Source organism: Heterodontus francisci, chromosome 15 (genome assembly GCF_036365525.1).
Source record: "Heterodontus francisci isolate sHetFra1 chromosome 15, sHetFra1.hap1, whole genome shotgun sequence".
In the NCBI taxonomy this organism is placed as follows: domain Eukaryota; kingdom Metazoa; phylum Chordata; class Chondrichthyes; order Heterodontiformes; family Heterodontidae; genus Heterodontus; species Heterodontus francisci.
The window spans coordinates 82,899,601-82,971,689 of record NC_090385.1 but is presented as its reverse complement, the minus strand read 5'-3'; the positions used below and the strand labels follow the sequence as shown (position 1 = coordinate 82,971,689).

General features: G+C 43.2%; 1 protein-coding gene across 1 annotated transcript; it reads left to right on the top strand.

Annotated features, from left to right (window-relative positions):
* The first annotated feature begins 24,894 nt into the window (after window positions 1-24,894).
* Window positions 24,895-46,371, top strand: chmp1b (charged multivesicular body protein 1B). Its single transcript, XM_068047766.1, has 8 exons — window positions 24,895-25,001; window positions 29,845-29,942; window positions 32,682-32,828; window positions 35,057-35,125; window positions 37,292-37,399; window positions 38,887-38,930; window positions 42,462-42,534; window positions 45,541-46,371. The coding sequence occupies exons 1-8, from the start codon at window positions 24,986-24,988 to the stop codon at window positions 45,583-45,585; spliced, it is 600 nt and encodes a 199-aa protein (XP_067903867.1). The 5' UTR covers window positions 24,895-24,985; the 3' UTR covers window positions 45,586-46,371.
* The last annotated feature ends 25,718 nt before the right edge of the window (window positions 46,372-72,089 follow it).

Sequence of the window (72,089 nt, the reverse complement as noted above, 5' to 3'; positions counted from 1 at the left end):
AAGGGTTAATGACTGTTGCCACATAATGTTTTATTTTTGTACTAAAATCTTGGACTGCTAGGTGTTTCAAAAAAAAATGAAGGAAGGATTTTGCACGTGAAGTACACCTGCAAAGATTATTGAAATTCCAGCAATGTTTTGAAAGGAAGTTCAGAAGAAAGAGTTGAACTTTATGAGTTTTGAAAGGAAGTTAAACTTGTAAAAGAACAGGAAGTTCAGCAGTTTCAAGTAAATCACAGGGGTTTGACCTTTCCTCAGAGCAGCTTGAGTGACAAGAGAGAGACACTTTGACTGGACATGTAACCTTGTTCAGGAAGGTGTTTTTTTTCACTTTGGATCCTTTAAAAGCCTGTGAATTGGGCAAAGAGCAGGCATTTGAAATCTTTGCTTGATCTGCCTATAGCCAGAAAGAAAAGACTGAGAAAAGTGCTACCTCTCTCTCTGTAAAGGAGACTTGCTTCTCTTGAAAAGGACTTTTGCATTTGAAAGGTAGCAGGTTCCTGTTGCCTCCAGTCTCTGAAGAATTTCTGCATCCAGTGAGATACCCGCTGCCTACAGTGTTCTAAGAAAATCCTGAAATTTGAAGAATTTTTCTACTGCTAGACTACTGCTTCAAAACCCAAGCAGACCTGTTGCTACACCCCTGATGGAAGACCTATATGACGCCTGCTGCAGTTAGATTGCCGTGAACACCTACCCATCACAGGCTGTTCATCAACCTCGCCTGGAGAGACTTCGAGTGGCATCTGACTATTCCGACTCTAGGACACGTCACCGTACCGAAAACATCCTACAAGAACATAAACCTCAATTATTTTTATTATTCCTTCTATTCCTAAGAAACAGTTTTAATCCAAAAATCCCTTTTGAAACCGGTTAACTGTTTCTTTTATGCATGTGTGCCTGCATGAGGATTAAGGGAATAAGGGGATATTCTTCATGTATAGATTCATCTTGTTAGTAGTTAAGACCTATTATTTCTTTTCTAATAAATAGTTAATGTTGTTGTTGTCTAAAGAAACCTGGTTTGGAGCGCTTTATTCTGGGGGGAAAATACAGTGTTTACTTTGGCTAGTCTTCGGTCAGTGGAAAACTTTATTTGATATGCTATGACCTGTGGAGTATTGGGACTGAATTAACAGCACATTACTTCCGCCTTGGTCGTACCACTGTTTCTATGGGTTTAGTTGAGAGGCTGCAGCTCTGTAGGAAAAGAGTTAATGATGAATTGTGTTGTTTTAGTTGAGGGTCTGTAGCTGTGTTGGGGAAAGCGTTAATTGCAGTTTCTATTGGTTAATTTGAGAGGCTGTAGCTCTGCAGGGAAAGGGTTAATGACAGTTTGGTTTAGTTGAGGACTGTAGCCCTGTAGGGAAAGGGTTAATGATACTATGTGTTGTGGCTGTAGCTGTGCAGGGAAAGGGTTAATGACATTTTGCATTGGTTTAATTGAAGGGCTGGAACTGTGCAGGGAAAGGGTTAATGACATTTTGCATTGGTTTAGTTGAAGGGCTGGAACTGTGCAGGGAAAGGGTTAACAACATAATAATAAAAGCAAAATACTGCGGATGCTGGAAATCTGAAACAAAAACAAGAAATGCTGGAATCACTCAGCAGGTCTGGCAGCATCTGTGGAAAGAGAAGCAGAGTTAACGTTTCGGGTCAGTGACCCTTCTTCGGAAGGGTTAACAACAGTTTTGGTTTATTTGAGGGTCTGTATCTGTGCAGAGAAAGGGTTAATAACAGTTTGTTTTGGTTTATTTGAGGGTCTGTAGCTGTGCAGTGAAATGGTAAATAACAGTTTGTATTGGTTCAGTTGATGGGTTGTAGCTGTGTTGGGGAAAGGTGTCACGCTCGCACAGTACAAACTTATTTTAGTTTAGTTTAGAGATACAGCACTGAAACAGACCCTTCGGCCCACCGAGTCTGTGCCGACCATCAACCACCCATTTATACTAATCCTACATTAAACCCATATTCCTACCACATCCCCACCTGTCACTATATTTCCCTACCACCTACCTATACGAGGGGCAATTTATAATGGCCAATTAACCTATCAACCAGCAAGTCTTTGGCATGTGGGAGGAAACCGGAGCACCCGGAGGAAACCCACGCAGACACAGGGAGAACTTGCAAACTCCACACAGGCAGTACCCAGAATTGAACCCGGGTCGCTGGAGCTGTGAGGCTGCGGTTCTAACCACTGCGCCACTGTGCCGCCCATATAGTTATGAACTATAAATATGAACTTATGAAGTAGAAACCCAAAATGGACACTTTCCTGTAAAACAAGGAGTTGAGAGGTCAGCTGACCTTTTTTCTGCCAATACACATGGAACTGCAAGAATCCCGAGCTAATTGCCATGTCTGGACAGTCTTTGAGAAGTCATTAAAATGCAAACAACCCTTCCTGTGGTACGGGCTGCATTTCTCCAACTAATTAAAAACTGGGTTCACAATACAATTGCAGACTCTTCGACTCCAAACTTGAAACCCAGAAAATGGGTGTGAAAAGCTCTATTTTATCAAGATGGTATGTGAATGTGTGATACCCAGACTTCATTGTCTGACAATGGCCTAATCATCAGAAACTATTTATGAGGACAATGAAAAGAGATGCTCTGGTCACATGACAGAAACATGCTTTCTGAAAGGAGTTTTAATAAGGCATATTCTAGGCAGACAGAGAGAAAAAACATCAATGCCATCAAAGAGAAAAGACCCTGTCTAAGACCACCAGCTTTAAGCCACATGTAGGCAGACACTCAAGTTGGCCTTGAACTCTCCACCTGAGGAACTGTACCAGGGCTTCACCATTGAACCTTAACTAGAGTATAACAAGAGAAATCTGCTACCGCGAACATAAAATAACAGCAAATCTGTCCTCCTAAACCTCCAGAGCTTTTCTTCAGTGGACAAGAAAGGATTACAGGCCTGCATCATTTCAAATCTTCACCCCAGGGAAAAGCAAGTGGAACAGAGAACTCTTGAAATCATAAGACCTAAATGCATGCTACTTTCATAATTGCAATCTTTTCTTGAGTGTGTGTGTATCTGTATGAGTGTGAGAGTGAGTGTAGTTGCGTATATTTGGTGTTGGGCAATAAATATTTATCTTTCTTTTAAAACTTGACAGAAAACCTGTCATTTGTTTGTTCCTGCCAATTAAAACTCTCAGGAGTTAAACACCTTTTATTTTAAACACGCCATCTTTGGTCAGTTGAGAGACGTAAAAGGGGAACCCATCCCTATGATCTCTCATCTGTCCTGAACAAAGGGTTAATGACTGTTTGTATTGTTTTATTTGAGGGGCTGCAGCTGTGTTGGGGAAAGGGTTAATTGCAGTTTGTATTGTTTTTAGTTGAGGGGCTGTAGTTCTGCATGGAAAGGTATAGTAGCATTTTGTATTGCTTTAGTGGAGGGGCTGCACTTGTGCAGGGAATTTGTTAATGACAATTTGTATTGGTTAACTTGAGTGCCTCTGCAGGGAACGGTTTAATGCCTTTAAGGCTGCAAGAGATCAGTATATCATTAAGGCAGCAAGCTTCAGAGACTGGAGGTGCAGCAGCTGTGCAGGGAAAGGGTTAATGATGGTTTTCATTGGTTTAGGTGAGAGGCTGTAGCTGTGCATGGAAAGTGTTAATAACAGTTTCTGTTGTTTTAGGTGAGGGTCTGTAGCTATGCAAGGAAAGTGTTAATGACAGTATCACGCACACAAGAAGTGCGATGATACATATTATGGACAAAATCTGAAGAGTTATAAAAACTGACTTTGTCTTTTAAAAAATTGACCTTTTAAAAAGAGAACAATGCCTCAAAATGGCCACCGAAGGGCTTGGCCTCTATTCATTCAAACTGTCTGACAGGGACAAAGGAAAATCTTCAAGGCCAAGAGGTGTCAATTCCACCCATCCTAAAATTTTCCAGAATTGAATGTCTTCTTCTGAAACAAAGAATGTGTGAAGTAGCCACGTCCTGGGCCATTGTGTGGTCACCATGGGAGAGAGACCAAAGCGTCTCCTACCCAGAGACGAGACGTAACACAGTTTTAACTTAAAAAAGCAACCTAGAGAGCCTAGAGGGGGACACCGAGAAAGCAACATCCAGGAAGCTTGTCTCCAGCAAACCAGAAGGCCCTGCTGTAGAATCCTACAGTTACACTATACAGCAGTGATCGAGAACTGATCCCGACTTCAACTGAACTTTCAACCAAGAGAGAAATCTACAATCACCTCAGACCTGCAATCAAGACCTTGATTTCCTAGAGAATTCAACAGTTTTACCGTGACCTCCTTCCCCCCGCCCCCACTTATAATCACTCACTCCTTTTTCCTCTCTTTCTGTCTCTTGTGTGTGTATTCGTGGGCGAGCAAATGCATGAGTGGATGCGGTTGGGATAATTTTGGGATAATTTCGGCAAATTGATCAATAAATAATTGATTTTCAGTTTCAAACCTACAAGAAAACCCTTTGCTGTCTGATTATTTTAAAAAGAAAACACCAAGGGGTTAAACCCGAATAATAAAACACACTTGCTATGGTCAGGTGGGAGTTGAACAGGGGGAACCACCCAAACCTCACCACATGACCACATGAACCACCAGACAAACAAGAGATTTAGAAAATGGGAAGAAAATTGACCTCTAAAATTTAGAAAAATAAGCAAACAGATTTTCTTGTACTCTTCTGCATTTTTCGCTATGGCGTGTCATGATCCCTTTTTTACTTGGGAAATTTTTTTTTATTCGTTCATGGGATGTGGCTGCATGTATATGCGCTGTGCTTTTAAGGCTGTAAGAGATCAGTATATCATTAAGGCAGCAAGCTCCAGAGACTGAGTGAAGGTGCATCTTGGTTGCCTGGATACAACCGTACAGAGAGGGAGAACAGGACATACAATGTTGCATTTTGATTTTGAAAACAGGCTTTGCAGAGACTGGTTACTAGATTGTTTCAATTCAGCTGCGGCTTTCTTTGATTTGGAAAGCTTTAAGATATGTATGATGCGACCTGTACAGTGGCGGGACTGAATTAACAGTACTTTGTTCCCACTGCAATCAGAATCATATATATATTGATTGGAGGCTTTGTCTTGCGCGGTCGTGCCATAACATATTAAATTGGGGGCTCATCCAGGATCGAATCATATTTTAATTAGGGGGATCGCATCTGGGATCAGAATCAGACTAATTTGGAGGGCTCGCATTTGGGATCATATTAATTGCTCGTCTCTGGGATAACATACAAATTGGGGTCTTGCGTCTGGCATCATATTAATTGCTCTTGCGTCTGGGATCATATCAATTGGAAACTCGATTGTTGGGATCGAAAGTTAACGTCAATTACAAAGAAAAAGGAACCAGATCCCTTGTATAATAAGGCACAGTCTATACCATAGTGATGGCATTAGCGGTTACAGCAGAGTTTTTGGGAAAGCAGAGTGTTTCTCTGGGTGAGTTGATAACTTTAACTAACAACAAATTAAAAAAATTGGCAGCAAAATTGGGGTTAGAATTGAAATTAGGTGCCACAAAAGCAGAAATAATTGGCATTATAGCCCAACATCTGGAATTAGAAGAAGACAGGGAATACGAGAGACAAGAAGGTCGTAAGTCAGAGGGTAACGCAGTGGAATTGGCTAGGATTCAGTTAGAAATGAAAAAAACTGGAGCTTCAACAGGAAACAGAAAAGGCAATAGCAATAAGAAAATATGAATTGGAAAAAGAGGAAAGGGAGAAAAAGAGGGAAGAGATGGAACTAAGACAAAAGGGTAGTCTTGAATCCAGGGAAAATTCAGGTCAGGTAGAATCTGAATTTAGCTCAAGGCCCACCGAAAAGTTGCTTAAATTTTGCAGGCTCTTCCTAGGTTTGAGGAAAGAGACGTAGAGGCATTTTTCATATCTTTTGAAAGAATAGCCAAACAGATGAAATGGCCGAAAGAAACCTGGACACTACTTATGCAAAGCAGGTTGGTAGGCAGAGCTCATGAAGTTTATGCCATGCTTCCTGAAGAGGCTTCTCAGATTATGAGATGGCAAAAAAGGCTATTTTCGCTGCATATGAGTTAGTCCCTGAAGCTTCCCGTCAGAGGTTTCAGAACTTACAGAGATTGGCTGGGCAGACATATTTAGAATTTGAGAGGGTGAAGCAAATTAATTTTCACCGTTGGATATGGGCATTAAAGATAGAAACCACATATGAGAACCTTTGAGAATTGATTCTCTTAGAAGAGTTTAAAAACTCCATTCCTTCAGTAGTGAGAACTCATATAGATAACCTGGACGTTTTGAAAGCTCAATAAGCAGTGGAAATTGCTGATCATTTGGAGCTTGTGAATAAGCCAACCTCTTATGTGTGTCACCTCCATAAACCCGAGGATAGAAAATGGGAGAGTGAAAAAAGGCAAGTAGCCGGGCACAAGAAGGAACAGCTGGGAATGCCCCAGGATCACCTCCTCAGGTCAGAAAGGAAGGTGCTGAGGGTAGAAGCAAGGTTCACAAGCCGAAGTGTTATCATTGCCACAAAACGGGTCATCTTCGTTCAGAGTGCTAGAAATTGAGGCAAATCCATAGGACTTGTTGAGATACGCAAAGCTAGTGCAGAGGAAAAGACTCTGACCGACAGTATAGCAAACCAGGCTACAGCTTTAACGACAGCTGTAAAACCAGATACTAAAACTAAAAGGAGTGTAGAGGTTAAGAATAAAATGCCAGAGAGTTATAATAAATTTCTGTCAAAGAGGAGAATAACTTCATATCCTGTAAGTGAGGCAGGAAAACCTATCATTATACTCAGGGACAGAGGAACAATTCAAACACTCTTCCGGGGGAAAGATATAAGGTTTCCACCAGAGAGCGCCTTGAATGCTAGAGTTTTAGTTAATGGAATTGGCAGGGAGTATATAACCGTACCTTTGTATAAAGTACGCCTGTAGAGTGACTTAATATCTGGGATAGTAACTGCAGGAGTTGTCCACAGTTTGCTAGTAAAGGGACTTGATCTACTCTTAGGAAATGATTTGGCTGGATCAAAAGTATCAGTTTCTCCTATAATTACAGAGGAACTAAGTGAAATTAAGGAAACGGAGCAATTACAGGAACAAGTTCTGCGAATATTTCCTGTGTATATAATCACCTGAGCAATGGCTAAACAGGATCCATTGTCGGAGGTAAAAGGGACACCACAAACAGATAGACAAGTATCTAAAACCTTATTTGGGGATTTCATCTTCCATCTTTGGCCTCCTTCTCTCGAGAGACAATGGGTAAGCGCCTGGAGGTGGTCAGTGGTTTGTGAAGCAGCGCCTGCAGTGGCTATAAAGGCCAATTCTAGAGTGGCAGACTCTTCCACAGGTGCTGCAGATAAAATTGGTTGACAGAGCTGTTACGCAGTTGGCTCTCTCCTTGCGCTTCTTTCTTTTTTCCTGCCAACTGCTAAGTCTCTTTGACTCGCCACACTTTAGCCCCGCCTTTATGGTTGCCCGCCAGCTCTGGCGAACGCTGGCAACTGACTCCCACGACTTGTGATCAATGTCACAGGACGTCATGTCGCGTTTGCAGACGTCTTTAAAGAGGAGACATGGACGGCCGGTGGGTCTGATACCAGTGACAAGCTCGCTGTACAATGTGTCCTTGGGGATCTTGCCATCTTCCATGCGGCTCACGTGGCCAAGCCATCTCAGGCGCCGCTGGCTTAGTAGGGTGTATATGCTGAGGATGTTGGCCACCTCGAGGACTTCAGTGTTGGAGATACGGTCCTGCCACCTGATGCCAAGGATTCTCTGGAGGCAGCGAAGATGGAATGAATTGAGACGTCGCTCTTGGCTGATGTACGTTGTCCAGGCCTCGCTGCTGTAGAGCAAGGTACTGAGGACACAGGCTTGATACACTCGGACTTTTGTGTTCCGTGTCAGTGCGCCATTTTCCCACACTCTCTTGGCCAGTCTGGACATAGCAGTGGAAGCCTTTCCCATGCGCTTGTTGATTTCTGCATCGAGAGACAGGTTACTGGTGATAGTTGAGCCTAGGTAGATGAACTCTTGAACCACTTCCAGAGTGTGGTCGCCGATATTTATGGATGGGGCATTTGTCACGTCCTGTCCTATGATGTTCATTTTCTTGAGGCTGATGGTTAGGCCAAATTCGGTGCAGGCAGCCGCAAACCTGTCGATGAGTCTCTGCAGCCACTCTTCAGTGTGAGATGTTAATGCAGCATCATCAGCAAACAGGAGTTCCCTGATGAGGACTTTCCGTACTTTGGTCTTCGCTCTTAGATGGGCAAGGTTGAACAACCTGCCACCTGATCTTGTGTGGAGGAAAATTCCTTCTTCTGAAGACTTGAACGCATGAGAGAGCAGCAGGGAGAAGAAGATCCCAAACAGTGTAGGTGCGAGAACATAGCCCTGTTTCACGCCACTCAGGATAGGAAAGGGGTCTGATGAGGCGCCGCTATGCTGAATTGTGCCTTTCATATTGTCATGGAATGAGGTGATGATGCTTAGTAGCTTTGGTGGGCATCCAATCTTTTCTAGTAGTCTGAAGAGACGACGTCTGCTGACAAGGTCAAAGGCTTTGGTGAGATCAATGAAAGCAAAGTAGAGGGGCATCTGTTGTTCATGGCATTTCTCCTGTAGCTGTCGAAGGGAGAACAGCATGTCAATGGTGGATCTCTCTGCTCGAAAGCCACACTGTGCCTCAGGGTAGACACGCTCAGCCAGCTTCTGGAGCCTGTTTAAAGCGACTCGAGCGAAGACTTTCCCCACTATGCTGAGCAGGGAGGTTCCACGGTAGTTGTTGCAGTCACCGCGGTCACCCGTGTTCTTATAGAGGGTGATGATATTGGCATCGCGCATGTCCTGTGGTACTGCTCCCTCGTCCCAGCACAGGCAAAGCAGTTCGTACAGTGCTGAAAGTATAGCAGGCTTGGCACTCTTGACGATTTCAGGGGTAATGCCGTCCTTCCCAGGGGCTTTTTCACTGGCTAGAGAATCAATGGCATCACTGAGTTCCGATTTTGTTGGCTGTATGTCCAGCTCATCCATGACTGGCAGAGACTGGACTGCATTGAGGGTGGTCTCAGTGACAACATTTTCCCTAGAGTACAGTTCTAGGTAGTGTTCCACCCAGTGGTCCATTTGCTTGCATTGGTAAGTGATTGTGTCCCCTGATTTAGATTTGAGGGGGGCAATCTTCATGATGGTTGGCCCAAAAGCCCTCTTAATGCCATCATACAGTCCTCTGATATTTCCGGTGTCAGAGGCCAGCTGAATATGACTGCATAGGTGTTGCCAGTAGTCATTTGCGCAGCGCCTGGTTGTTCTTTGTGCAGTGCTTCTGGCTGCTTTAAGTGCTACGGATGTTAACTCGCTGGGGGATTTCTTGTAGTTCAGCAGTGCAATGCGCTTAGCGGCTATGACAGGTTCCAGCTCTTCAATGTGAGATTGAAACCAGTCTGCATTCCGCTTCACACGTTTGCCATAGGTGGTCATTGCTGAGTCAAAGATGGCGTCTCTGATGTGGACCCACTTGGTCTCTGCATCCCCTGTGGGAGTGTTTTGAAGGGCTTTTTCGAGTGAATTTAGAAACTTACGTAACAGCTGGAGATTTAGGGGATTTAGATAAACCAAATGAGCCATTTAACAGATCGTCTATCATTGCAGCACAGCAAGCTGATCCAGAGATATACCGAATAGCACAGACGGCTCTGACAGAAGCTGAAGTGAAAGGAGTTGCAGATGGCTATTATGTGGTAAACGGGGTTTTGAGGAGGAAATAGAGACCGCCTCATAGAGCTGCAAATGAAGATTGGACAGTTGTTGAACAGATAGTGTTACCACCTAAATATTGCCAAGGATTATTAAGGTTAGCACACAACATTCCTTTTGCAGGACATAGGGGAAGTCGGAAGACCATATCACACATAAGCTAACATTATTACTGGCCAGGTCTTACAAAGAATGTGAGACAATTTTGTAGGACATGCCATAGTTGTCAGGCACAGTGGCACAATGGTTAGCACCGCTGCTTCACAGCGCCAGGGACCCGGGTTCGACTCTGGGTACTGCCTATGTGGAGTTTGCAAGTTCTCTCTGTGACTGCAGGTGATAGGTAAATTGGCCATTGTAAATTTCCCCCTAGTGTAGGTGGTAGGGAATATGGGATCACTGTAGCGTTAATACAAATGGGTGGTTGTTGGTCGGCACAGTCTCGGTGGGCCGAAGGGCCTGCTTCAGTGCTGTATCTCTAAAAAAAATGGTGGGAATACCATAACACCGGCACCACTATCTCCCATACCAGTGACTGAGGAATTTAGCAGAGTATTAGTAGACTGTGTCGGAGTCTTGCCAAAAACAAAAGCGGGACATCAATACATACTATCATGGATATGGCTACTCAATTTCCAGAGGCCATTCCTTTGAGGACAATTACTGCTAGAGTAGTGGTGGAAAAGTTAACCCAATTCTTTACGAGATATGGGTTACCACTTGAGGTTCAATCAGATCAAGATTCTAATTTCAAGTCCAGGATATTTCAAGAAGTCATGGGCAATTTGGAGATTAGACAGTTGAAATCCTCAGCATATCACCCACAGTCACAGGGAGATTTCACCAGACTCTCAAACGATAATTAGAACATACTGTCACAAATATCCACATGACTGGGATAAAGGACTAGATTTTCTTTTATTTACCACCAGAGGCTCACCGAATGAGTCTACAGGCTTCAGTCCTTTCGAATTGGTTTATGCCAATGAAGTAAGAGGTCCTCTAAAACTTGTAAAAGACAGATTCTTGGAACAAAAGAATGAATCTTCGATACTAGATTATGTATCTGTGTTCTGGGAAAGGCTCACGAAAGCTTGCGGTGTAGCTCAGGAACACCTTAAAGCATCCCAAGCCAATATAAAAAAATGGGCGGACAAGAATGCAAAAGCCCATGACTTACAACCAGGGGATGAAGTGGTGTTACCGTTACAGGGAGAACCATTAAAAGCACGGTTCAATGGCCCATGTAGAGTGATCAAAAGAGTGGGTAAAATAGATTACTTGTTTGACACCCCTGATCGCCGAAAGGAGAACCGGTTGTGTCACATCAATATGTTAAAGCAATATCGCAGGGAGGAGGATAAGCCAGTACAGGTATGCCAGGTAATCGGGACTGTTGAGAAGGAGAAGGATAGTGAGGATGGGGCAGAAGAAGGCCTAGGAAATTCTCAGATTGAACCTCCAACTATCCGATTAGCAAATGCAGAATGGCTAGGAAAATAAGACAATATGCTTTTGCACTTCGAGGCAAAATAGCGTGAAGATCTAACCAAGCTTTTCAAAACATTTTAAAAAGTTGTAGGGATAAGCCGGGATGTACAACCTTAGCCACACATGATGTGGATAGAGGGAGAACCATTCCATTAAAACAACATCCTTACCACTTGAATCAAGCCAAACAGGCCCAAGTGAAAACAGAGATACAGTACATGCTGGAAAACAATTTGATCGAACCTAGTCAAAGTAGCTGGTGACTATCAGTGACTGTCTCCGACTCCGACTTATTCCACGTGGATTCCAACTGCAGTTTCACCCATCATGCTTTGAATCCACCCAGGATCACAGGTATCTCCGAGAAATACAACGTTCCTTGGACTGCTACTCTCGCCGCATCCTGAGATCCACGCTCAGTGCTATGCGCCGCCACATGCACACACTGGACCTCTCTCTCCAGCAGCACTGCCTCACCTTATCTCAAAGCTGTTCTACTCCGCAGTTTCATTTCATCTTTCATCTCATCCGACGCATTAACAAAAAACTTTTTTTCTTCCTTTCAGGTGTTAAGGAACGCAAGTTCCAGCAGCTGATGGGGACTAATGCCCCTCCAGATCCTCCTTCCGCTTCACTTCCCTCTGACCCCATCCCTTCTGATCTGACCCCTTGCCGTGTATTCACTATACCCTCTGACCTCCCCCTCTCTGATGCTGAGCGTTCTGTACTCAGCAAAGGTCTCAGTTTTATCCCCTTCCGCACCCACCTCAATGAATTTCGCGCTCGGCATGACGTTGAGCTCTTCTTCCGTCGCCTCTGCCTCCGGGCTCACTTCTTTGACGAGTGGTCCTCCCCCCGACCAGCAGACCGATTCACCCGCCTCCAGCATTCTCCCTCTACCTGGACCCCTCCCCCTGGCCTCTTACCCGCTCTTGATCTCTTCATTGAAAACTGTCGGCGAGACATTGGTCATCTCAATTTCTCTGCCCCCCTCACTCACTCTAACCTGTCCCTCTCTGAACTTGAGGCACTCCGTTCTCTCAGGTCTAACCCCGACATGGTCATCAAGCCTGCAGACAAGGGAGGTGCTGTTGTCGTATGGCGTAGCGACCTCCTCCTTGCAGAAGCTCAACGCAAACTCACGGACACTTCTTCCTACCTCCCTCTGGACCATGACCCCACCACCGAACATCAAGCCACCGTCCAAAGGACTGTCACTGACCTCATCTCCTCTGGAGATCTTCCCTCTCCAGCTTCCAACCTCATAATCACACAACCCCAGACAGCCCGCTTCTACCTCCTTCCCAAAATTCACAAACGGGACTGTCCCGGCAGACCCATTGTGTCAGCCTGCTCCTGCCCCACTGAACTTATTTCTTCCTATCTCAACTCTATCTTTTCTCCGCTGGTCCAGTCTCTTCCCACCTACATCCGTGACTCTTCTGACGCCCTACGTCATTTTGACAATTTCCAGTTTCCTGGTCCCAACCGCCTCCTCTTCACTATGGACGTCCAATCACTCTACACCTCCATCCCCCACCAGGATGGTTTGAGGGCTTTCCGCTTCTTCCTGGAACAGAGGCCCAACCAGTCCCCATCCACCACCACCCTCCACCGCCTGGCTGAACTTGTTCTCACATTGAACAACTTCTTCAACTCCACGCACTTCCTTCAAGTAAAAGGTGTCGCTATGGGTACCCACATGGGTCCTAGTTATGCCTGTCTTTTTGTGGGATATGTCGAGCATTCTTTGTTCCAGTCCTACTCAGGCCCCCTCCCCCAACTCTTTTTCCGGTACATTGATGACTGTATCGGTGCCGTTTCCTGCTCCCGCTCCGAACTGGAAAACTTTTATCAACTTTGCTTCCAATTTCCACCCTTCTCTCACCTTTACATGGTCCATCTCTGACACTTCCCTTCCCTTCCTCGACTTCTCTGTCTCCATCTCTGGGGATAGGTTGTCTACTAATATCCATTATAAGCCCACTGACTCCCACAGCTACCTCGACTACACTTCTTCACACCCTACCTTCTGTAAGGACTGCATTCCATTCTCCCAGTTTCTCCGTCTCCGACGCATCTGCTCTGATGATGCTACCTTCCATGACGGTGCTTCTGATATGACCTCCTTTTTCCTCAACCGAGGATTTGCCCCCACTGTGGTTGACAGGGCCCTCAACCGTGTCCGGTCCATTCCCCGCACCTCTTAGGGCGGCACAGTGGCGCAGTGGTTAGCACCGCAGCCTCACAGCTCCAGCGACACAGGTTCAATTCTGGGGACTGCCTGTGTGGAGTTTGCAAGTTCTCCCTGTGTCTGCGTGGGTTTCCTCCGGGTGCTCCGGTTTCCTCCCACATGCCAAAGACTTGCGGGTTGATAGGTAAATTGGCCAGTATAAATTGCCCCTAGTATAGGTAGGTGGTAGGGAAATATATAGGGACAGGTGGGGATGTGGTAGGAATATAGGATTAGTATAAATGGGTGGTTGATAGTCGGCACAGACTCGGTGGGCCGAAGGGCCTGTTTCAGTGCTGTATCTCTAAAACTAAAAACTAAAACTCTACCCTCACCCCTTCCCCTCCCTCCCAGAACCGTGACAGGGTTCCCCTTGTCCTCACTTTCCACCCCATCAGCCTCCATATCCAAAGGATCATCCTCCGCCATTTCTGCCACCTCCAGCGTGATGCCACTACCAATCGCATCTTCCCCTCCCTTCCCCTGTCAGCATTCCAAAGGGATCATTTCCTCCGCGACACCCTGGTCCACTCCTCCATTACCCCCACCACCTCGTCCCCGTCCCATGGCACCTTCCCCTTGCAATCGCAGGAGGTGTAATACCTGCCCATTTACCTCCTCTCTCCTCACTATCCCAGGCCCCAAACACTCCTTTCAGGTGAAGCAGCGATTTACTTGTACTTCTTTCAATGTAGTATACTGTATTCGCTGCTCACAGTGTGGTCTCCTCTACATTGGGGAGACCAAGCGCAGACTGGGTGACCGCTTTGCGGAACATCTCCGCTCAGTCCGCAAGCAGGACCCTGAGCTTCCAGTTGCTTGCCATTTCAACACTCCCACCTGCTCTCATGCTCACATCTCTGTCCTGGGATTGCTGCAGTGTTCAAGTGAACATCAACGCAAGCTCGAGGAACAGCATCTCAACTACCGATTCGGCACACTACAGCCTGCCGGACTGAACATTGAGTTCAATAATTTCAGAGCATGACAGCCCCCCATTTTACTTTCATTTTTAGTTATTTTTTTCTTTTTTTTTACATTCTTTTTTACATTTTTTGCAATCTTTTTTTTGCATTTATTTCATTTCATCTTAGTTTGTTCAGTTTGCTTACCCACTGTTTTTTTTCAGGTTTGCACTTGCTGCTGTTCAATATTCAGTGCATTAACACCTAATCTGTACTAATGCTTTGTCTTTCAACACACCATTAACATATTGTTTGCCTTTGCTCCATGACCTTTTGGTCAGCTATGTGGCCTGGTCCAATCTACACCTTCTCCTTTGTTATCTCTTGCCCCACCCCCACCTCACTTGCTTATAACCTGTGACTTTTCTAACATTTGTCAGTTCCGAAGAAGGGTCACTGACCCGAAACGTTAACTCTGCTTCTCTTTTCACAGATGCTGCCAGATCTGCTGAGTGGTTCCAGCATTTCTTGTTTTTATTTCAAAGTAGCTGGAGTTTGTTCGTAGTTCTAGTACTTAAACTTAACGGGTCAATCCGATTTTGTATAGATTATAGAAAAGTCAATGAGGTAACGAAGGCAGACTCCTACCCAATTCCGCGTTTAGAAGACTGTATCGACAGAGTGGGCAACACTACGTTTCTTACCAAGATCGACTTGTTAAAGGGATATTGGCAAGTTTCTTTAACTACTCAAGCCAAAGCAATATCAGCTTTTGTAACACCTGACGGTCTTTATCAGTGGTGGGTGATGCCATTCGGGCTCAGAACTGCCCCAGCAACATTTCAATGATTAATGAATCAGGTGGGAGCCTGTGTTCCCAATTGTGTCGTGCATCTCGATGATGTACTAACATATAGTAACACTTGGCAAGAACACTTAAACCAATTAAAACTTTTGTTTAAAAAGTTACAAGCCACAGACTTAGTGATAAATTTGGAAAAAAGTGAATTTGGAAAGGCAAGAGTAACTTACCTAGGACACATAGTGAGGCAAGGTCAGGTATTGCCAAAAACGGCAAAGGTACAAGCTTTAATGGAGTTCCCTATCCCTAAATCTAAACGGGAAATAATGAGGTTTTTAGGGATGTGTGGTTTTTACTATGAATTTGTACAAAACTTTAGTACTGTGGCTGCTCCGTTAACCATCTTGCTACAAAAAAGAAAAACAAAGTGATATGGTCAGATGAATGCCAAGCAGCTTTTGAAAACCTAAAGGCAATCCTAACTAACGAACCAGTGTTGGCTGTTCCAAATTTCACTAAACCCTTTAAATTAACGATCGATGCTAGCGACCTGGGGGTTAGTGAGGTCCCGTTGCAGGATGACGAATCGGACATAGAGAAGCCAGTAGGGTATTTTTCGAGAAAACTAAATTATCAGAAAACAAATTCCAATGTGGAAAAAGAAGCATTGGGACTTTAACTGGCTCTCTAACATTTTGAGGTATATGTCTGCCAGGACTATAAAGAAATATTAATATATACTGACCATAATCCATTAACATTTGTGGAAAAGTTTAAAAACTGAAATGCTAGAATCTTTAAATGGAGTCTGTTGTTACAGCCTTATCATCGAAGGGTTGTACATATTTTGGTGAAAAATAATGTTATCCGCTTTGTCACAGATTTAACCATGTTAATGTATGTGGATGGTGATGGTATAAATGGAACGCAATAGATTATTACTAGAGTATGGTGCTTAAATGTGGGAAAAAATGTTAGTGTTTTTCAATTTCCATTTTTGACATTGTAATGAAATGCATTTCATGAATGGCATTTCATTAGGCCAAGGGCGGAGGTGTCATGATCCTGTTTTTTATTCCTCGGGAAATATGCGGTGTGCCTGTAAGAGATCAGTACATCTTTAAGGCACCAACCTCCAGAGACTGAGTGAAGGTGCATCTTGGTTGCCTGGATACAACCATACAGAGAGGGAGAACAGGACATACAATGTTGCATTTTGATTTTGAAAACTGGCTTTGCAGAGACTGTTGACAGATAGATAGCTGCGTGCTAACACCTGAAAAGACAGCTCGCAGACAAATTTAAACTGAGGGAAGAGAAATTAGTTTATTATTCTCTTTCAAAATTCTAAAATGTCAAGCCAGATTAATTCTTTAAAAAAAAGGGGCTACCACTGGCCAGAAACTGAACTGGGGTAGCCATATAAATACCGTGGCTACAAGAGCAAGTCAGAGGCTAGGAATCCTGCGGCAAGTAACTCTTCTCCTGACTCCCCAAAGCCTGTCCACCATCTACAAGGCACAAGTCAGGAGTGTGATGGAATACTCTACACTTGCCTGGATGGGTGCAGTTCCAACAACACTCAAGAAGCTCAACACCATCCAAGACAAAGCAGCCCGCTTGATTGGCACCCCATTCACAGACATTCACTCCCTCCACCACCGAAGCACAGTGGCAGCAGTGTGCACCATCTACAAGATGCACTGCAGCAACACACCATGGCTCCTTAGACAGCACCTTCAAAACCCACGACCTCTACTGACTAGAAGGACAAGGGCAGCAGATGCATGGGAACACCACCACCTGCAAGTTCCCCTCCAAGTCACACACCACCCTGACTTGAAATTATAGCGCCGTTCCTTCACTGTCACTGTGTCAAAATCCTGGAACTCCCTTCCTAACAGCACTGTGAGTGTACCTACCTCACATGGACTGCAGCGGTTCAAGAAGGCAGCTCACCACCACCTTCTCAAGGACAATTAGGGATGGGCAATAAATGGTGGCCTAGCCACCGACACCCACATCCAATGAATCAATAAAAAAAAATGCTGGGGACTTTTGGAGGAGGTCGAGATGGATCATCAACTCAGCACTTCAGGCTGAAGATTGTTGCAAATTCTTCAGCCTTACCTTTCGCGCTGATATGCTGGGCTCCCCCATCATTGAGGATGGGGATATTTGAAGAGCCACCTCCTCCAGTAAGTTAATTGTCCACCATCATTCACGGCTGGATGTGGCAGGACTGCAGAGCTTAGATCTGATCCATTGGTTATGAGATTGCTTAGCTCTGTCTATCGCATGCTGCTTACGCAGTTTGGCACGCAGATAGTCCTGTGTTGTAAAGGTCTGTTACCCGACCCGAACCCGACGGGACCCGACAACATGTGTCGGGTTCGGATCAGGTCGGGCCCCTGTTCTGGTTCTGACTTTCGGGCTCGGGTCGGGTCGGGTCGGGTTGGGCCGGACATACACGGTAAGTATTAAAAATAAAAAACTTACCTGACCTGGGAGTCCAGGACGAAACTGAGTCTGCGCAGTGAGTGAGTGAAGGTAAAAGCCAAAAGAGTTGAAGGAAAAGCACCACAGATATGGTTAGCTGAAGCCTTTTTTAAAGATTTAAATAGGGACAAGGAAAATTCCCAAACAGGAAAGTCAAGAATGAGGGAGATTCCGCACCTCGTTGAAGTGCCACAGGGATGTGCATTGGAAGCTGGACAACCATCTGAGGGCAGTAATCTCCTAGAGGACATGGGACAGATTAGAGAAAAGCCTAACTTTGAAATAAAAGGAAAAGGGAAGGTAAAACATCCTCAAGGGACCCACACCTGTGAAAATCACAGGAAAACTAAATGTGAGGTCAGTGTGGATCTACCCAGTGAAGAAGCAAATGTTCAGGTTCCAAATCCAAAGGTAATCAAACCCAACAATTTAGATCCAGAACTCAGCCAAAACAAGGGGCAGGAGGAAATCCCAGATGCCTGACAGGGGCTAAAAAAACAATGTTATCGCCCACTATCACCCTAGAAATAAGAACCTGAATGGTTAAAGCCATGTATTATGGAAGCAATAGTAAAGGGGTTCAAGCTTGTACCAACAGGGAACTTTGCAACCAGAACAGAAATTTGCCTACTACAAGCTTCAACAACAATCACATGCTTATAGGGAGTAAAGTTCCCAAGGTAATACAAACTGATGCGAGAGAAACTACACCATTTGACAACACATAATCAAAAGAAATGCAATTTTTTTAATGGTACCTCATCCAAAGGAAGGATGATGAAAAACAACTAAATTTGAACATGAAATGGCTGTTACCAGCAATACCAGCTGCAGCAATTGTAAAATTGAGGAGTGAATGAAATGAATGTATACAGTGGTGTGACCCTAAACCTACTTACTTTTTTTTCTTTCTAAACCCAAGATGCAACATAAAAATGAAATACAGGGAATTTCATTTTTCCCTTTTGGGGGAAGTGTCATGCACACAAGATCAATGATACAAATTATGGAAAAAAAACCTTAAGAGTTATAAAAACTGACTTTTTCTTTTAAAAAATGGACCTTTCTTTTACAAAGTGATCAATGCTCCAAAATGGCCACCGGAGGACAAATGACTGGCCTTTGTATATTTACACTGTCTGACAGAGCCAAAGGAAAACCTTCAAAGCCAAGAGGTGCCAACTACACCCAGCCTAGACCCATCCTAAAATATTCCATAATTGAATATCGTCGTCAGAAACAAAGAAAGTGTGAAGTAGACACATCCTGGGCCATTGTGCAATGATCATGGAGGAGAGACCAAAGCGTTTCCTACCCAGAGGCAAGATAGAACATACCTTTCCCTTAGAAAAGCAGCCTAAAGAGAGAGCGTAGAGAGGGACACCGAGAAAGCAGCATCCAGGAAGCTTGTCTCCAGCAAACCGGAAGGCATATGCCCTGCTGTAGAAGTCTGCATCTACACAGTACAGCAGTGATCTAGAAACGATCCCCTGAATTCAACTGAACTTTCAACCAAGAGAGAAATCTACAATCTCCTCAAGCCTGCAACCAATGAGACCTTGATTTCTAAGAGAATGCAACAGGTTTACCATGACCTTCCCCTCCACTTATAATAACTTACCCCTTTTTCTTCTCTTCTTGTGCGTATGTCTGTCAACGAGCAAATGCGTGAGTGGATGCGGTTGCGACAATTTTGGGATAAGGGGTATCGATCAATAAATAATTGATTTTGTTGTAAACCTACAAGAAAACTTGTCGCTGTCTGTCTATTTGACAAATAAAACACCAAGGGTTTAAACCGTATTAACAAAACACTCTTGCTGCAGTCAGGTGGGAGTTGAACAGTGGGAACCACCCACACCCCTCACCACATGGCTATAACAACGGTTTCTGTTGTTTTAGTTGAGTGTCTGTAGCTATGCAGGGAATGGGTTAATGGAATTTTGTATTAGTTTGTTTGAGGGATGCAGCTCGGCATGGAAACAGTTAATGACAGTTTGTAAATGTTTAGTTGAGGGGCTGTAGTTCTGAAGAGACAGTGTTAATGAGAATGTTTATTGGTTCAGTGAGGGGCTGTAACTCTGCAGGGTGTCACAATAACATGCTCGGTCAAATAATGATTTTTTTAATCCACTGGCTGGAAACTGAATATTAAACTGGTGAAGACGAACTACTCAAACCTTGCAAACTTCGAGCTCTGTCTGCTGACCATGAGCACCGAGTCATATTCCCTGCTGCAGACTGTAGTGTTCAGTGGTTTAATTGATCTGTGTTTGATTGTGTTAGTCCGTTCACCGATCAATGCTCACTGTGCTTAATGACTTAAGCCTGACTGGGAGCTACAGAGACAGAACTTTCAGGAAAGAACAGACAGAAATTCCTTCAGCTATGCAGTTTTGAGAACTTTCTGGAAAGGACAGAGATCTCCCTCTAAGGAATTCAGCTCCATTTGCTGTCTCCCAGAGAACCAGCGAATCAGCGTCCACGTCTGCAAACCAGAAATTGGAGAACCACTGAATCAGCATCCACCTCTTCAAACTGGAAGCCTCAGGACCACCGAATTCAGCCTGAAGCAATCCAAGTCACCAACCTTCACAGACTGTATACCCCTTTTATTTCTCTGGACTCTGATTCAACCAATCTATCCTTCTCTGCTCTGTAGTCTATTTATTTTTATTTATTTAGAGATACAGCACTGAAACAGGCCCTTCGGCCCACCGAGTCTGTGCTGACCAACAACCATCCATTTATACTAACCCTACAGTAATCCCATATTCCCTACCACCTACCTACACCAGGGGCAATTTACAATGGCCAATTTACCTATCAACCTGCAAGTCTTTGGCTGTGGGAGGAAACCGGAGCACCCGGTGAAAACCCACGCGGTCACAGGGAGAACTTGTAAACTCCGCACAGGCAGTACCCAGAATTGAACCCGGGTCCCTGGAGCTGTGAGACTGCGGTGCTAACCACTGCGCCACTGTGCCGCCGGGATGTGTGTGTGTAAGTTGGAGCGTATTTTATTATTTTTACTTAAATCAGTTTAAGTACAGTAAAGTTAACCTCTTTCTTTGTTAAACTTGAGAAAACCTGTCCGAATGGCTCTTTTTATGATCACAGCATGTAAACAAGTAAACATTCACTGAATTGGCCAGTGTATCCACTTAAAAAAGAAATGAATCTGTTGTGGTCAAACAAGGAGAAGGAAAACAGGGGAGCCCTTCAACCCTTCCTCACGTGATCGCAACAAGGGAAAGGGTTAATGATTGTTTTTATTCATTTAATTGAGGGACTTTAGCTCTGCAGGGAAAGGGTTAATGACGGTTTTTATTGGTTCAATTGATGGGCTGTAGCTCTGAGGTGAAAGAGTTAATAACAGCTTGTATTGGTTTAGTTGTGGGTCTGTAGCTCTGCAGGGAAAGGGTTAATGACAGTTTGCATTGGTTTAGTTGAGCAGATGCAGCATTGCAGGGAAAGGGTTAATGACAGTTTGTGTTGTTTTATTTGAGGGGATGAAGGTGTGCAAATGTTGAAGGCACCAACCGGCAGGGCCCAAGATTGACATAAAAGTAGGTGTGATCTTGTTCTCCAGGTGTGCGAACGGAGCAGCTCCAGGCCGCTGCTTCCCACCTCCAAGTTGCCACCTCCATCCCCCAAACCCTCCAGCTACTACACCATCTGGCGGTCAGTCTGAGATGACTGCAGGTCACTTAGGAGTAAACTCAGTGCAGGCGAGTGATTTTCAGGCTGAAGCAGAAAAGCCAGTATAACCAGTAGCCAGTCACAGGCTCAGCAGGAGATTGAAGCAATGGTGGGGGAAGGGCAGTAAACTGATCAAAGTTACTTTAAATATCACAACAGAGCAGTAGTTCAGAGACAAAGTTGGGTCTTACGTTATAACCAGCGTAGTCCAGAGCAAAAGCATCTTCTTGATGTTGAAATAAGTCCCAAAATTTGAAGCCAAGTTTCAAAGAAGATCTAGATCTAGATTTTTCCAGATCTTTTCCACAGCTCAGATCAGAGAAACAAAGAAATGGCAGCAGATTATTGACAGAAGCAGAGTTTTACATTTTTTCTAATGTAGTCCAGCGCAGAAACAGGATCTTGATGTCCAGTGAAACCAGACATTTGAAGCCATATTTGAGAGGAAACCACACCCAGGTCTTATCCAGAGCTTTATCAGAGCTCACAAGGTAAGGTCGGGGAATGGGGTTTGTACCAGCAGACAGAGGCTGTTTAAACTAACAATTAACTTGAAGTTTGGGCTAAAAGTGTTCGAATAAGGGGAACTTAAGCAGCAGAAGAGAGGATTGAGTGGTGAGAAGAGCAACAGATGGCAGCAGATGGCCACAGATAGACCTAGGGAGCTAACTGCCCATGAGTCATCTTGGTCATCATTGGTGCCTTCAGCATTAACAACATCAAGAGTTAATGGCTAAGGGAGTAAACCCGACAAAATCTGGAGTAGAGTCCATTACGTGGTTGGTGTTACCCTGAAGCTAGTACCTTCTGGCAACTCCTGCTACCAAATAGGCCCCAGACATATAGGCTTTCGTCTTTCCTCTGGACACCAGCCAACGAGGTCGAAACAGGGGAGCAGACTAGCTTTTTAATTCCAGATTTATTAATTGAATTCAAATTCCACCTCCTGCTGTGGTGGGATTTGAACCCATGTCCCCAGAGCAATACCCTGGTCTCTGGGTTACTAGTCCAGTGACAATATCACTACGCCACTGCCTGCCCCTGAGATGATATCTATTATTGATGCAAAAAACAAAGCCTACATGATGCACAACATAAACCCAACAACTAAGATACTGCATGACCTGAAAGTGGCCAAGACAGCCGTGCAAAGGAAAAGGAGATACTGCGCAAACAAACACTGGATCAGCTTTTGTCAAGAAATCCAAACTGCATGTGGCAAAGAAAATCTACAAGATATGTATGAAGGGATCAAGAGGGCTCTTGGCCCTGCCATCACCAAAGTTGCTCCCCTGAAGTCGACAGATGGCGAAGTGCTCACCGACAGAAGTAAAAGATGTCCTGCTGGGCTGGACACTACTGTGAGCTGTCCCCCTGTGAGTTGGACATCTCCCAGTCTGCGCTTGACTCTCTCCCGCAACTTCCTGTCAAGGATGAGTTAGATGAAGAACACTCATCACTGGAGCTCCACAAGGCCATAGACCGCCTGGCGAACAGAAGGGCGCCGGGCAAGGACGGAATCCCACCTGAACTGCTCAAGCATGGAAAGTCCCATCTATTGCCACGTCTTTACGACCTTCTCTGCTGGAAAGTAGGTTCTGTTCCACGGGAGATGCGTGATGCCAAAACCATCACACTATACAAAAACAAAGGCAACAAAGGTAACTGCAACAACTACAGGAGCATCTCACTCGTTAGCGTCACGGGGAAGACCTTTGCTAGGGTCATACTTAAAAGACTCCATTTATTTGTAGGCCAAGACCCAGAAGCACAGTGCGGTTTCCGTGCCAGCAGATCAACTGTGGACATGATCATCTCCATACTCCAGCTACAACAGCAGAGTAGGGAACAGAGTATACCCCTTTACCTTTATTTTGTAGACCTCACTAAGGCATATGACACTGTCAGCTGAGCAGGACTCTACAAAATTTTGGGAAAAATTGGCTGTCCACCGAAGCTCCTCAGTCTCATCCGCTCCTTCCATGACAACATGCACTGTCCAGTTTGATGGCTCCACTTCCAACAGTTTCGGAGTGAAGAATGGAGTGAAACAGGGTTGTGTCCCACTCTGTTGGCGTCTTCTTCTCCATGCTCCTGACCTTCGCCTTCCCTGCAAATATGGAAGGATTCACTAGGTCAGATGGCAAGCTCTACAATCTGTCAAGGCTGAAAGCGAAGACAAAAACACATCACGTCCTGATCAGAGAACTCCTCTATGCAGATGATTCTGCGCCAGTCATTCACACGGAAACTCAGCTTCAAAAACTCATGGACTGTCTCTCCCGTGCCTGTTACTTGTCCTCTTTGACTATAAGCATCAAGAAAACCGTGGTCTTGGGACAAGATGTTGCATCTCCACCCCTGATCACACGAAATAACAACCCACTGGAAATAGTTAGCAAATTCTGCTATCTTGGCTCCACGGTGACAAATAATCTGTCCCTTGATGCAGAGTTCGATACACGCATAGGGAAAGCTATTACCTTTGGCCAACTCCCAAAACACAAATGCAATAACACCAAGCTGACCCTTAGGATCAAGCTGATGGTTCATAAGGTCTGTGTTCTCAGCACCTTGCTGTATTGCTGTGAAACATGGGTGATTTAGTTACCAGGAAAAGAAGCTCAATAATTTCCATCTTTGCTGTCTGTGGTGCATTATGGGTATATCCTGGCAGGACAAAACCATAAATGCAGCAGTCCTCTCAAAGGCAAAGCTCCCAAATGGGTTGGCACTAATCAAACAGAGGTGGTTTTGGTGGATTGGACACGTTTGCAGGATGGAAGACGGTCGCATATCCAAGGACCGACTGTATGGTGAGGTAGCCGGGGCCAGGCGACCAGTGGGGTGCCCAAAACTCCGCTTCAAAGATGCTTGCAGGCATAGCATGAAGGCCCTAAATGTCGATGATCACACCTGGGAATCACTAGCTAGTGAATGAGGGAAATGGTGTCACATCCTGTGGAGTGGTGTGCACTACCATAAGGACCAGTGGCTACAGCAGCTTGGCAACAGGCACAAATATCAAAAACAACTCACAGCGTTAACTGGCAGCTTCACGTGCAGCACTTGTGGCAGAGCCTATAGTATGACAATGAAAAGGGTTAATACTGACCCTAGTGAGTGGGACCCCTCCCACTGATGATGTAACAGTCATATGAGATAGCCTTGAGAAGGTATAGCAGCACAAAAGACGCTAGCTTAGGTGGCTTGCAGAGAGTGTATATAATAACGGTAAATAATACAGTTTGTTATTTAACCTTTACTGGAGTCTAAAATTTTCTCTATAATGCTATTAACACAGACACAACAGAACCTGCCTCTCAAGGATTGGTCTTCACAGTCAAAGGTGCACCAAGACACCCCAACTAAATGGACAGTTTGCTGCGTATCCACCATTGATGTAAATATGCCAACTGTTAGGCGTGTAATGAAAGTGTTAATGACGGCTCCTTAGTGACGGATCACGCCCGGCTCTGCCTATGATGTCAGCGGCAGTGACGCAGCACGCTGCGGCCGGAAGCGGAAGAGTTGCTGCTGCTGCTGTTTGTTTGGGCCCTGGTCAGCTGGGGCTGTGTCCGGGCTGAAGATGTCCAGTTTGGAGAGTATCCTTTCCCCAGCGGCGGAGGAGCGAGGGTCGCGGGGCGAGAGTCCCGGCCGGCCTCCTGCAGTGAGGCCCGCGTATGCGGGGTAGGTGTGCCGGGGCTCTGATGGATTTGGTCCCGCTCCCGCCCGCATTCTGATTCTGGGGGAGGCCGGAGGTCAGCCGGGGCCTGGCTGGGGTAGAGTAGCCCGGACTGTCTTTCCCGTGGGCGGTGTAGCTGCTTGTCGCGGGCCTGCCGATGTCCTTATCCCTGCCGGGTAACGGGTAGGGTTCCTTGTGTTGAGACAGGGGTCTGGGTGGAGTTGTTGCCAGTTCCCCCCAATAGTCCATCGGCAGCCCGGGCAGCAATAGTGAGACTTGTGGATAGTGATGAAGTCTCATTACAGGAAGTAATCAGTAGTACCTGGGCTAGGTGTTCACCTCAGTCTGACAGGTTCTGTGGGAGGCGGTCCATTGCTGAGTTAATCCAGGATCATTCACAGCTTTACTTCAAATGTTTCTCCCCTTGGATGCACACCAAATGTGGCCTTGGCATCGGGTGAGAAGCTTTTGCTTGTGGCACTGCAAACCAACTAATGCGTGGTTATAGAGTGCCCAGGGAATGATCCATTTTTATACAGGTTTCTTTAGCTATGTGTATATTTCTAGAGATAGTAACTTTCTGTTCCTGGTACCATTCCCTTTAAAGCATTTGCACTTCTCTAGTGATAGTGTAACCTCACTTTTCACTCAATATTAATCCATAAGTGAAAATGTAATTAAAAATTGAATACATGAGCAGTGGGAAACCTTACAAAAATTGGAATTGTATTTTCTACAAAATAATGTTTGTAATGTTAGTATGCTAAGATACTCTGGTTCCGATTGTATCTGTAAACTGCCAGTCATTGCTCTGTCTAGCATTTTACACTTGTGTTTGTACTGTCTGATCCCATCTATATTATTTAAAAAGTTCTGTCGTGTAAAATGTGCACTCATCTCAGGTCATCTGTTCCATGTTAAGTAGCATTGATTTAATTCATTTAAATAGTTACTATTTGTTGAGTTCACAACACTGATTTAATTATATAAAGACAATTCTTATGCCAAGATAGGAAAAGTTGCCACTGCAGACCAGGAGCCACTACCCACATAAAACTAAGCAAATACCCTCATTTCATTCTGCAACTAACCACCAACTATTCTTAGAGTAGGTTAAGGGTTCGGCACAACATCGTGGGCCGAAGGGCCTGTACTGTGCTGTTCTATTTTTTTTTAGAGATACAGCACTGAAACAGGCCCTTCGGCCCACCGAGTCTGTGCCGAACATCAACCACCCATTTATACTAATCCTACACTAATCCCATATTCCTACCATACATCCCCACCTGTCCCTATATTTCCCTACCACCTACCTATACTAGTGACAATTTATAATGATCAATTTACCTATCAACCTGCAAGTCTTTTGGCTTGTGGGAGGAAACCGGAGCACCCGGAGAAAACCCACACAGACACAGGGAGAACTTGCAAACTCCACACAGGCAGTACCCGGAATTGAACCCGGGTCCCTAGAGCTGCGGTGCTAACCACTGCGCCACTGTGCCAGCTGCGGTGCTAACCACTGTGCCGCCCATGTTCTATTAACTATCATATGTTCTATTAACTATCTCAAAACCATCTAATGGAGTAAATCAGTGATTTTTTTTCAGTCGTTTCAGAGGCTGTGGTTTTTTCTGCTCAAACTAATATATATTTCTAGTAAACTTGTAAGGAGTACATTAAAACAACATCTCTTCATTAAAAATTATGTTTTAGATCGTCAGGCACCAACTTCTCCCCACTCAGGTTTGTCCCTCATCGAGACCCAGAGTTCCAAGTTCAGTTTCCTTTCTGGAGCTGGCAGTTTTAAATCTCTGTCTTCATTTCCAGCATTTTGGGACATTCGCATTGTAATGTTACTGGGCTAGTAATCCAGAGGCTTGGAGTAATGCTTCAGAGACATGAGCTGACATCCCACCATGGCACCTGGGGAATTTAATTAATAAATCTGGAATGAAATGCTAGTCTCATTAATAATGAGACTTGATTGTTGTAAAAACCTGTCTGGTTCACTGAAGCCCTTAAGGGGCGGAAATCTGCCATCCTTACCCAGTCTGTCCTCTGTGTGACTCCGGACCCACACCAATGTCATTGACTCTTAACTGCCCTCTGAAATGGCCGAGCAAGCCACTCAGTTGTAGGCGGCTCACCACTACCTGCTGAAGGACAGTTGGTGATGGGCAATAAATGCTGGCTTTACCAGTGATGCTCACTGCCTAAGAATGAAATAAATCACCACCTCTTTGTGGGCAGTTAGTGCTTCTCACTGCTACTGTGCATAGTCCCCAAGCTGTGCCTCTAATGTTTTCATGACAACTCATTCCTACATTTTGCTTCTGATAAGTCTATAGAGTTAAGAGTCTGCTGAACCAAAACACTAGATGTCTGGACTGTTGCAGGATAGCGTCATCTAGAAACGTGTATAATTAAGCGGTTTGTATTTGGCATATTATGAAAAGGTGATGTTGATATTTGATATTTATCTGAATAGATGTGCCACAGAATCACTGATCTTGTTACCCAGTATTCAGTTTACATCTGCATACATTCAAAACGGTCAGCTACTGTTGGCCAAATATGTTAGCAGAGCCATTTTTTAAATTCATTCATGAGATGAGAGAGTCGTTGGCATGGCCTGCATTTATTGCCCTTGAGAACATTTAGTTTAACTTTCAAATGTTGCATGTTTATTTGAGTTCTGAAGAGAATGATTGTAATTTGAGCAGCATTACAGGAAATTTGCATATTCTGTCAAAAATGCTTGTTAACTGCAGTCTCAGAATTTATTTAACGTTTCATAATTATATCTTAATTATTGATCATGCTTTTAAATGTTTTGTTTTAACGAGTTGTCTGCCCTGCTGCCTACAGCAATGAAATTAGAATTGAATTGACCGGCAAACCTCTGGTGCATATTTTCAAACAAAGCAATTGGAGCCTGGGAGTGATTTTAACAGCAGTCTTACTCTGGGAATCATGTGACTTGTTATGGATTGCCCAAGCCCGTCTCTTATGATTTCTGATGTCATCTGAATACTTCAGTAAGATTATTTCCTGGTACTCCCAGATATCCTGTAAACTTAAATATATGACACTTTTCATTATTCTCCTATTTAAGTAAGGATTCTAATCTGCTTTGAATTCCTGCAATATTTTTGTTCCTCACCCACACCTAAAAAGAAAAAGTAGTTTAGTTGACTAATGAAATGGTACACAAATTTCAAGAAGAGCACAATAGATGATTCAGTTGATAAATGTATTGCCTAGTGTGGAATAGAGACATACAGACTAGGAAGGTTCAATCCCTCTTTGCGTATTGCATTAGCTGTTAGGAATGTGCCATGGGGCTAGTTGGAGGGAATGGAGTTGGGTGGGGGTGGGCGCGAGGGGTTGATGTTGTGGGTAGGAATGGCCAGGGTTGATGCTGTTAATTGATTAACCAGTGATTCCTACTAGAAAGTGCATGCATTTTCTATTGGCCAAAGACCAGATCAGGTTCAATATTTCCTGAAGTTGAATGCCATTCCAATACTGTAGGCTCATACATGAATAAGTGCCTGCGGAACTGTAAATTACCCCACCCCCTGGCCCAATCCCCCAAATAAGTCAGAATCTGCCTGGCAGAGGAAGGAAAAGAATCGTAAACAATACAACAAAGGGGGAAAGCTATTTAAGAAGAATTTTTTAAAAGATCGATTTAAAACTCTATCCTGTAATAGAAAATGTACTGCCCTCTGTAATATTGTGGCATTCTAAAGGTATTGTCAAATGTGAAAACGTGCTGGAATGATGTAACGTTATGGTTCTGATTTTGTCTCGTGTATTCTTTGCCCCACCAGTAAATCTGATCTTTCTTGCCTTATGTTATCAGGGTGATAATGAAGCCCTTTGTACTTTGTTTGATAAGATGCAACTGAGATCTTTGCTAGTAGTGATTGTAGTGCTCTTAGCAAGATTGGTAAATGCAAAATGAGTTTCTGTATTGATGCCTCTTTAGGTTTCTGAAGGCCAAGAGATTAATTTGTTTTCCACTTTTCCTTCCTTCTCTCCTGAAGGAGCTCAGTCATGCTGGGATACAGTTCAACAGGTTTTACCCCCTCCTTCAGTGCCAGTCATTGTTTGATGTGATTCATCAGTGTATACTTCACAGCTGGTGTCTTTTGTAATGCAAAAGAGCCGTGTGCATTATTTTGAAGTATTTCAAGACCTGTAATATTGTTTCATATTGTATCTGGTCTGCCGTCTTCTGATTCAGCCGCCTTCCAGTTCAGCTGGCATGGCGGGCATGGTAATGGCCTGTATAATTGACACTGAACATGCCTGTTTAGCCAGAGTGTAGTGAGGGCTGGAACATTGCAACTTCTACTTGCTGCACAACAATAGAAATGATACTTTTACTGATTTTCTAAAAATGAGAGAATCACAAGGCTACGTATTAAATCATTTAGTGCCTTTGTTAGTTTTATCCCTTCATATCTACAGTAAGGAATAGTTTGGTTAAATGTATTTAATGTCTATTTAGTCTGGTTGAAATGAAGTTTGTTTCAAACACTTACATAATAGAATATTTACTTTCAGAATTATACTGTTATTGCTTTTAACTTAGAGTTTCCTAGGTGACCTTGAAACACTTAACATATCCCAGCTCCAATAAATATTAAACCAGGGTGGAGTTTTTATTCCGTTACTATTCTTCAGCTATTGCATGCTCTATAGGATAACAGCGACTGTTTTGGACAATACATCCTTAACATTTTTTTCAGAACACTTGTTTAACCTTAAGTTTGCTGCGAAGGAACTTTCCAGAAGTGCCAAAAGATGTGATAAAGAAGAAAAAACAGAGAAAGCCAAAATCAAAAAGGTATTTAATTACCAGTGTTCTTGTATAGCCAACAGGTGAGGAAAGCTGCACGGGTACTGAGCTGGTCAAGTTTGCAGCGAGCTAACTGGCACTGAAACACTACTCGCGGCTTGTACTTTTCCTTCCAGCCCCCATTCTCTCTTCCTCAAATACATTTTACTTTGGTTACACGTAACCTCCTGGCTTTCTTTACCAAAGGTTATATTTTCAGCTAATCAAAACGTGAATGTCCAACAATTCACATCAGACCATCCCATCTTTGTCACACACAAATGTGTGAAATTGGGAAAGGGCTAATCCCCACTGTTGTCAGCTATGGTACACAATCACACCCAGACACACCTAATCAACATAAGGTAGTTGTTTAAAATTTCTAACCAATGCTATCTACTAATCTATAATTGTCGGCTTACTATCTATTGGGAGCTCTTGAGTCGCTTGTTGAAACTGCAGAATGCTGTTTATTATTTCAGATGGATTTCTGTTGGGAAATCTACTTTGTGTGACCTTTCCTTTTTTTTCCCCACTGTTTTTGTCATGTTCTATCTCTGAGCCAGCTAATTGGTCGGTTGAGTGTCTCTTTGAAGCAAGTTCATTGGCTGTTATTGATGACCAATGGAAATAACAATTGTGTTCTATTGTATGACATCAAGCAGCTTCAAAGTTGCAATTTTTTTTGCTAAAAGTTCCGCAATCTACAGGAAGGCTAAACCCTTCACTGATTGCTGATCTGTTGAGAGAATGCCTGTTAAGATTTCTTTTTTTGCCCAACACAGAGCAAAAATTTCATTGGATTGTAAAATGTTAAATATTCGTCTCTCAAGAACACAAAGATTTATTTTTATTTAACTTATTTATGTGTGTTTATTGCTGATGAGTCAGAGTTGATTGAAGAGCAGCAATGTTTTCAATGCTTATCTTTCACATAAAAATGAGTGAATATATCAAAATACTCCAAGCCCATATTTTTCTCATTTTCTCTAAGGAACATGATGAATAAAAGTTCTTTCATGATTCAAATAAAATTTTGTAGGTGTTGCATTGCAAACTAAACCAGGTCCACAGATGGTGTGCCTGCCATAACACTAATTCACTTTGGGTTTTTTGCAATTGAGGAGGTGTTCATGCAGAGTTTACAATAACGTTTACTTTTAATACATCTGATCCGTGGTTTATAGTTTAAGGCAAATGGTCTAATTGAATGCTTATTCTACTGTTGTAGTCTTGAGAATATGAGGGGGACAGTACCAATTCAGAAGGCAATTACAGTACTAGTTTCTGTTCAATCCTTGGGCAGTGCTGTGTTCCCAGATATTGTGTTTATAAAGTCATATTTTATTTTGTAGCGCACAAGGGCTCGCTTGCAGGTGTGATCTTTTTCAAAATGAAGGCTAAAAATGCATTAAGTAACTATGAAATTCATGAAGATTGCAATTCCCAATTGTTTACGTGCCTGTAGTATGGCATTCTGCAGGGGGCAGAACTTTAGATGTTAGGTGTATCATGCCTTTTGTTTTTAAGTAGCTGAGGGGGGGAGGTGGTGGTGGTGTGAGGCGGGGCACAGGTGGTAGAAGAAGAGGAATATATACAGCTAGCTGCCAGAGTTTCATGGGGAGATTTTGGTTGGATCTGGGTTATGGACTTTCTATGTTAAAATTGCTGCAGGTTGTTGTAAAACTGCATTGGGCAATTGTGCAAAAAATAAATGAATATAAATGTGCAGGGCACTATTTACTACATGTTTAGTTTGCATCTTTTCTTTCTGAAACATACCAAGTCATGCCATTGAGTACTAAGTATTTGTCTTTTCTGACTGTTAAACCCTGGGGGTAAATTGTGGGGAGTCGGGGGGGGGGGGGTGGGGGGGGTGCGGTGGCGGTGCATGGCCCATTTTACATTTGAATGCAAGGCTATCCATGGCGACTGCAAACTTTGAAATATTCCATAGAGGGAAAAAAAAAACAGGTTGAAAAGAGCACAGTAAATTCTTGTACCTGTAACAGATTATTTGAGTAATCGTTGAGGAAAACTTTTTATTTGCTCATTTTTGTCAACTGACATTCTCTAATGAGATTTCTGATTGGCACAATTTTATATCATTTTTTTCCCCCTCCAAGGCAAACTACAGATGGCAGTGTTATTTACCAAGAACATTAATTTGACAAAATATATTTTTGATGAATTGTCTTTGCAAATTGAACCCAATTGGATTTGGTAATGATGGATTTTTCTAGATTATTGATATTGTTTGCAGATTATTTGAGATACTGTTCCTGTTTTACAACTGATGAATCTATGATAAGTAGAAGTATGGAAGTTGAGGAATATGTTCATCTAATTCAACTGGTCAAACCAAGAGCAGCAAGTATAATTGAAAATAAGTTGATTTGTGTGATAAATGTGACAGCCATAAGGTTTTGTGGACAGGATCTATATACAGATGTAAGATTTTTAATACGTAAGTTTGTCACTTGACATTAAATTGCAGTTTTTGCAAGTCATTGTTTGGCATTGCATATGGGGGAATGATGAAAACAAATTTTCATTAGAGAAGCTTGTAAATGTAATTGCATTGCACTAAGCATAACTGGTTTGGGAGGATTGAAAGGAAAACTGCAGATATAATGTGAAATAAGTACACCGGTTGTACTTAACCCAGTGTTACATAGTAAGTTAAGCTTTGTTGTTAAAATTATTTTGAAATGTCTGCTTTATCATATTTTATATGATTGCTTATAGGCAATTCAGAAAGGTAATACGGAAGTAGCAAGAATACATGCAGAAAATGCAATCCGGCAAAAGAACCAGTCCATCAACTTTCTGCGAATGAGTGCCAGAGTGGATGCTGTTGCAGCACGTGTTCAGAGTGCAGTTACAATGGGCAAGGTAATGGATCTTTCTGATATTAACATCCAAATTCGTAAACTTGGATGTAAGCCAACTGAAAAATATTACAAAGTATTAGAAATGTTATGTTTAGCTTGACGTGCACTCCAGTTTTGAATATCAGGATGGGAGCAGTAACAGTCTTGTACCTGTACTTAATGAATATCCACTGACAAGTGGTCCCACAGTGGTATATTTATAATGAATCAGCCTGTGTTCGCTGCTACCTCCTATATCTGTGTCCACCTTTTACAAAGTTCCCTCCCATTTGAATCACTTCAGTCAGGTTTTGCCTTCCACAGTGCTGAAACAGCCCGAACCGTGGTCACAAATTACATACTCTGTGATTATTTCTCTGAAATGTTCGACCATGCCAGCCTCATCCAAAGCCTCTGCACCATTCTACAGCTTAATGGGACTGTCCTCACATGGTTCCACTCTTGCCTCTCAAATCGTGGACAGAGCATCTCCAGCAGTGGCTTCTCTTTGTCACCCTGCATGCTACCTCTGGAATCCTTTATAGATCTATCTTGTACTCCTCTTCCTGGTTGAGATGCTGCCTGTTGACTATGTCCTCCCCATGCATGGGGTCGATGTATACATCTATGTATATTTGCTGATGCCACCCAGGACTCCTTCTCCATCCTGACCCCTCCCACTGCCTCCGTGTTGTCAGACTGCTTGTCTGACGACCTGTCTCTGGTGAGCTGCAGTTTCTTCCAGTTTGATATCAGGAAGACTGCAGCCATTGTCTTCGCCCCCTCACCAAAAACTTTATTCCCTTGTCAGTAATTCTGACCCTGTCCCTGGCCAGTGTCTCGGGCTGAACCAAATCTTTCACAACCTTTCTATCCAAATCAATGCCCTACCCTCTTGATCACTCAGACTGTCTACCTTCACTTCCATAACAATGTCTGCCTGAGCCCCTGATCCTTGCCTTTGTCACTTCCTGATTGGGCTATTACAATGCTTTTTGGTGAGCCTCACATCCTCCACCCTATGTGAACTTCAGCTCATCCAAAGCTATGCTTTCTGGTATCCTGTCCTTTACCAAGTCCCGCTCACCTGTCGCTCGTGCCCTTGCTGACCTGCATTGGCTCCTGATCCTTCAATGCCTCATTTAAAATTTCCTTCTTCATATTTGATTCCCTTCATAGTCTTGCACTTCCCTATTTCAGTTATTTCTTGCAGCCTACAACCTTCCTCAAATTCTTGGTCTTCTTACTCTGGCCTCTTATGCATACTATGTCGCTTCACTCCACCTTTGGCAGCCATGCCTTTGGGCCCAATGCCTCATGCTCTGGAATTCTCTTCCTAAACACCTCCGTCTCTGCACATTCCTCTCTTCCTTTTAGCACCTATCACTCCTGTGTTCACTGACTTATCTTAACTCCCAGTTTGGTAATGCCTCAATTTTAAAATTCTGATCCATGTGTTCAATTCCCTCCCTATCTCTATAGTCTCTTCCAGCCCCAAAGTCTCTGCTCCTCCATTTCTGGCCTCTTGCGCATCCCCAATTTCTTTTACTCACCAATGGCAATGTACTTTCAGCTGCCTGGGCCCTAGGCTCTCCCTAAACCTCTCCTCATCTACCTCTCTTTCTTCCTTTAAGTCAGTCCTTAAAGCTTACCTTTTTTGACCAAGCTTTTGGTCAGCAGTTCTTAATATCCCTTGGTGGCTCCAGGTCAAATTATGTCTGATAGTAAAATTTCCCTTCACAGGAGCACTATGTTAAAGGCACTATGTATGTGAAAATTATTATTTAAAACTCACTCTTTGAGCAAGCTTTTAGTCCCTTTTCCTAATATGTCTTCCTAAAGCTCAGAATTTGTTTTTGGTTATGCCTCTATGCTGCACTTTGGGAAGTTTATCTACATTAAAGGTACTATACAAGTCCAAGTTGTTATTGAGTTTTACAATTTATCTAACATAAGTGGTCAGAACAACAGGTGACTTAAGCTGTTATTTGCATATGTAGAATGCAGAATTTGTTCCAAGAGTGTGACACAACTTGATCAGTGCCAAAAGCTATTATATCAGACTAGACTTCCACTCGCAAGGCAAGTTTCTTTAACTTGTAACTATATGACACGAGCTATATCCTTGCATTGTGTGTGTTCATATAAAGGATACTATATGTGGGGCTTTTGGGGAGCAGTTTTATTGCACAGATTGGTTATGACTAAATTATTTTCTGCATTTAGCCAAATTGTCACTCTTTGTTTTAGGTAACCAAATCTATGGCAGGAGTTGTCAAATCCATGGACATCACCTTGAAAAGCATGAACCTGGAAAAGGTACTTAATCTAGATGATTTTAGTTCAATAACCTAGTACCTTCTCCTTTCCAATTATTGTAGCTGTGTGTCACAAAGAAGGCCAGCTTTCAGTTATTAATTTAACATGGATTTGTAACTTGCTGTTTATTGTGTATGTATAACTTTCATATCCTAATGTAATTTTGTGGAAGTCAGTTCAACAAATGAGACTTTAGAACTAGAGTTCACTTTCCCTTCGTTCAATCGGATCCTGGAACCAGAAGCTCATTGGATCCCAGAATAGTTCTTTGTCTCATTTGATTGGTTCAGTCGCAAATAGGTCAGTCATATTCTCTCAAAAGAAAGTCTGTGCTACATCAGACATAATAGTTGTTCATCTGTCGTACAATATACCCCTGAAGATATTCCATTTTTAACGCAAGAATAGTCTATGAAAAGCATAGCCTCGGTAATGGTTTTGATTCAATTTGCCTGCAAACAGCAGCAGTATCATTTGACTGAATATTCGAATTTGATTCTGTAGATTTGGAAGTCGAACACACTCAATATAATCCAGACGTTAATAAAACCTTTCACTCAGCCAAAATGGCATTGGCTCCGAGTCTGATCTCTATTATGATTTGAACCTTTCAAATGTTCTCATTCCTTTTCTGATAGATTTGCTGATATCTGGCCTTTATACCTTCCAAGTGAATGACACTCATAAATAGAATATAAAAAATGTTATGGAAGCAGAGTCTATAAGAATTCCAAGATTTAGAATGTCAAGTCCACCCTACCAAAGGGTAAAAATTTTCTTGAAGACAATGTGGCCATTGTAACTGTTATTGAACAGACAGATTTTGTCTACAAAAGGCATGAGATGCAAAAAAGGCCATCTTGTTTTGCCAATTTCTTGTGTGGAGATATGGAAGTTGCATGTAAAAGTGAATTGCCAGGTCCATTAGAATGTAGAAAAATGTTGGATGTTATTGATGCGCTGTTCAAATGAATAGGAAGACTCCACAGAGGACAGGAACTGCAGTATTTGAAAGGCAAATAAGAATCTATAAGAATAAGTGAGAATGGGGTTAGGGATATTGTGACATTGCTATTCCATTACCATCCAAATGAACATGAATGAGTAGCTGCTAGGATAGCATGCAGGAAGGTAGGCTGTTCAAAAATTTGAGCCCAGTGCAAGGTTGCATACTATTGTATGTGAAGTTCAGTAGCAGTCAATTGAATTGCTTAAATATGACTAGAAATGTACAATGGGAGTACTTGAAACCTGTATGGAAGACAGCAAAGAATATTTTTGTAAAAGACTGACTCTTTACCTAGAAAAGGTTAGAGAAGGAAGGAACCCTCTAGGCCCATCCTTTCAGAACCTGTATAGAATGTGGGAGAAATGTAGGTTCATGGTGATTGTATTTGGTCCTTCTGAATAGCAATACGTATTAAAAAGAATAGGGGATGAGGCTAAGATATAATCTTGTATAGTTCTTCTAACAATTTTTTTTTTAAATGCACAACTTTTTTTTGCTGTATCCTGACAGAGCACAACACTGGCTCTAATGTCTGTTACGGAAACTAGTCAATTGGAATAGCAATTCTGAACATAGTGAAACTTGTGTTCCTGACCAGCAGCTCTTATCCCATTGTATATTCTGGGTTTTCCCACTTAGCCAGGAACAAATCTAAAGGAAGAGGTACCATGACATCAGCATCCACTGAGAATCTAGTGAGGAAAGAGGCAGTACAATTTTATGAAGTATCAAAAAATTAGAAAATGTACACAAAAGGACAGGACTAAGACAGAAATTAAATACAGTTCAGTGATGTCAATAAAGATACAATTTTAATAGCAATTTAAATTGTAGATCATATTTGGCAAATCATTTTTGCCGCAGTTTTGCCTTTCTTTGAATCACATGACGGTAGCATCATTAGAGACATGCTTCCATATGGATGAGAATGTTCATGTTGAATCAGTATAAGCCTTTAATAAAAGTAACAGAACAAAAAAAGTTATGCATTTAATTCTGTGCCAACCTGTGTAGTATACTAAGTTACAGAAAGCAATAAATGGGTTTACTGAGATACTTTCTCTAGTAATTTGTGCACATCCTTCCTGAGTGCATTTAAATTGCATCAGTGGAGGTCCAGACTATTGTAATGTGATGTTATAAACTCTTCCTTACAGATTTCTGCTCTGATGGATAAGTTTGAGCATCAATTTGAGACATTAGATGTGCAGACCCAGCAGATGGAGGACACTATGAGCAGCACCACAACTCTAACCACACCACAGGTGAGGGACAGGCATCATTGGAATTTTACTGATGGACTGGACCAAGTAGATGCAATGTGATGCAGATAATGGATGCCTTTTTGAGGATCAATTGATGCTACAAAAATAAACTATAGAAATGTTTCTCATTTACTGCTACTATAATGGAGAAAGCTCAACTAGTAGCCTATATCCCTCCTGTTAAGTTTGATTATTTTAGATTGCAAAGTAGAATAAAAAGTTCTACTTGTGAACTATGTGTAAGGTATTAGATGTGGAGAAATACATTTCTCATACTGTTTGGAATTTCTTTTGCAGCTAAAAATGTAGATACAGTTAATTGGCTAAACAAATGTTTCATTCAGGTGGTAATGGCTGCCATTGGAGCCTTGGTCTTGTCATTGTTCCTCCACTATGATTGCTATGTCTTTTCAGTTTGCTGTCAATAACTTGTTGCAGTTATCACCAGTGGTAATGCTGCTTTTCATTAGATAGTAGCACCGTATTGGAAAAATAAAGACTACCTTACTGGTGGTAGCTTTCACAAGTGTGGAATATCTGTGATTTCCAATTAAAGGGTCTTGTCTTAGAGCATGCTATCATTGTAGAGAGTGACTAGAATGAATGCATGCCTTATATATTCTAAAATGCACAGTGCGGGCTGATGTCAAGTGATTCATGCTCATGTGTCTTTTAGACTCCTATGACTTGCTGCTCTACTGGACAGTAACTGTAATTTATCTGACTACATGATTAAGAATATAAGCATCTCAAAATCTGTTTAAAAATAAAAACATACCCAATTGATTGGTGGGAAGTTTTGGCTCAGTACTGCACGCAGAGTGAAGGAGAAGCAATTTCAACACAGAAGGTCTGTGTAATGGGGTGGAAGGCAGAAATGATAAATGACGTATGGATGAAAGGCAAAAGGGAGTGGCAATGGGACAAGTAAAGAAACAAAAGATGGGTCCAGGGGAGCTGTAAAGGGCAACAGCAGATTCATTGCCAGAACAGTTAGGCTCCAAACCTCATTACAAGTTGAACGTTTTGTGGAGATGTAACCTTTTTTTTAATATTGAATTAAGTTCCATAATCTTCTTAGGATGTTTATGGATGCATTTGTAACTGAGTGTTCTTGCACTTGCCTGAGTCAGAAGGTTGTGAATTTAAGCCTCATTCCAGCAGCTTAATCTCTCAATGTAGGCTGACACTCCAGACAATACATTAACTGAGTACCGTCAGCTTGCTCAGTTGAATGCAAAATATCCAGTGGCCATTTTCCCTTAACCAGTGCAGCCAAAAAAATACTGATCAGTTGTTAATCTATCTTGCATGCTGTTTGTCAGACCCTGCTGTGCGAATATTGATTGCTCTGTTTGCAAAACAATAGTGACTTCTTCAAAAGCAATTCATGTATTTTAGGAAGTCCTCAGGACATAATATGCACTATAAAAATGCAGGTTCTTTTTAGCAGCGTATACTCACATTTATATAATTTTTTCTTCCAGCACCAAGTGGATTCACTGCTGCACGAAATGGCTGATGAAGCTGGGTTAGTATGGATGCGTATTTTCCGAAGAGCTTTTGATGTGAAGCTCTCACAATGTGACTCTGGCTGAGGTTTTGAACCGATGTTCCATCCCTCTCTGTCAGCCGTGATTCAGTATTAATGCACTCACCTCAGATTCAAAAGGTTGTGGATCCAAGCTCCGCTCCAGAGCACACAATCTAGGCTGACATTTCAGTGTAGTTCTGAGGGAGGTGCACTACTAGAGGTGCCTTCTTTCAGATGACACATCAGGCTGAGGCCCTGTCTGCCCTTCCTGGTTCATGTAAAAGATTTAAAGAGCAGAGAAGTTCCCTCTGTCTTGGCCAATATTTATCCCTCAACCAACACCACTTAAAACAGATTATCTGGTTATTTAACTCATTGCTGTTTCTGGTACTTCAATACGAGTGAAGTGCTTTGGCATATCCCGAAGATTTGAAGAGTGCTAAATAATTTCAAGTTTGTTTGATTTTTTCAAAATATGTTTTCTGTTGTGAATATTCTGTGCATGCTAATTATGGACGAGGTAGGCCATTTGACCATCTTAATTCAACCATCCAGAAAGATCCTAATATTTCCCCTCATTTCAACTTGCAATTTACAAAAAAGGATACTTGGATTTGTAAATTGCAAGCCTGTTCCATAGATACCTTCAGTGGAAAAGATTTTCTTGATGTCATTCCTGAATTTCTCAATAGTTTCAACCTGTCTCCCTTTTGTCCACTCTCATGATTTAACTTGTAGTGTTTCAGATGTATCTACTTTAACTGCTTTGTTTCTTTGGCCTCCTTATCTCGAGAGACAATGGGTAAGCGCCTGGAGGTGGTCAGTGGTTTGTGAAGCAGCGCCTGGAGTGGCTATAAAGGCCAATTCTAGAGTGACAGGCTCTTCCACAGGTGCTGCAGAGAAATTTGTTTGTCGGGGTTGTTACACAGTTGGCTCTCCCCTTGCGCCTCTGTCTATTTTCCTGCCAACTACTAAGTCTCTTCGACTCGCCACACTTTAGCCCCGTCTTTATGGCTGCCCGCCAGCTCTGGTGAACGCTGGCAACTGACTCCCACGACTTGTGATCAATGTCACAGGATGTCATGTCGCGTTTGCAGACGTCTTTAAAGCGGAGATACGGACGGCCGGTGGGTCTGATACCAGTGGAGAGCTCGCTGTACAATGTGTCTTTGGGAATCCTGCCATCTTCCATGCGGCTTACATGGCCAAGCCATCTCAAGCGCCGCTGACTCAGTAGTGTGTATAAGCTGGGGATGTTGGCCGCCTCAAGGACTTCTGTGTTGGAGATACGGTCCTGCCACCTGATGCCAAGTATTCTCCGGAGGCAGCAAAGATGGAATGAGTTGAGACGTTGCTCTTGGCTGACATACGTTGTCCAGGCCTCGCTACCATAGAGCAAGGTACTGAGGGCACAGGCCTGATACACTCGGACTTTTGTGTTCCGTGTAGTTCTCTAAGATCAACACTCGAATCACCTCTCACCAGGCTGAAGAGCCCAAGTTTCTTCAATCTTTCCTCATAATGCACCTTTAGGTGCTAGTTATCAGCCTGGTCGCTCTTCTCTGCGTTGCCTCCAGCATTTGAATGTCTGTTATGTCATAGTGACCAGACTGGCAGTAGTTCTCAAGGCGCTGTCTGACTAGAGCACAGTACAGTTTAAAAGAGAGAAACATCAATATTTTTATCCACAATTAATTTTGCCAAAGCACAGTATAATGTTTTTATGACATTATCTGTCAGCCTCTTCAGCGTAATATTTTTATATGGCAAAGGTATATTTGATTTTTCTTTACTGCACTTGGGTAGTTTTATTGTAACAAGAGTATGGTTCCATTTAAGTAGAAATGGTAAATTAGAATAGCTTTCACTGAACCATTGAAATCTTCAAACCTGCTTTTAATTACCTATACCACCTGAAACTCTGTTTTGATTGTTGCAAATTCAAGTGCAGATACTTGCAAATGTTTCTGGTATAATTTGAAAAATGGCTTGTGCATATCATTTCTGCACTATGTTGGAAGGGAATATATTTCCCTCTGTAGCTGGAATTATAAAACCGAGTAAAAAGCATGTGATGAACATGATTAATTTGTGTCCTATTTCCTGATGGAAATAGACTGTATTTTTTTAACCTACATTCTTCGGACCTTCGAGCAACCATTGTGCAATTGTGCAGAACCCCCAGTGATTGTGATCCAAACTTACTATGTTGTCTGCTTCAGTACAAAGTTCCTGTAACCCCATTACTGCTTAAAGTTTTTCTGGTGAATAATGTGTGGCAATTGTTGGTACCTGAATTATATGGCACTGAGATGCTACTGGTGTAATGCAGACAGCTCTTGCCTAGTGGGATAATGTTGCAAGATCAGTGCAATTTGACAATTTCCTATTTGATTAACTCGCTGGACATTCTGTCAGGGCAGGGAAATCGATCACTACTAGCTGAGCTAAAGTGCAGTTTTTTAAAAATCTGTAGAAACACTTACTCTGCACAGTCGCAACTAGTGGCTGCTTTAGTGCAATTCTGGCATAATGGCAGATTTATTGTCACTGTCTCATAAGTAGGCTTGAAGTCAGTAATTGAAGTTTATTTAAGGACATTCCTAGTCCATGCACTATTCAGATGTGAAGGTTATTATGGACGTCCCCTTTTGTAATTTCTTTTAAAGTTCTGCATTCATATAGAAATGTATTTTAAGTGTTAACATTTGGACAAGCTACATCATGATACTATTAATTGAATCTTCAGGACTGGAGTCAAATGCACATCATTTAATTGCAGAAGTAAATTTATAGTTTGAAAGTGGCTTTTTTTTTCCTTCTTGCGGAAGGAAAGTGATCTGATTGGAAGATTTGCAAATTATCTTTTTTTAAATTGTGCCAGAGAACTACTAAAACCATTTTGTTCTTTTAGTAGTACACTTCTTAATTCCAAGTGACAAAGCAGATGGCTGAGACCTTCAGCTCATGCATGACTTGATTGTATTTAGCATGAGGGGTAGCCACCATTTCAGAAATCTGGCATTGAAGTGAAATGTTGCAGTTTAACCTAGCTTTAAAAGAGCGCCATCTCCTGTATTAATGACCACATGACAAGCCCTGTAACTGCTTTAAACCATAAGAGCTTATTGCTCAGGCATATGCACAAGTCATGTGAAAAGGAATCTCAAGTACACGTCAATCTTGAATGTCTGTTTGTGCTTCTGTTTTAACAGCCCGGTGTTAGGCACATTTTTCAAATTTACAGAATAGTCTATTCAGGAGTCCAACGCAATAAATAAAATTCCTGTTTTCTTTACGTGCCATAGTGTTCCATCCCAGCATGGTTGAAGAGAAACCTGTCTGGAGCCATTACAGTGGCGAGCCTCATTTAATGACTCTAATAAGTTCAAAAGAGCTTACAATATGGTTCTAAAATTGCAAACTAGAGCTCAGATTCATCTGAAGTAAATTTCTAATGGCATAGCCATTGTTCCAATAAAGATACAGAGCAAGGTCTAATGTCGGATGTGTTTTTTTTTTTCCTAGCCTTGATTTGAACATGCAGCTTCCTGAAGGCCAAATGGGGTCCGTTGGTGCCAGTGTGGCATCAGCAGAACAGGTAAAATCTTAAACAGTCTTTAAAATTTGCAGCTCCCCATTTTAGAAACCAATCCAGCAACAAAATGGCTTTTGTGTATTTAACTATACACACGACCTCATTATAAGGTATCCTGTTTAGAACTGAAGAGTTGTTGACTACAGCGCTTTCTTCATTTTGGAAAGATGTTTTTTTAAACTGCTGCCTGTCGTTTCATCAGATTGCTTATTGATCTGTATAATGCATTGGTGCTGAATCCATCTCTGCTGGAACCCAGATATTGCAATCAATTGCAAGCTGACTTGCCTCTGGAACTTGGATTCCACGCAGTCCTGACTGTTCAGTGCCTATAAAGCAGGATTTGGCAATCTCCGTTCACATGCTGGTGGGATAAGGTCCACAACTTCTCACAATCCAGCAAAGACTAGCTTGTCCCACAAAAGCCACAGCAACAGTTTATAGAGGAAGTGGAAGCAGGGTACAAGAAGGGTGCCGTGCTGTGGCTGAGACATAGGGTTGGATTTTATGGGCTCCCCTGAGGCGGGGTGGGGGGGGGGTCTCTCTTTCCTCTTTTCCCCCCCCCACCCCCCCCAAGGCATCCACTGCTGGGATCTAGCCAGCAGCCAGTGGGGGAGGGGGCGTGCCTCTACCACGTGGAGAGAATGCCTTGAAAATGAGACGCCCTCCCTGGGAGGGGTGGGGTGGATGGGGAGGGTTTCTCTCTATGGGAAATCTGTGACCCACAGAGGGCCCTGGCTGGGAAACAATGCACCGCCCAGGACCCGCCCCCCCCACCCCTCCAACCACCCCTTGCCAAGGATCTTCCAGCTTGGCCCTGATGACCCCGCCTCACTTAGTTGAGGTCAAGGGTTCCAGCTGTGTATTTGGCTGGCAGCTCTTGCAAGCGGGATCCTGTCTTTAAAGGGACGGGGATCATGGCGTGGGACAGTTAACCTTCAAAACACCAGAAGATCGCTCCAGTGAAGGGCGGGTGGGCGCAAAAAGGCCGAAGTGGCCTTACCCCCCCCGCATTTCGGCCCAGTGCCAGGAGCTCTGCTTCCTCCTCAAAATTGTTGGTGCGGCGCAGATGGAGATGAAGTCTGCGTTTAGTTTATGGTATACCTGACCTGGGAGAGAGGGCTCCCTGTCAGCTTTGCTCACCCTTCAGCTCTCTTTCAGAACTTGAAAGTCACAACTTTCACTTGCATACTTTGGCCTTCACTGATTTGCTGTGATGGTTACTACCAGAAAGATCATGGCCTCGAGTCCATGTTATAGATTCTGTGGTTTTGTATGTCGGGAGAACAATTGTACAAGGGCAGCATAGAATGAGGAGAGCCAATCCTGTGCCTGTTTCAGACAGGACTGCAGGTCTCTGGTTTGTTGCATTTTTGGTGCTAAGTGCTTGTGCCCGTTTTGTAAATCAGCCTTATTAAGGCTACAGATTTCATGTAAAAACATGTAAGTGAACACCTTGCGCAATTTGCCATGATTTGCCCAAGGTTTTGTCTCTTCTCTCATCCATTTGGAATAAGAGCAAGGGAAAGTTCTATAAGTGAAGAAGCATTTAAATTGCTGTTGGATTTGTTTTTTTCAGTGTTTGTTGTAGTACAATTTTTTTTATTGGGCATTTTTCATCATTCTAAGCTTTGAGAAATATTTGGGGCCATTTCTTTTTAATTTCCTCAATATACAGTATTTCATAATTGATATGGTAAAAGATGAAAGACATGAATTTAGACACCATGCCATACCTGCAGGCCTTAGTACACTTAACAGTTAGTGACCAAGTGCAAATGCTTCAGCTTGCTGTGGATCTGCAGGGAACCAGTTACAGAGCTTTGCCATCTGCAGCATGGACACCTGCAGCCACGTTGCAGTGTATAGATCACATTACCTCGTGGATGACTAGAGCACCAATGTTGTCCTTGTGGCTCAGACTCAGCTAGCATTACAATATCAGATAATGTGCTGCTCATGAGGCATGCCTGATAAGTCACTCTGCATGGCCAGCACTACAGACTCCTTTCCTACAGAATTAACAATAGCGTTTTTGCCCTCCCACCCCCAAGTTATGTCCACTTTGCTTTAGATTTTCTTCCTGCTCTTCCTCTCCCTCGTCATCACCAGCTCCCTGTACCTGGGCCACTGTGTGTAAGGAGTATAAATGAATTCTTTGACTGCCTAAGAAGGTAATTTTGTTTCTTTTTGCACCTCATTTTCTGCTTGTCGCAATCCAAGCAGTATTTTCAAAGGTTATTACTGGCCTGAGCTAGCAGATGGTTTTTGCTTTGAAGAACCACTAGGTGGTGTGTCAGAGTGGGAAATGCCAAATTGATGCCCATTTTAACATTATTGAAATGCAAACCCCAGGAAGCAATCAGATTGAGATGGGGAAATTGTCATTATGTACCTTTGCCCTCTTGGCTGTGCATTGAACACCTGTGAGAGTCAAAGTAGCTTAAGGCAAATAGTGGAAACTTATTTAATATAATGCTAAATTGTAGTGATGCTAGACAAATTCAATCATTTAAATTTTAAATATTCATTCTCAAGATATGGGGGTCACTGGCAAGGCTGGCACATATTGCCCATCCCTAGTTGCCCTAAGAAAGTGGTGTCGGCTGCCTGCAGCCGTCCATGTCTTTAGAGATTTTGATATAACTGGCTTCTAGACTATTTCAGCAAGCAGCTAAGAGTCAACAACATTGGTGTGAGACTGGAGTCGTACTGGGTAAAGACGGCAGGTTTCCTTTCCAGTTGGATTTTAACGATAATCCTGATAACTTCCTGTTTTTATTAACATTTCAGAAAAAAATTAATTCAGCTTATCACAGTCACGGACGGGGTTTGAACTCGCAATCTCTAGATCATTAGTTCAGGCCTCTGGATTACTCATCCAGTAACATAACATTCGTACTACTATATTCTTCAACGCATTGAAAGCTTAAATGTGTCATAGATTGAAATAGTTTCACTTTAATGCAACTAACTACCTAATTAATTCAATTCCATTGCTTTATTTAGGATGACCTTTCCCAAAGGCTTTCAAGGCTCCGAGATCAAGTGTAAAGATGGAGAAAATCATTGGCCTTCCTATTCTGGGAATCATTTCCTGGTTTTTATACATGTATATCTATATGGGGAAAAACTGTAGTATTGCGTAGTATATTTGGGTTTTCTTTGTAGTACCGTCACTGTTACCCTGTTACCAACAGTGCCAGTGTTCAGAAGTAAACCTATAAGATGGTTAATACATTGTCATTCACGTAGCCTTCTTCACTATCTTTTGTACAGCGCATTTCCCAGCATAAACTGGGAATCCAAATTTTTTGGGAAAAAAAATTCAGGTGAACTTTTCTATCTGAAAATGTCGACCATGATCTGCGTGTGCTGAGGAAGTTTTCTCTCTCTGAAATGTATGATAACTTTGCTATTTAAAAATTGTACCTTAATTATTCAGATCATAGCATGAGCAAAACAGAAGTTTGGATTAAAAGATGAACATTTTTTTTGTACTATGATATGTTTACCCTAATTTCACCACACTGGAAGGTCTTGCTTTTAACCAGCTTTTAATTTAACTTATGGACGGCTGTTTCCATAGTTGCTGGAATGTTCTGACTATTGTAAAATTTAAACTATTTAAGGAGTCTGAACAAAACTGTTCATTTTTGTAAGATGTAACCTGAATGGGAGGGGTATGAAATGAGCACTATTGTATTAAATCTCCTGATGATCACACACAGATTGCAAGGCTTGTGTGTCTGTATGGGATTTTCATGTTGGTTTGATTTTTTATTTTGGGTTTCTTCCGTTGTACTCTGACCCCACAATTAAAGGATCTTTGAGCCAAAATGTCTGCATTACTGTGCCTTGAAACTGTTTTTGCCCATTTCAAATCCTCCGCAGACAACATCCATTCAATTAAATTGCAGGCCTAATTTTCTTAACCCAAGGGGCAGTGACCTCCTTCATTTTTTTTTTACAAAAAGCTAAAAGCAATAGAATGAAGTTGGGAATTTAAAAACAATAGGGTTAATGCAAGTGAGGTTTTGTTTCACTTTATCCCAACCTGTCATTTTCTTGTTTCTTGCTACAGTGTAAAACTGCAGACTAACTGATGTGATCGTCCCTGCAGCTGAAATGGAATTTGTATTGCTTTTGTGGGAGACTGGTGCACGGACTAGTGATTTTGTCCTTGCTCTGCCATTTCTTTCTTAAATGATAATCTAGTGGTCTTCTCTGCATGCCTTTTCTTTTTAGTTTACTTCTGTCTGCAAACATTGACACATGCTGATACAGTTCTAGTGTTTCTAGTCCCAGTAAGTATTCTTCATTCGAGCTATGTGCATTGCAGACTATACATTTGTGAGTAGCATCACTCCATCCTTGTCTGATCTCAACATCTGTGCACTTTCCAGCAGGGTTCACTGGATAGCAATTGGAAGCGGAAACTAGGCTGACAGATTCCCTTCCCCTTCCCCCTCCCCCACCTCTCAGCGTAGGGCAGTGAGACCAATTGTAGGACCCCAACCAGTTTCTTGACTGGGATGAATTACCTAAATGCGGGCCAAGGATTGAACTTGGGGCTCTTGTCTGTGTGGGCCTGTTCTACTCTGGACAGTGCCTTTACCTACAGACCCATTGAAGGGGGTGGCATGCTGTGTGTTTGACTTGTAGATCTGGCTTTAAGATCTGGAATTGTTTCCTGGCTAATTGCACGTGCACTTCTGTCATCACTTGTGTACAATTACTGCAGCATGTGTTTCCAATTTTAATTTACACAAGGAACCAGCTCTTCCTTTTCTAATCTTGTAACAAGTTGCAGATCAGTGTAAATTCATTTTGAGCATATGTAAGTGAAGTAATCCTTTTATGAAGTTTAATTTCAATTCATGCAGCACTGATGTGATCAAAGCTGCTGCGTTTTGTTGAGAAGTTTATCTGCAGTAGTTTAAAAGTCACGCTTTTGTTTGTTTTGTAATTCATTTAAGCGTGGCACAAATTGCCTGGAATATTAAGGCAAATAAAATGTTTTCAACCATAAACTGACAGTTTAAAAAGCACTTCTATTTTACCAAGCATGTTTTACACTGCTTGCAATATGGTGAAGTCCAGCTTATGCCTGCTTGTTCCTCCAGCCATGCAGCTTGACTTGGTCTCAATCAGTTGCTGCTAGCTGGTCTTGCCAGTCAACCTTCTGGTAATTATGGAATTGAAATCCTCGAAAAGGATCTGTCTTGGTGCTTGGGGGGTCATTTGAAACTGAACCATAAAAAGACAAGAGGTATCATTTAAATAGCACTTTTCAGCCAATGAAGTATTTTTAATTTTGCTTCCTACCAATCGTTTAAATTAAAAAGAGCTGACTGCTGTGAATTTCACTGACAACCGTGGCCTAAATTTTTATTGGACTGAGGGGATGGGAATGGAGGTAGGGAGTTGAGTAAAATCGGGATGGGACATGGACAGGAAGTCCAATGTTGTGGCGTCCTATCCCGATTTTACTGATGGCAGCAAACATGGAGGGTGGAATTTAAATGGCAATGCAGCAGGCAGGTAATTAAGATAAGAGGCCAATTGAAAGTGATTTCATGGTCAGGGTTGGATTTTATAACGGGCTTCAGAGGCTCGCTTCGTTCATGAAGGTGGGAGAGCATAGCTGGCTATTAGGGGAGGCCATTGGGAGGGCAACCATTGACTGCCAGGCAGGGTGGTGAAGGGAGGGCAAGAGTATTGGAGCTTGGGGAGCCCTTGCAACGAGATGACAATGGGTGAGTGCCCAAGTTGGGGGGGGAGGTGGGGTGCTGCTGTTGGAAGTGAAGGGCTAGCATTTAGGGAGGGGCCACCGATCATGGGCCTCATTCATCCAGGCTTCAGGGACCACATCGAAGAGGTGCAGAAAAGCGGGAGGGAGGTCCAGGCACTTGCAACCGCACCGCAAAGGCCTGTCAGCCCACAGGAGGGTCAGTAGCGGCCTCCAGATGGTGAAGGGCACAGAGGAGGTGGGGAGGGCTTCTCCAGTCCTCCAGAGTGGGTCTACAGGTGGAAACGCAACTACCTATAGATGTTTGAGACACAGTGACAATGACGCCTCTCCCACGGAGGCCATTACCTGTGTGCTATGATGCAGGATGAGCTGTGCCCCAGGGGACTTGGAAATCCAGTGCTAGTGGTGCTGAATGTCACCCAGGCAGTGAACTTCTATGCCTCTGGATGATTCCAGGGATCCACTGGGAGCATATGCAGGATCTCTCAGTCAGCTGTCCATCAAGGAGGTCATCAGTGCCCTTTTCAGGAGGTCTGGCAACTTTGTGCACTTCTGTACAGGTGCCAGCTCTCAAGCCGAGAAAGCCTTCAGGTTCCGGGCCATCACTGGATTCCCCTCGGTGCAGGGTGTCAGTGACCGCATGCGTGTGGCCGTTAGGGCTCCTGCATACCAGCCAGCAGGCTTCAATAGGAAGGGCTTCCACTCACTCAATGTACGACAGGTCTCCAACCACCACAAACCGGTCCTACAGGTCTGTGCACACTTCCCGGGAAGTTGCATTATGCTTACGTTTTGAGGCAGTCCCAGCTGCCAGAGCTTGTCCAGCCTTCCATCCACCTTCAAGGTGAATCCTTGGAGACAAAGCCTACCCACTGAGGACATGGCCACTGACGCCTGTGAGGAACCCACCCACTGATTCAGAGGAGAGTGACAACGCCTGCCACAGGACAGTATGAGTGACCATAGAGCAGGCCATTGGTCTGATACAGATAAGATTCGGTTCCCTCGATCAGTCCAGTGGAGCCCTTCGGTATGCCCCGGCAAGGCTGTCATGTATCGTGGTAGCTTGCTGTGCACTGCACAACTTGGTGCTGCAGAGGGGGGAGCCGATGAGTGGCAAGGAATATGAGGAGTTGGCTATCGTACCATGGGCAGATTACCACAGATAATGGGAGATGTGATTGTGAGATCCGAAGGAGAATTGAGATAGCCAAGACCAGCTTTGTCAGAATGAAGGACGTGTTAAGATCAAAGAAACAGCCTGAATCTTAGGAAAAGAATGCTGAGGTGCTACATTTTGTCATCTATGTTATATGCCTCAGAGACATGGACAACAAACAAAGAGACTATTGATAAGCTGAATGCATTCGAGATGTGGACATATAGGAGGATGTTCCGCATATACTACATAGACAGACTATTGAGGAAGTGCTGGAAATGGCTGGAGAAAAGAGGAAATTAGTGCATAACATCAAAGGGAGAAAGATACAATACTTCAGTTACATCATTAGAGCAGCAGGTAGACTGAGATAATTATTGGAAGAAAAGATCAATGGAAAACATAGGAGAGGGAAGCAGAGGCGAAAATGGAATACGGCTATAATGAACTGGATGCAGTTGACCTTTGTGGAATGTGTAAGGGCAGCACAGGACAGACAGAGGTGGAGATCCAGGGCAATCAACCTTCTGGGAAGATGACATGAAGGAACTTTCTCCTCAGATGATGCAGATGTGGAGGGGGAAGCTGGCCAAGCAACGCCAGATGAAGGAGCCCAGGGACAACAGGAGAGTGGCCATGACATAACGTGCAAGGGAGACTCGCAATGCCATTATACATTTGCGTTTCCTTTGATCTTTTCTGCCGTTACGTTGTCACCTTCCTTCAGGACGCACTAGCTCATTAAACATTTGTGCAGTGCTGAGCTGGCTGGGCTCCAGAGTTGACCCCTCACAGCATGATGTTTCACCTCCAGCCTCTTCACAGAGGCTGGGTTGCAGTGAAGGGCCTAAGACCTGACGGAGGAGAGGGGAGGTCATCCATGCTTTTAAGAAGCAATTTATTTACATTTACAAAAGACCCTATTCAGTGCATGTAAGGACACAATCACCCGTGATAACCCCGTGATTCAATGTGTTTTTCTTCATGTTTTTGCTTGCACTCCTACGAGGTGCTTGCCCTGCACAGTCAGCTGAAGTGGAGGCAGGTTGCTGACCTTGCTGCTCCTTGGCTAGGGATGACCTTGGTGGCCATCCTCTGGCTGTCATCGGCCTGGAGGGCCCCGTCATGCTGAGGGCCTCCTGCACAGAAGCAAAACCACCCTCAGTCGACAAGGATGAAGGAGCATCTGGCTGCCCGCAGCAGGAGCGCCTGGAGAGGAGCCCCCAGCTGCGGGAGGCACCTGCTCCTCCTCCCTAGCAAGGCAGATCTGCCTCCCTGCTGACCTGAGAGTGCAGAGAACCTGGTGGTGACTTCAGGTCCCCTGTCCTCTTCTTCCCTTTGCCCTGTGGCCTTGTGCCCATGGTCAAGATGGGGGTATACAGGTCTGCATGAATGTCCTGCCAACACTGAGTGCTCTGCTGGATGTGGCTCTCCACCAGAGCCACCAATCTCTCAATGGAGGATGCCACTCATGCACCAGAGACAATGCCAAGTTCAAGGCCTGGATGGACTCTTCCATCTACAGCACTTGGGCACACATTGCCTCTGACATCTCTACCAGATGTAGCTGAATCTCTCACTGCAGCTGCAGCATTTCCCATGATGCTGCCAACACCAGAGGCACTTTGAGCGTGGGGCTCAGCATAGGCCTGGCCTCCCACAGTCCTCCAAATGTCAGAGACCTGGGTTGTCACAGCCTCCATCAGCTGCTTGGGCGCGTGTGTGCTTTGCTGACCAGGTTGTGTGCCCAGGTCTAAACACAAGCGCAAGGCCACTGAGGTAAGAGGATATGTTCTGGTGGAGGGTGCAGGAGTATGAGATGATGCTGGACCCTCTGAGGCTCCTCCCTCCCACCAAGGGGGGGTCAGGCTGCTCCACAGTCTCAGAGGTTGTTTGAATAGGCATCGCTTGACCTTCATGAGAAAACAGAGACATGCAAGGGTCAAGGGCTTCCCCTCCTGACATAGCACACACCCCTACATTGGAGTACGCTGTAAGCACTGGATTGCCTTATGAGCAGCATAGCTCCATCGCTGCAGGTACAGACCTGTGCCCAATGGCGACCTTATTATGTCTTGAGAAGATGTCCCTGCCTCTCCAGTCGACCTGAGGTCCAGCCGAATCCATGGCCACCTCCTCCATCGGGGTCAGGACATGGAGAATGCCAGCCCACTGCCGGTCTTGGCCCGCTCTCTGCGATTGTGTGCCATCTTCTCCTGCGGACAGAGGGAAAAAAGCTGTAGGTCACCCAACGAGAACAATCCCAACACATAGGCTGGTGGTAGTCCAGCTGCCACTGATGGGGGCACACAGATGCCTCCAGCATGTAGCCCATTCCAGGGACGTCACGAGAGTGGGCACTGACAAGGGGCCTCCTTTCAGGGCTACTTTGCCATGCCCCAGTCAGTTTGCATGCATCCCCTGACCCTTTGCCCACATCTGGGTGCGTACTCCTTCCCCACCCAGCGCACCCTCACTGCTGCACCAGAAGGAAGGCCCAAGAGGTGAAAGCATTAAGAGATACTTAGTTTTTCTGCCCAGATGAGGTCGTTGAGCCGCTTGCAGCACTGGATCCATGTCCTTGGCATCACCTAATGGCTGCTGACCACTTCTGCTATTTGTAGTCAGGCCTGTTGGGTTAGGCTCGGGAATTGAATGTGGCTCCTCTCTCTTGCAGCCTGTAGGAGCACCTCGAGGGAGGCATCAAGGAAGCGTGGGGCTGCCTAGGGACTACTCACAGCTATCCCTAAATATTCTCTTTGACCTCCTCCTCTCCCAGACTGCAGAGTTAACTGCAGGGGTGGCAGTCCTTTAAAAATGGCGCCAACATCTGCTGAGGCATCAGCTGATGCTGCACTGACTGCCTCCAGGCCCGACTCTGACCACGCAATTGTTCGGGTCTCATGCCTCATTGAGCTTAATTAACCAGCCGCCACTGGATCGTGTGGGGCCATCCATACCTGCCCCCGTCATACCTCACACCCGCTTTCAGTCCCAACGGCGGGACCAGTGTCATCCCTACAAAATCTTGCCCCATAATACAAAAGCAATGTTCCATGTGCATGTTTGAATATCGAGATGCAGAGCTCTGTTACCTTCTTCCAGATCCACAGGTCTCTCGAGTGTCTCTTAGTTTTTCTTAGATATTTAGAGCACTAATTGGATGTTATTTGGCCTACTGTATGTGTAATGGCTCTTTAGAGAGATTCCGAAATTTCTCCTTGATTTTATTTACTGCTTCAAATATTTATTCATACGAACATACAAATTAGGAGCAGAAGTAGGCCATTCAGTCCCTCAAGCCTGCTTCACCATTCAATAAGATCATGGCTGATCTGTTTGTATTTCGAATTCCACACTCCCATCTACCCCTGATAACCTTTGATTCCATGGTCTAACAAGAATCTATCTACCTCCGCCTTAAAAATATTCAAAGACCCCGTCTCCACCACCTTCTGAGGCAGAGAGTTCCAAAGTCGCACAACCCTCTGAAAGAAAAAATTTCTCCTCATCTCTGTTCTAAAAGGGTGACCTGTAATTTTTAAAACAGTGCACGCTAGTTCTGGACTCACCCACAAAAGGAAACATCTTCTCCACATCCACTTTGTCAAGACTGTTCAGGATCTTATAAACTTCAATCAAGTCTCCCCTCACTCTTCTAAACTCCAGTGAAAACAAGCCCAGTCTGTCCAAGCTTTCCTCATAAGACAACCCACTCATTCCAGGTATCAACCTTGTAAACCTCCTCTGAACCACCTCCAATGCATTTACATCCTTCCTTAAATAAGGAGACCAAAAGTGCACACAGTATTTGAGATGTGGTCTCACCAATGCCCTGTATAACTGAAGCATAACATCCTTACTTTTATTTTTGATTTCTCTCTTAATAAAGGCTCCATGAGCCTTCTTTATTACCTGCTGTACCCGCATACTTTGTGACTCCTGCACTAGAACACCTAGATCCCTCTACAGTCGTTCTCCATTTAAGTAATACTCTGCTTTTTTGTTCTTCTTGCCAAAGTGAACAACTTCACATTTTCCCACATTATACTCCATCTGCCAGATTTTTGCCCACTCACTCAACCTAGCTGTATTGATCTGCAACCTCCTTATGTCCTTTTCACAACATACTTTCCTACCTATCTTTGTGTCATCTGCAAATTTAGCTACCAAGCCATTGCTCCCCTCATCTAAGTTATTGATATAAATTGTAAAAAGTTGAAGCCCCAGCGCAGACTCCAGCAGGACTCCACTCGTCACATCCTGCCAATTAGAAAAGGACCCATTTATGCATACTCTCTGTTTTCTGCCAGCCAGCCAATCTTCTATCCATGCTAATATGTTACCCCCGACACCATGAGCTCCTACCTTTTGCAATAACCTTTTATGTGGCACGTTCTCAAATGCCTTCTGGAAATCCAAGTACAGTACATCAACAGGCTCCCCTTTTTCCACAGCACATGTCACTCCTTCAAAGAACTCCAACAAATTAGTTAAACATGATTTCCCTTTCACAAAACCATGCTGACTACTCCCGAATTCCTTGAGTTTTTCTAAGTGCCCAGCTACAAACTCCTTAATGATTGGTTCTAAAACCTTCCCCACGACAGATGTCAATATTCCTTTTTAAAAATAATTCTTTCTGCCCCAACAACTCTCTGTGGCAAAACACTTCCATACTCCCAGTAATTTTCTGCATGAGAAAGTTTCTCCCAACTCTTCACTTTAAATTGTTGATCCTTTCATCAAACTCCAAGAATAGAGGAAATAGTCTTTCCCTCTTCACCAAATAAAAACCCTTCATATTTTAAAAAACTCAATTAAATCTTCTGCTCCGATGAAAATGATCCTAGTTTATCCTCATATCTATAGTTTTCCCATCCCTAGCATCATCCTGGTGAATCTATGTTGTACAGATGCTGATGATTTAATTTTCATTTCTATAGTGGGGTGTCTGATGCAGCATTCTTACCTGTAGCTTAACCATTGTCTTGTACAAATTTATCCTCATCTCTTTGCTCTGGTAATCTGCCCCCATTTATGAAACTATAAATGCCATTGGAAGCATGCATTAGAAAGAAAGAACTTGCATCTGTATAGTGCTTCACAGCCAAAAAAGTACTATTAAAATGTAATCACTGTTAAAGGATACATGGCAGCCAAACTACACACAGCATGGTCCCACAAACAGCAATGTGGCATTGATGTGATAATCTGTATTAGTAAAGAAGGTTGATGGATGAACATTGGCAAGGACACTGGGGAGAACTCCCCTGCTCTTCTAAGAAATATAGCCATGGCCTCTGTTTCGCATCTCGCCCAAAAGATGTTACCTCTGACAGTGCAATATTGCACTGAAGTGTCATCCTAGATTTTGTGCTCGAGTCATTGGAATGAGATTTGAACCCATAGCCTTCTGACTTAGGCGAGGATGCTGCAGCTGAACCAAGGCTGACACATTATTGAGACAGATTTTGTTATCAAAATGACAGTGAGGCTAATGGCACATGTCATTAAATGGTACAGTAACTTCAAGCGAGGAAAAATTGTGTAAAGTCAAATGTCCTAAAGTTGCTGTCTAAGTTGCACTGCTCTGCTGTTAGATTTGCGAAAACAGCATCTCACTGTGTGCCTCACCATCGGCATGCATTGAATATCAAAATGCTGTATTTGCGCAGTATCTTCAAGCTAAACTTGCCACAGAAAGTTAAATCTCGTCATTACAAGTGTAAGTAACAATTTAAGGATGTGATAAGTGTTATTTACTGCTAATCAACCTCTGGCACCAAAAATTAACTATTGCAGGTGTGGAATTTTGTTCTTTCAAATTTTAATTGTTGGAGATTTTTTTAAATGTAAATTTAAAAATTTTACTTTTGTCATGCTCAGTACAGGCATGTCCTATTCATAACTTTAAATCTGGACTATTGTTACGACCGATGCAGGAGCAATGTATCGTCAATTCAGTCCCATCACTCCGCAGGTCACAGCATATTATTAAAGTTTTCCCACCCAACTGAAAAAACTGCCAAATTAAAACACTCCAGTAACCCCCAGAATAAAGCAGACCAAACCAGATATCTTCAGACAACAACAAATTAACTATTTATTAAAACTAAATCTTAAATACTATTAAGATGAACCAATGTCTAAAGAGCTTATAACTTCTTATTTTAACCTAACTCACACACATTCATTCAAAAACTTATGGTTTTAAAAGTGGTGTTTTTAAAAATTAGCTGTTTCTTATAAATAAATAAATAAATCTTTGTAGGTTACGTTCCTGATGGATGAGGTATCCTAGTGTACAAATAATCAAATGTCTCTTGAAGTCTTCACATGGATTTGACGAAACAGTCTGTTCTTGATAGGCATTCAAACTCTTGGACTGCAGCAGGCATCAAACAGTTCTTTAAACAAGGTGTGTTGCAATGGGTCCACTCGGATTTTAAAACTGACAGTCTCTCAGTTGAAACTTTACTCCAGCAATACAAACGGTCTCTTCAAAGGGTTTTTTCCACCTTAGACTATTAACTTGGCCTGTAGAATTTTTTGCTGAGAGAAAAAAATACAGCTTTTTTCTTCAGTAACACGCTTTGCTGGTGAGTCTCTCAAAACTGTTTTTTGACAGGTTTTAACACAGTCAGATCGAAACGTTATACCATATGACTTCTCTCCTGCTGTGGCCTCGGGGCAGGTGCAGCTGGCACCCTGTGCTCAGTCTTAAAGGCACACTGTTTTCAAACAGAGTCTTAAAGTTACGCACTTTTTAATCCGAGGTGAAAAAAAAAGAAACAGTTTTGTGACACTATATTCAGCGCAACCTCTGGAAATTAATTTTCCTTTTGTTTTAAATTAATCACAATAGACATTAAAAGTGGACATGGGCTGTAAGGATGGCTGCCGAAGGTCAGATGACTTTTTGTGTATTCAAGACCTGGCTCAGTCTGAGAGGACTGAGAGGATATCTTCCAGAAAGGTGACATCAATGCCCATCCTGACAGCATAGGGAGACATTCCTGAATTGAATGATTTTCTCCTGAACAAAGAAGGTGATTGTCTTAACCCGCTTCAGAATGAATGTATTAGAACAATAAACAGGATGAGGCTAAACAAGCTAGACCACCCCCCCCACCCCACACCATATTTGGAAAAGGAACTGTGAGAAGTCACACGGTGGGGCAACCGTGTTGGTCTCCTATTAAAAGTCTTTTTAAAATAGACTGCAGAAAAAGCAGAAGGCAGACAAGGCAGTACCATCATGCCTTAAAAGAACTGGAGACTAGAACATCTTAGAGTCTCCGAGCCTGTTTCTTTTCAAATCCACCAGTACAGTTAAGTCTACAAGCAACTAACACGACCTGCTGAAAATCCACCTCTTCGAGAGAATCCTGCAACGACTTTGATTTACAACTCCAGCTATCGAATCCACCTAACCACATTTCAGGAGTGAAAACGCCTTCTTCACCGGGCCTGCAGCCAAATCACGTGACTTATGAATTATTCCTTTGCTTGTAATTTGTTAAAGTGCACTATCCTCTTTAACAGCTTTATTTCTCGATTGAGTGTGTGTGAGTGGTGAGTGAGTGACGTAGCATTCCATTTTCAGGGTGAACATGTGAATAAAAATAATCCTCTTTATTTAAACCCATGAAAAGCATGTTGTTGGTTATTCAAATTGGCCATACACTCAGGGGTTAAGAAGAGCACACATCTTCCTTTTCAAAACACATTGATTACGGACAGAAAAGGGAAAAAGAACTGGGGTTTCAATTCTCTCTCAATTTTGTCCTAACACTTTTCTTCTCATCCAATCTTTCTTTCCCTCGATTTTTCTTTCTGCACCTTATTTAACATTGAATCCACCCACTTTAATTTATCCTTTTTCAGTCCCAGTGCTGTCAATTTCACAACCCTGATTGGTTAAAGAAATGCATGGTTACTTGCCCTGCTCATTCAGGTTTCAGATGCCATATTATCAGCTCCTACTTTCAGCCTCTTAGAGCACAAAAATTTGTAAAAATTAAACGTACATGAACAAGTCTAACTAATGGCAGACATCGTTAAATGCTCTACTATAGCAAAATCTGGGCCAATAGTCTTATTAGCACACTTTCTGCACCAATGTGATCGCTGTGACTTCTGAATGGGACGTATCAATCGTTGCAGCTTTCTGCTATGGAATCTCACCTGCTGGGTGTAGGTTGAACCGGTTATGATTAATTTAGTTTACATAAGCCATCCCTTATAACCAGTAGTGATTGTAAACTTTCATCTCAATAGTTTGGGAGGTGAAAAGGACTGAACTGATTATATGGTCCATTCCTTTTGAAGTTTTCTGTTGAATTTGTAACAATTCTGTTATGAGCAAATTCAGAATACCTGAGTGCATGTGCAAGATTAATATTGCCTTGCCAATGACCCAGAATTATAGTGCTAAATTTCACTTAACTGGGTTATGTTTAGTTTTTCTACGAAATGAAAAAGTTCCAATTTTACATTGTCAATGAAATAGGTTTGTTGGGGGAAGATGCATTTTACAGGAGAGACTAAAATTCAGTAATCTAATCCTAGGTGTTCAATAACATCAAGAACTACAAAAACAAAGCTCAAGTGGTTTATAAGTCATCTGAAACCTAAAATTAAGTTACTGCCCTGAAATAGATAGCTGATTTTATTTATGTGGGTATGTAAATGTGTGTGTATGTGTATATGTATATTGTTTCAATTTATATGCAAGCCTTAATTTGAGGTTTTGTACCTACTGTAACTAAATCCGTACATTAATTGTCCATATGCCTGCATATCCTTAATGCTGTTACTGTAGATTTAGCAGTCTGTAGATTTTGTGGTAAGCTGATAAAGGCTTTAAAGTAAGATCTCAAAATATAAGCCAGTTATTCAACAATAGGGTTAAATTGGCAATCCTATAAGCTGTTTGCAGAGCTATATATATTATATATGGATATACAGGACTCGCACTTTGAGGCAGCATCCTTAGGAACTGGTCTTAGTTCTAAAACTTTTCAGTGAAGTCAGAAAACTGCTTGATAAAATTGTGCCCATGTGCTTCACTAAATTATCACCCAATATATTTCTTTTAGTTTAAGGCTCTGCTTCCCACTTACCCCGCCCCCTACCACCCCCTCCCCCCACCCCCCCTCCATCCCACCACCTCCACCCCAGCCCCCACCATATTTGATAGTTTATGACATTTTGAGAAAATTGTTCATCAATGTCGACACAATCCCAGACCCTAGTGCTTTTTTAGAGGTTCCTGTTTGTGTGAACAGTCGGCACTGATAGGCTGGCAATAAATAAAGCCTTTCATTTCAATGGAAGACATGATCCACATCCTGAGGCTGCAGATTAAATGACAGTTATAATCTTTGCGCTGTAGCCCTTCTTAAGAATATGTTCACCAGATGGCTGGCAGAAGGAGCTTTACTGCTCCTGGCACTTTCTGATATGTATTACTTCATTTTTCAAAGATTCAAGCTACATCAAAAACAAATGCAAAGCCTTTTTGAGCGTAATGCAAAACTCACTTCAAGATTCATTTTATGCCTTGAATGCACTTTTAGTGGTCTGAATAAAGTGCATATTCTAACATTATAAGGGTATTGCAATATAAAGTCTGCGCACTTGCATCTATTACACTTTTACTTTTAAAAGTATGGTTTTATAGCTTATACAATTTACAACATGGAATCGCTTAAATGGTAGTTTTTGCTTTGCTTAGCTATTTAGATGGAAATGAGCCAATTAACCTGTTGAGGCCTGTAACAATATTCCTTTACCACATGTTGAGCTCCAATTCAAGAATTATTGTAATTGACGAATCTATACCTTTTCAATGAGTTCTACATCGTTTTCAGCATTGCAGGTTTACATGAAATGCTACACTGGCTGATGTATCATTTTAAAATTCCAAATTTCTTTCTTATTCAGAGATTGTGAATTTTTTCCAAAATGCCATGGGTGAGTTGCCTTCTTGTTTGAAGGACTATAGGCTTCCTGAGTTTTAAAATATGAGATGGAAGACTTTGATGGCGTAAACATCATGCTGAAGCTCATGCAGTTTCTAAACTTTCTCTGAACCCGCAGATCAGATTACACCCTTTAACTGATTTATTATATAAAACCTATACTTTGTTTAATGTGAAAAGACAATTTAATTTATAATATGCCCACTAAAGCCTGCTTTGAATGATGGAAATGTGGTTCTCAGAAGGATGTTCTAATTTGTGGTCAATGTCATTCATAGAGCATTAGACGGATACTTAAAAATTCCCATGTTACAATTTAACTGAGACTTTAAAACAAAGAGAATGCATTATTAGTTTTACTCCTTTAAGAAGAGTGTGTTGTGACAGAAAGGTTGTGCATTTTCCTATTATTAAGTGTAATAAAGTAATTGAGTGATAAAATCACAATGATTGTGGAAAGCTACTTGACAGGTGAGCAGGTTGGAGTTTGGAGTACAACAGTGATTTCCCAACCCATCTTCCCATTGATCAAGCCTTCCCAAGCGGAGTACTGAACCCAATTTTTCCTTGTCTCAAACCCTTTAGGGATGGAAACATTTTCCTGCAGCAGCAAGAAAAACTATCATAAGGAAAATTCATCAAGTACATGTGATAGAAAATACCAGTCAGTGAATTGAAATTTATGATAAGTCTTGGAGTCACATGCCAAGCTTAGAGGAGGGAACAAAGATTAAGCACTTTTCTATATTGTGTAACCCTGAGAGATTTATTTTTCAGCTCAGTTGGAGTTATTCATTATCTTTTATCACATATTTTGTTGATTAAAGGTAAGGGTAAAAGTCCTTTCTGAAAAGGGGGGAGCCAGTGCAAAACATTGCCTTTATTTAATTCCAAACTTGCTCTGTGACTGTGTTGTTAATGTGAAGTTAAGAATCACAGGGCTGAATTTTACCAGTCCCTTGACATCGGGGGTCGTGGTGGGGGGGCCTGTAAAATTCTGCCGGGAGAGGCCCGCCTTAACCCCCGACATCGAGAAGGGCCCGCCGCATATTACCGGCGGCGAGATCTCGGTGCGGTCCCCCTCCCCCACCCCCCCGCCGCTCGGTGGCGGCACCCCAATTACCATATGTAAAGGCACTACTTACCTCTCCTGATTATGCATCCCGCCGTGCCTTGCTCCGCACTTCCGCATTTTACGTTGAACAGGTGGCCATCCAGTTCACAAACATAAAAGACGATGGGACATCGGAAGCAGGAGTACTCGGCAGTAAAAGTAAGTCCAGATATACAGGGGTCTGAACTCTGGATACTGGAAGGGAGGTGTGAGGGGAGATGGGATTACAGGGGCCACATCCAAAGACATGTAGGGAGCCACTGCGATTCCGCCCTCTGTAAAGGTTGTCAGCTCTGTCAGCCATTGATTGCCTCTGTCAATGAAGGATCAATGGCACTCGAGTCACCCTGTATGTGGGGAGAGTGCCGGAAACGGTAGGCGTATGAAGTTTATATGCCTGGTGGGCCAATCGATGGCAGCTGCTATAATCATTATATGGTCATGCGGTGCCACTCTTAGTGGGAGCTAAGATGGGCAATGCCATGCCATGCCACATGGCTGCTGCATGAAAGCACCTAATGTACCACTCAACATCGATCTCTACCCTGTCAGGAACCTTCGAAGAAGTGAAGGAACCCAGTTTAATTGCAATTTGGAGATGGGGATGGTTCACCCTATATTCATTGATCCGCTTCTTATGAGGATCCACCGCAGGCAAAACCAACAGGCAGTTGCAGCCCACATAGAGGCCCCCCCGGACATGAGCAGCAGCATCCAAGGTCACTACAGATCGCCGTGCATTGACAGGTCCTGCATGACATACTTGCAGATGTCAGAGCACCAGTGTCAGAGGCGACTGCGGATGTCGAGAGAGGTGGTGACACATCTGGACCTACAGCCCGGGGGCTTCGGGAGGTCACCGATGTCCTGTACCAGAGGGCTGGTGATGAGATCTGCTTCACGACGGACCCTGAAAGCCAGGACCAGAGGGTCATTGGTTTCTGCTCCATCGCAGGATTCCCTCAGGTGCAAGGGGTCAAAGATATAGATTAGAGATACAGCACTGAAACAGGCCCTTCGGCCCACCGAGTCTGTGCCGAACATCAACCACCCATTTATACTAATCCTACACTAATCCCATATTCCTACCAAACATCCCCACCTGTCCCTATATTTCCCTACCACCTAGCTATACTAGTGACAATTTATAATGGCCAATTTACCTATCAACCTGCAAGTCTTTTTTGGCTTGTGGGAGGAAACCGGAGCACCCGGAGAAAACCCACACAGACACAGGGAGAACTTGCAAACTCCACACAAGCAGTACCCGGAATCGAACCCGGGTCCCTGGAGCTGTGAGGCTGCGGTGCTAGCCACTGCACCACTGTGCCGCCCTATGGCCATCAAGGCCCCCACCGGGCGAACAGCTGAATAAGTAAACCATAAAGGCTTCCACTCAATTAATATGCAGCTCATATGTGATCACCAGAAACAATTCATACAATCTGTGCCTGCTTTCCAGGCAGCTGCCATGATGCCTTCATCCTGCACCAGTTCCAGCTGCCATTGCTGTTCACTGAAATGGCTGAGATGGAGGGGTGGCTTCTTGGAGATAAGGGATTGGTGGCGAGCTTCAAAGATGGCAGGGTGCACACGCTGGATATGCTCCACGGAGCCGCTGCGATATAAAACGCGATGGCCCATTTACATGGCCAGGGCGGACCGCTCGCCCCTGATGACGTGGAGGGGACAGGCGTTCCGTCCCCGGTAATGGCGTCCGGCGCCACTGCACAGACGCCAGCGCCATTTTTAAAGGGCTTCAAGCCCTTCCATTGAATTTGTATTTTTAAAGTGAGAGGTATTATAAATTTAAAGTAAAAGCTTTAACAAAAGTCTCAAGCCCCTCTCCCACCACCTCCTCCACCACACCCCCCCCCCCGCCCACTGCCTAAACAATTTATTACTTGCCCTCTTCCCCCCAGAAAAACTTTCCTTGTGATCCCAAATTTTCCACCCCAAGGTTTATGAACTATGAACTTTACCTCTTCCCACAAAGGTTTTACCCCGCTCTCCCCACCCCACCTTGAAAACTTACCTCCACCCTCCTCTCCACCAGTGTTCCGCCTCGAATCTCTGGATGGAGATCAGAAGGCGTGGGAGTCCCGGCAACCAACCAGAATATGGCAGTAGGACAGCTGACGGGAGCAGGTCAGTCATTCATTTATTAATTTGCATTCAGTTAATTATTTAAATCCTGCTCCTGTTGCCAAGAGGCAGGGGGCCGCCACGAGGCCTCGCCGCCGCTGGTACTATGGGGTAGGGCCTTCCCGGCATCGAGGCCCAGCCTCTCCCAGAGGCATTTTCCGGGCCCCCCCACCATGACCCCCGACGTCTGGGGGGGAGGGGGGGGGGGGTGGGGAAGTGGGCAGGAAAATACGCCTCCAAGTCTCCCATATACTTTCTTAACAAACTTATTAACTTGCCCTGCCACTTTCAAAGATTTATTTAATATTTATTTATTTAGAGATACAGCACTGAAACAGGCCCTTCGGCCCACCGAGTCTGTGCCGACCATCAACCACCCATTTATACTAATCCTACATTAATCCCATATTCCTACCAAATCCCCACCTTCCCTCAATTCTCCTACCACCTAGCTATACTAGGGGCAATTTATAATGGCCAATTTACCTATCAACTAATTTGTGAATATGCACCCCCAGGTCCCTCTTCTTTTGCACCCCCATCAAAATACACCATTTAGATTATACTGCCTCTCCATATCATTCCTCCCAAAGTGCATCACTTTACACATTTCTGCACTAAATTGTATCTGCCATGTGTTTGCCGATTTTGCCAGTCTAAGTCCTCCTGAAGTCTGTTACACTCCTCACTATGTAATACAGTGCCAAGTTTTGTGCAAATTTTTAAATTATTCTCCCTGTAACGAAGTTCAGGTCATTTATATATAACATGTAAAACAATGGTCCTAATATCAACACTTGGGGAACCCCACTGCATATTTCTCTCCAGTCTTAAAAACATCTGTTCACCACTACTATCTGCCTCCAATCCCATAGCCAATTTCTGATGAAAAAAGAAGGTTGAGGGGGTGACCTAATAGAGATCTTTAAAATTATGAAAGGTTTTGATAGAGTGGCTACAGAGGGAATGTTTCCTGTTATGGGGAAGAGCATAACCAGAGGCCATCAATATGATAGTTGCCAAAAAATCCAATCGGGAATTCAGAAGAAGCTTCTTTATCCAAAGAGTGGTGAGAATGTGGAACTTGCTACCACAGGGAGTCATTGAAGCAAATAATAGAGTTGCAATTCAGGAGAGGCTAGACAAGCATGTGAGTGAGAAGGGAATAGCGGGTTACAATGATAGATTTAGATGAGGAAAGATGGGCGGAGGCTCAAATGGAGCATAAACGTCAACATGGACTGGTTGGGTCAAACGGCCTATGTCGTATGTCCTATGTAATCTAACCAAGTTACCACCGACCCTTTAACCCATGTGTTATATTTTCCGATTAAGTCTGTTATGAGGTACTTTTGAAATTCCATATATGTTAAGGTACTGTTATGATGAGTTAGGGCATATTGCAACAGGATGACCTAACGTTGGGGAACTAATTGCCTGTGGTCTGGGAAAACAGAACTCAGCCTGTGGGAGGATTATTTGATTGACATAATGCAAACCATTAGCTATGTGGAGGTCTCCCATTTGTTTTTAAGACCCATAAAGATAAACGGTAAAGAGATCACTTGCACTGATATATCATGGTATCACTGTGACCTGTGTAGCTACCAATCTGGACCAACCTTCCTGATTACTTCAAGGAAGGTAGCGTTGAGGGAGAATATCAGCCATGCTTTTATCGAATGGTAAAGCAGCCTTGAGGAACTAGATGGCCAACTCCTGCTTATATTTCTTATGTTCTTATGATAACAGGGTATGGTGTCTGCTTGGGGATGTGTATTGTTGACCCACTATTATGGTGAGTTTAGAGTCTAATAAGAAAAGGCAGGAGTATTCTCAGGCCTCCCGCAGCCTGGGAAGGAACTTCCAGAACTTGAAACCCTCATCAAAAATGAGGTTCAGAATAGGCACGTGGTAGACACAGATACGAATGAGGAGTTCACGCAAAATTTTCCCATTGAAGAGATTGACGTATTTCAGAGGATTGGGAAAAAAACAAAAATCTAAAAGGAAGCAGAGGCAGGATAAGACTCGATGAGCTAGAGAACAGCTCCCTACTATTACAGTAGGAGATCAACTTGAAATAAAATCAATATACTGTGGATGCTGGAAATCTGAAATAAATACAGAAAGTGCTGGAAATACTCAGCAGGTCTGGCAGCATCTGTGGAGACAGAAGCAGAGTTAACGTTTCAGGTCAGTAACCTTTCATCAGAACCTTTCATCAACTCGAAACCTCTTGGTCAGATACAGAGGAAGAAGATTCCTGAGAGGACCTTCTTAGGAGAAGGAAGGACTCCCTAGAAGAGTTTCCCATGTATATGACAGATTTCAAATGGGAACAGGCTAATGACCTGGCTTTTCAGTACACGAAAACTGTAGTGGACATGTGGTAAAAGGATTGGACCTTACTATATAATTGAGAATGATTTGTTGTACAGGGTGATCAGCGAGCATGGGGTAGAGGTGGATTAACTTTTGGTCCAAAGCCCTTTCGACGGGTATTATTAGATCTCACTCATAAACACTCGGGCAGTCATCTTGAGGTAAAAAAAACCTCAAGAGAAAATCCTACCACTGTTTGTTTGGGATATATGAAGTTCAATTGTATTGTAATTCCTGTCTGGAAGTCAACTAGTGTTACCTAAACTTCATGTTCATGTTCTGTTAGTCCCCTTTCCATAATCAATGTACCATTTAAAAGAATTGCTATGGATCTGGAGGGATTTTGGAAAGTCTGCCAAGGGATACCAGTATTTTCTAGGTATCCAGAGGCTATTCCCTTATGGAAAATGGCATCAAAAGTATTGCCAATGAATTGGTAAGGGTATTTTCCAGGGTAGGAATTCCAAAAGGGATTCTGTGTATATCAAAACTAATAGGAGACCTATCGATGTGCATTGTTAAAGATCTACAAACCTCCGTATACCATCCCCAGATCAATGGATTGGTAAAGTGTTTCACTAAAACTTTGTAAAGTATCCTAAAGAAAGTAGTAGATAGGGATGACAAGTACTGTTACCATGCTTAATGTTTGCAATTCAAGAAGTTCCACAGGCCTCCGTCAGGTTTTCACCTTTCAAATTTCACTATGGGAGACAAACCCTGGGCTTCTTGATATTATTAGGGAGAATGGAAGGAGCAAAATAACTTTCTTGGAATATGAAAGAACACATCCTGACAGTGAAGGTAAGGGTGGAGACAGTCACTCCTATAAGGGAACACCTGGAAAAGATCCAAGAAAAGTAATGGATCTATTTCAATAAGAAGGCCTGGCTGAGATAGTTCCATCAGGGTGACTGAGTTTTATTTTTGGTTTCCACCCCCGGGAGCAATCTAGTGACTCAGTGACAGGGGCCATACTATTATTAAGGAAGTCTTAACAATGCACTTAGAAAATCATAGTAAGATCAGACAGAGTCAACATGGTTTTACGAAAGGGAAATCATGTTTGACAAATTTATTAGAGTTTTTTGAGGATGTAATTAGTAGGGTAGATAAAGGGGAGCCAGTAAGTGTAGTATACTTGGATTTCCAAAAGGCATTTGATAAGGTGCCACACAAAAGGTTAATACACAAGATAAGGGCTCATGGAGTTGCAGATAATATATTAGCATGGATATAATGGACAGGAAACAAAGAGTAAGGATAAACAGTGCATTTTCAAGTTGGCAGGCTGTAACTAGTGGAGTGCCACAAGGATCAGTACTGCAGCCTCAGGCTTTACAATCTATATTAATGACTTAGAGGAAGAAACCAAGAGTAATATATCCAAGTTTACTGAATTTACAAAGCTGGGTGGGAATGCAAGTTGTGCGGAAGACACAAAGAGGCTGCAAAGAAATTTAGACAGGTTATGTGAGTGGGCAACAAGGTAGCAGATGGAGTATAATGTGGGGAAGTGTGAGGTTATTCACTTTGAAAGCAAGAATTAAAAAACAGAATATTTTTAAAAGGTGTGAAGCTTTAAAATGTTGATGTTCTAGAGACTTGGCTGTATAGAATCAGAGAATCAGACAAAATTTGCAAAAAAAAATGAAGCCATTTGACCCATTGGCTGGATTTTACACTCAGCGGGCAGGAGCCATCCACCGACCGAAAAATCAATGGTGATCCCGCCTCCGCCTGGCCTGGGGATTCAGACCACATTTTGTGGTTCCCAGGCCCTTAATTGGTCTGAGGCGGGACTTCCACCTCATTGAGGCAGGAGGTCCCGCCTAATCGAGAGCAGTGGCCACTGCTGGGACTGCAACCCAGCTGAAGACGGAAGATGTCAAGGAGCCCCGGAGAACTGGTAAGTTTTTGGGGCCTCGCCAGGAGCAATCGGTCGGGCCCCAGTGAGGCAAGGGTGGTCGATTGGGGGAACGGGGGGCTTGTTAGGTGTTGGGGGTGGTTGGGGAATAGGGGGAAGCCCTCCGTCGGGCACAGGGTGCCTGATAAGGAAGGCCCACTCCCCCCCCAAGGCTGTCAGAAAACCGCCTACTTTTAACAGGCAGCTTTTCTCAGGCCTGGGACCCCCAGCCAAGGGTAAAATCCCCATGGTGGCGGGTGGACTGGCCACTTAAGGGCCTTTATTGCCCTAGGTGGACGGACTGCTTTACGCCGCCACCGCCGCCCTGCATTAAATGGCGGTGGAGGCGGGAGCAGATCGGGCCCCGAAGCCCCTCGAGCCTCCCGCTCCATTTTATGCCCCCCTCGCCACCATCCCACTCTTTGTGGGGGCATAACATTCCGGCCATTGTGTCTGTGCAAGTCAGCGAACAGCTACCCAGCCTAATCTCACCTTCCTGCACTAGGTCCATAGCTCTGCAGGTCACAGTTCTTTAAGTAGACTTCCAAGTAACTTTTAAATGTGGTGAGAGTTTCTGCCTCTACCACCCTTTCTGGCAGTGAGTTCCAGGTCTCCACCACCCTCTTGATGAAAAAATGTTTTTTCGTAATATACCCATAGATACACACATGCATGCTATTGATTTTTCCTTAAGAGGTATCTTTTTAATTATCTGTTGTTATGGATAACTGTATTTTTGTAACATTTCCATACCTGTGTATGTATATATTTATTTATTTTCATGCAACAGCACGCGGAGAGCAATATGATGCAAACAATTGGAACATCAGAATGTATGGATAAGGATCATTTTTGCTCCTCTGCACTCATATGAAAAATCAGTTCATTTGGCAATATGGAGGTATCGGGTTATTGCAAAAACCTTTGAAGTTGCAAAATGAATCCACTTTCTTACCTTTGACTACATTTTATTCACAAATAAAATTCATGTACATTCTACTATTAAATAAGCAATGTTTCCCACCAAACCCTGGCCGCCATCTAAAATACCACTACTTAGGTTTGTCGTGAATATTAATGGCCAATAGTAATAAAAGTAGAAATTCATCCACTTGCTCTATGATAAATATCATAATGAAAACTCTTGTTTATAAGATGTGTTATGACCAGGTGAGAAAGGGGTCTAGGGTTCCCTCTCAGCTTTCCCCTGGTCTTACCGTAACAGGATTTAATATTAAACACGCTTTGTTTTTAGCTGCCCCTTAGTGAATCCTTGTTCACTAATTTCCAATTATAAGGCGAAGAAACTAGCCAAACAGGCTTTCTGAGGTTTAAAGAAAAAAGGTTAAACTTTATTAAACTTGAACTCTAATTCGGTTAACACCTACGGATATGCGACGTGCCCACACGAGCATGCATACGTGATAAACACATGCAGATAGAGACAGAAAAGAGCAGAAGAAATAAAGTGGAAAAGTTTGAGGCATTATCTGAAGATGGTTTTGGTTACTGTTCTTCGAGCTCACTGTAAAGTCCTTGATTGTAGGTAGGTCTTGCTTTTTGTTGGGGCCCAGTATTCTTCGTAAATCTTGTTCGATGTAGGAGACTTTTCTCTCTTGAAGTTCATGTGTCCTCAGTGGGTCCAAAGGCTTGTGGGAAAGAGATAGGAGCAGACGAGAGAGGTCTTCTCACTCCAGGAGCAAACAGTCTTTTTTAGTTCAAACTCTTTGTACAATTCAGTTACCAAGCAGGTTAGTCATGTGACTAGCTGGTCTGACCACATCTGTTTGTGGATTCTCTTGTATTAGCCCACCCTGGAACGTCTCTTCTTACCTGGTGCTCAATGTCCATTGTGGATTAAATTGGAACAGGGAATAGCCTCTTTGTCCCTCCAAGCACTGTCTGTTAGTATGCAAATGTTTTTTTCCAGCCACCACTGATCTGTTTAGCAAATAATTTCCTCGCTCCAGCAACAGTTTAAAATCAATGTTCATATGACAAAATTAATATGCCTCATTCTTGGTAGATGGGGATTCTGCATGGCAGATGATTATTCTGAAGGCAACATTAGCTTACTACAGGGAAGAAAAGATTAATGTGTGAGGGAGGAGACTGTAGGGGTACTCAACATAAATTTTAAAATTAATGCTGAAATGGTTTGTGTAGAACAGAGAAGTGGAATTAGTGGCCATAGTAATGAGCTAAAGGAGCAATATGATGATCAGACTCGATGAGTAATTTCTGCACACTTAGTTCTACCAACTGTTGCAGTTGATACTGGAAGGTTTCTGATTCAGAAGCTTTAGAGTGTTGGCTCTGGGCAGGAGGAGCTAAAATTTGTTTGACAGAAGAAGATCAATAATGGATCAGGAATATGGGACCACAGTAAGTAAATGTAATTAAGACTATTTGCTTGTGCGGAGGCTTAGCACCAACATGGACTGGTTGGGGCAAAAGGCCTGTTTCAGTATTGTAACATGGATGTTTTTCTAGTCATAAATGTTACAGCAGTTTTTGCAATGAGTGACTGTTGCTCATTCCAAGTTTCTGGACAATACTTTAATACTGAATTAGAAATCAATGTTGCTCAACTCCAGCATGTTTTCTTGATTGTTGTTCTAACATTTATAAAATGTATGAATTGAGATTAGTTGGTAGGCAAGATAAGGGCTCATGGTGTTGGGGGCATGGATAGAGGATTGGTTAACAGGCAGGAAGCAAAGAGTGGGCACAAATGGGGCATTTTCAAGTTGAAAGGCAACAAATGGTGGAGTGCTGCAAGGATCAGTGCTGGGGCCTCAGCTAATTCCGATCTATATCAATGACTTAGATGAAGAGACAGAGAGTAATGTATCTAGGTTTCCTGATGGTACAAAGGTAGGTGGACAGGTAAGCTGTAGGGAGGACACAGAGAGGCTGCAAAGAGATATAGACAGGTTCAGTGAGTGGGCAACAAGATGGCAGATGGAGTATAATGGACGGATGTGTGAAGTTGATATTGATGTTCAAAGAGACTTGGGTGTACTTGTACAAGGAATGCAGAAAGTTAGCATGCAGTTACAGCAAGCAATTAGGAAGTTAAATGGCATGTTGGCCTTTATTGCAAGAGAATTGGAGTACAGGAATAAAGAAGTCTTGCTACAGTTGTACAGGGTTTGGGGGACACCACATTTGGAATACTGTGTGCAGTTTTGGTCTCCACATTTAAGAAAGGATATACTTGCATTGGAGGCAGTACAGCGAAGGTTCATTAAATTGGTTGCTGGGATGAGGGGATTGTCCTATGATGACAGGCTAAGTAAATTGGGCCTATATTCTCTGAAGTTTAGAAGAATGAGAGGCGATCTCATTGAAACATACAAGATTCTGAAGGGGCTGAATAGGGTAGAAGCTGAGAGATTGTTTCCGCTGGGTCAGGGAATCTAAAACACAGGGGCACAATGTCAGGATAAGGGGCCAATCATTTAGGACTGAGATGAGGAGAAATTACTCAAAGGGTTGTGAATCTTTGGAATTCTCTACCCCAGAGTGTTGTGGATGCTCCATCATTGAATACATTTAAGGCTGGGATAAACAGATTTTTGGTCTCTACGGGAATCAAGGGATACAACGAGTGGGCAGGAAAGTGGAACTGAAGCCTAAGATCAGCCATGATCGTATTGAATGGCAGAGCAGGCTCGATGGGCCAAACGGTCTCCTCCTGCTCCTATTTCTTGTGGTTGATTTAAAGTGAAGATTGTCAAATGCTATATTACAATGTCACTTTAAGGTATGTATCTTGATTGCAGAAAATGGAAAATGAGGGCTGATGTGTAACTGATATTGAACTTCTATTAGACCAACTGCCAACTTTCATTAATGCAAACACTTCCCAGACTCTGGTACTAGTATTATCTTCAGAGCTTTGTGTCATGTGTACTTGCAAATGAATGGGCTGGTTTGAAGCCACAAGTGCAGACAAGCTGATGTGTTGGTGTTGACTCTCATTTATTTATTTGCTGTCCAGATAGCAAGTTAAAAGTCACGGTCATGTTCTTACCAGCTGGCCTGTCTTATTTGTATTGCCTCCTGACTGTTAATAAATAAATAAAATCTTCCTTATTTGAGCTTCACATTTGTAGTTCAAGCCAGCCATTACCTTTTGAAAGAGATTTTAACGAGCTGTACCAAATGTATATGGAAAAAGCAGAGTCTTTTTCTGAGATATACAAAGCCAAGTGCATCACAGTGATGAAGCGTAAATACACTCTATTTACACTATAAAAACAACACTTTCGTGTGGCAGCTTGATTCAAAATTTAGGTGCCTGTTGTCAAAATATGCAGATCAGGCTGCATAGGAACCTTTTAACAACTTGATGAATGGTTCTTTGATGGATGCCTGTTTAACAGAATTTCTGTCATGGTTTGTTGAGTGATGTGAATGACTTTAAAAGAACCAAGGGAATCGTTAAGATACATTAATACATAGTCTTCTTCTTTGGCTTCCTTGTCTCGAGAGATAATGGGTGAGCACCCGGAGGTGGTCAGTGGTTTGTGAAGCAATGCCTGGAGTGGCTATAAAGGCCAATTCTAGAGTGACAGACTCTTCCACAGGTGCTGCAGATAAAATTGGTTGTCGGGGTTGTTACACAGTTGGCTCTCTCCTTGCACTTTTGTCTTTTTTCCTGCCAACTGCTAAGTCTCTCTGACTCGCCACTCTTTAACTCTCCCTTTATGGCTGCCCGCCAGCTCTGGCGATCACTGACTCCCACGACTTGTGGTCAATGTCACAGGACTTCATGTCGCATTTGCAGGCGTCTCTAAAGCGGAGACATGGATGGTCGGTGGGTCTGATACCAGTGACGAGCTCGCTGTACAATGTGTCCTTGGGGATCCTGCCATCCTCCATGTGGCTCACATGGCCAAGCCATCTCAAGCGCTACTGACTCAGTAGAGTGTATATGCTGGGGATGTTGGTCGCCTCGAGGACTTCTGCGTTGGAGGTACGGTCCTGCCACCGGAGGCAGCGAAGATTGAATGAGTTGAGATGTCACTCTTGGCTGACATACGTTGTCCAGGCCTCGCTGCCATAGAGCAAGATACTGAGGGCACAGGCTTGAAACA

Coding starts and splice junctions, on each gene's coding strand:
- chmp1b (XM_068047766.1), top strand. Junction 32,829..35,056: donor GTGCAGTTACAATGGGCAAG/GTAATGGATCTT, acceptor TCTTTGTTTTAG/GTAACCAAATCTATGGCAGG. Junction 38,931..42,461: donor GAAATGGCTGATGAAGCTGG/GTTAGTATGGAT, acceptor TTTTTTTCCTAG/CCTTGATTTGAACATGCAGC.